The sequence below is a fragment of the Squalius cephalus genome (genome assembly GCF_949319135.1).
Source record: "Squalius cephalus genome assembly, chromosome: 15".
Lineage (NCBI taxonomy): Eukaryota > Metazoa > Chordata > Actinopteri > Cypriniformes > Leuciscidae > Squalius > Squalius cephalus.
In genome coordinates this window covers 12,423,209-12,495,297 of record NC_137136.1, presented here as the reverse complement: position 1 = coordinate 12,495,297, position 72,089 = coordinate 12,423,209, and the positions used below count along the sequence as shown (strand labels likewise).

Below are 72,089 nucleotides of genomic sequence, written 5' to 3'. Positions count from 1 at the left end.
GGTTTGAAAATATGACCTCATTCTGTGGCGTCTCTGGTGCAGATTAGAAGTCATTAACCTTAACGACAGGCAGCGTGCTGTGTTGTCATCAGTAGCCTACCTTACCTGTGGCAGAGTGCCAAAAGACGTGACGTTTGATCAGACTATGGTCCTTCATTTCAGGACGGGAAACTGATGCAAAGGGTTCAAGAGGACGTTAAGTCCACCTTAATGAAAACAAAAGTGCAGAGTGTATGCACACGCAGCAGAAGACTGGAAAAGTTCAAAGAAAAATTAACCAAAGGTCAGGGACAGTGAGTTACAACTGTGGGTCAAACAGTGACAGATTAACTCTAATAAATATAAAGGCAAATGAATAAATAAATGAAGTATTTATATAAAGTATTATGCAAATTCGATTTAAAAAAAAAACGTTTTTTAAAAGTAAATTGTGCTCTAAAATTAACCAGGGATAAGAGCAAAAATGCTACTTAAATGGGATGTGTAAACAGCTTGTAACGAAACTTAAAAAATGAAACCGTCCTCCTTTTTTTTTTTTTTTTAACCGTCCTCGACTTCCTAGGTAATGTCTATGAAAGCCTGTGACGTTAGACTGATTTTTAGGTAAAGGACACGAGGGGAAATCAAATCAAAAGGATATGACGTTTACGCGCGCTCAGAGCCTCACTTCCATCCAATTACACATTAAATGAAAGCTTATAAAATGTACAGGATAATGCCGAAAGAGCCATAATGTAAAGTCAAATTGTCAAGCAAAGAAAAGGGATTAACTATCTCACATAGTCAGATCTATTTAGTCTATAATCAAACTATCATAACAGTGTAATTTTAATTAACGTTACCTCATCTGTCGAAATGATGATGGTGAATTGCAAACATATCCACGCGGCTATGATCAGATGCTTTCTTAACTGATACTTTCTCACTGCTGTCATTCTTTGTTGTGTTTATTTTGTTATTGAGAGAAAAGCGCGTAGAACATATTTACATATTCGTCTAAACGTGGCTGTCAACGGCATCTGGATCTTCGTTAACTGTATATCTCAGCAAAGAATTTCCAACTTATTTTTACAACAAAGCGAAGAAAAAAAAATTGCCATCAGGGTCTTGAATCACGTTCAGTGTCTTGTAGCCTACGCAAGCAATAAGTTGCTGCAGTTCACTTAACGGCCACCGGTGTCGCTAATAGCAAGGGTTTCTGATTTCTACATGTAGAACATTTAAAGTGAAAAAATGTCCCCCATTATTCATAATCTTCAAATATGTGTTGTTTAGTGTCTTTGCAGTGCAATCATAGTTAGCGACCTGTAGCTGAGAAAATTCTCTGTTGAATTTTGCTCAAATCTGCTCAAATGAGATGAAAAATCATCTCTGAATGTGGAGAAAACACTCCAAATAATTAAAACGGAAATGTCAATCTACAATGGCAAACAGAGAGCTAAATAATATTATAATCAGACAAAAATATATTCTAGTGGAGCTTTTACTCTTACTGTGTTATGATATCTTGTGCATTATTTATAGGCCTATAATTAGATTTTTTTTAAGGAAACAGCAATACCTTTTTCAAATAATTTCTTTATTTAAATAACTTGATTCATTTGTAATATTTCACTGTAATGGGTGATGCACTTTGTTTTGTTATATGTCTGAATAAAAAAAAACAATGCTCTGAAAATATATTCAAGGGGCATACATTGATCTACCCCTGTTTTCTCTATCAACTGGTAGGAGGTTTAGGAGGTTTGGACGTCATCACACTGAGTAAAGAGAATAATCTAAACATCACCCCCACAAAAACATACCAATCAATCGCTCAAGGTCAGTATGTTTACATTCAAGGTCAGAATGAAAAAAGTGCAATGTTTTTTCACTCACTAGAATTTTTTTTTCTCAAGCATTTAAAAAAAGCCTGTACAGTAACAATATAGATGGGCTAAGTTACCACTGAACTAGCAGGTGGAAAGGCAGGGCTAAAACTTCATTTTACTTTATTTGAACAAATTGCCTGTAATCATTGGAACACTGGAGAGCTATGCACTTCATGATCCAAAGAGTGAATGTTTTAATTTAAGAAATTGCATCGGTTAGAAAATGGGAGTATAGCTCTGTTAATATAAACAATAAAAAAAAAAAAAGTTTAACTCAATAGATAGCACGAACATTCAAGCAAACAAAGTAAATATTTTGCAGCATCATGGTCGCATCCAGTGCGAGTTCTTGAGGTGATGCCACAGCAACCACTGGTCAGCACCTTGGACAGAGGCTGCTTGTTGATCTTACCAAAAGATTATAAAAATAAGGTTATGGGTCTTATTCTTATTCTTTATTTTGTTTTATAGCGAAATGTGTGACTTACTAATAGGATTCGTATACGGATTAAAGCTGGTAAATGTAGACTGTTAAAAGAAAACTTCGTGCGCTGATCCTGAAGGTGGCACGTCACGGCCCACGTCAGTTCAAGAGCACCTGTAAACTAACGGACTTGCTTTAAAAACAAGCAGCAACCGCTAACAAAGCAAGCGTGTGGCCCTTTAAGTCTAATTATAGTTCCTCTCGAAACTGATATCCACTGCCCTGCTGTCGTATTAGCAAACAGTCAACACAAAATGTTATTTTTAAAAATAAAAAACCGTCAAAAGGTTGTTAAAACAACTACATTTTACCTTATTCAGGTGGGGGTTGCGTGTAACATCATACCCCCTCTTCTTTGTGTAAACAAAGGTCTTGGTTTGGTCTGCTGACTTCTGCATCTCCCACTCGACAGATTCCTGTTTGACTAAAGCGTGTGCCATGTTGCTTCCCCTTTAAATAGCGCTGAACTCAACAAGTGCACGCGCTGCATCACAGACAGGAAGACGTTACTCAGCGAGAGTGTCACAGCGGTGGCGTGTCGCTATCGCCAAACTATTAGCTGTAAAAGTCGATAATAGCCTGGAAAATCTTATCTGGGGCAGGACATTATAGGATTTACGTAATATTTTCACGCTTTGTTTCAAAGTAACTTTCCCATGGTTGGAAAAGGAAAAAATGAGGCAGGGGCTAGTTGTCACAATGTTTGTATTGCAGATTTGAGTCAGTAACAGTTATACAAATGTGTATTTTCTTTATCAGGCGTTAATATGTTGGTTTTAAGTGCCTGGTTTAAAAACTTAAAAAAATAATAAGTACAAGAATATGAATTCTGGCATCCAAACTGAGAATTTCAATCTCATATTTTGCTATAGATTTTGGGTAACACAATAAAACTATAGGCTAGAATATAGTTGATAATTGTTTAATTTACAGAAAAGCCTATACAAGATGTAGGCATACATTAAATGAACAATTTCTTTGACAATAACAAATGTTCAATCAATTGCCAAGTTTTTAAGGTGTGTGAGACTATATTGAGAAATTAACCTAAAACCCAACCTGAGAAAAAAAAAAAAACTAGCCCTGGTCTATACCTTAAAACTTATTTCTGATATTTCATATAAATGTAATCTTACACAATTTGTAATATTGATTTACCCCCTTTTTTTTAAATAAATCTTATCAAACAATAATACCAACAAACTGGTGTGTGGTGTGGTGTCAGGTGATGGCTAGCAAGGTTGCAAATTCACAACCCAGATTTCATTGTGCAAGTTGCTCTGAGTGAGGTAATATGGCTTTGGATAATGAAAAAATTGCTGAGTAAGACACTGCAATAGAACGACTATGTAAAAGGTATAGTGTAGTTTCATCATTGGACACATTGGCTGATGCATGCACAAAACTTTATTGCAGCTTTACCCGAATTATCCTCTCATCAGAATTTTGAATACAAAGCTTATTGTTCCCATATGGACTATAGAACTATAGATAGCGTATGTGTGTGTGTCTTTGTGTCACTGTGAGCATTACCTCACTCCCCTTACATTGCACAAGGCCATTGAATTAGATGAACTGTCTCGTAATGATAAGAAGGATCATGTTTCACAAATGAGCATGTCTGATAGCAGTGTTCTGGCTGAACCCTGCCCTGTGTGTGTGTGTGTGTGTGTATGTGTGTGTGTGTGTGTGTGTGTGTGTGTGTGTGTGTGTGTGTGTGTGTGTGTGTGTGTGTGTGTGTGTGTGTGTGTGTGTGTGTGTGTATGTGTGCTTGTACAACTATCTTTGTGAGGACCAGTTTGAGTTTTAGACCATTGGAGTGAGGACAAAGAGAGTAAAGTGAGGACATTTTGGCCGGTCCTCACTTTCTGAGACCCCTTTAAAGGCCTGTTTGAGGGTCAATACTTGGTTTTAGGGATAAGGTTATAATTAGGTTAAGGATAGGTTTAGGGTAAGGGTTCGGGTTAGGCACTTAGTTGTGATGGGTAAGGTTAGGGTAAGCGGCTGAGATTGCATTGTCAATGAATGTCCTCATAAAGATGTACAAGAATGTGTGTGTGTGTGTGAGTGTGTGTGTGTGTGTGTGTGTGTGTGTGTGTGTGTGTGTGTGTGTGTGTGTGTGTTTGTGTGTGTGTGTGTGTGTGTGTGTGTGTGTGTGTGTGTGTGTGTGTGTGTGTGTGTGTGTGTGTGTGTGTGTGTGTGTGTGTGTGTGTGTGTGTGTTCACAAGTGTGCAAGATATCTGGTTCGTACAGTATGCTGGTATGCATTCTTACAGACTTAGTAGTTAGGGTCCTCTTACAGAGACGCTTAGTCACTGTGACTGCTTAGAAATGCACAGGGCATTTGGCCCTGATCCAACACTATATGCCAGGGGCAAAAATTTTTAAATTGCTTGTGCATACCATTACTGTTCCCATATGAACAAATATGTAGATATGAAGCCTGTCTAAAATGTTAATTAGCAGTGAAATTTGAGCTCTTTTCTAGATACACATAGAGCACATAAGAGAAAGTAAAGAAAGAGGGTCAGCTTTAAGGAACTGGCTCATTAAGGAAGCTGATGGATAATCTGTGACCTTCAGACATTTCCCTGTATGTATGAAGTGTGACTCAAGGGCAGCTTGTTCAAGTGCATTCCTTTTAGCCCCAAGGCCTATGTCACTTTATCTTGGCTTTAGGCAGGCTAAATGTGGGAGATAGTGAAGCTAAGAGCATTCAGAAAAAAACGACAACAGAGACACAGTTAGATCACAATGCATTTTAACACACTATCTTTCTTCCTGATGCGGTAAATGCACAGCAGTTTCATTCAGACTTCATGTCCTTCTTTACGGTATCTATTTTTTTAACCCTAAAAAAAGCTAACTTTAACCCATTTAAATGTATACCTTGGTCAAAAATGTAATATATTAAAAAATAATATATTAACAAATATTACTATAGTTTATTTTATTTTATTTAAATATAATGATTTTAATGCAAGTATTAGAGAATAGAATAAAATAGATAGAAAATATTATAGAATAATGTTTAAATAGGATAAATGTGATATCAGGAGATTCTTCTCCCTGTTAGTTGACTGGTATGAGGTGATCAAACATGTCAGAAAATAGACTGAAAATGATTTACAAGAACAGGGAGTAAACCAGACTCTTGACAGTGCCAGGTTTGAGGTTATATCACTAAATATAATCCCAGCTTGCAAAATAAATCAAATATTTATTCTACTAAAAATATTGTAATGGGGTGATTTTTCAGAGAAGCACAGGCCTTATAAATTGGATGACAAAAAGATAAACACTAGCTGCCCAAACACTATGTTGCAGAGAGTTATAAATGGAACGATAAATTGGGCAAGACTGTGATACAGAGGCTCAGATAAGAGCTCAATGAGGCTCAGATAGGGGTACATTCGGTTCATTTTTCATTACACACTACACATCAACAGGGCAAGATGTTGAAGCTGATGACTGTAGAAAATGAATAATATCTTAAATAACATCTGCAGTTTTACGGAAATAAAATAAATGTAATTCAGTAAATAAAGGAAGTTTATAGCCATTTAGCAGACAATTGTTATCCAAAGTAACTTACAAATGCAATTTATTATTAGCCAAAAATATTTGCAGTCCTATAAAAATGAAAATTCTGGCCAAAATATATTACAAATATTTGCCAAATATAGGCTACTTTGGAAATAGCACATGATATTTACTGATAATATATAAATGGCCAAAATTTATGAGGAAAATAATTTAAACATATATTTTAACATTTATATAGCAATATATTTTTAGCCATGCATTTTTGAATATTTTGAAATAATTCTATTTTTAATAAATAAATATTTTTACTAAGCTAAGAAATAAAATGAACAATATATAATTGAATTATATTGAATGCTACTGAAACAAAAGGCAGTGTGTAAAATGTATACAATATTAAAACAGTAAGGTTAATTTATTAGTGAGCACTGCTTTTGCTGAATGTCACTTTCTAGAACGTTTTCGTTCACTGTTCCTTGCTAGTGGAATGATCTTCCCAACTCTATATCCGGAACACAGAATCCCTGACAATATTCAAGAAATCTCATCCATCAGCGCTGCACTTTACTGGAATTTTTTTTTTTCTCTATTCCTTAATCTCTCTCTGTTCTAGAATTGTATTCTTAAATGATGTCTGAAACTTTGTATTGCACTTCTTGTGTTTATTACCTCTTTGCGATGAATCGCTTGTTGTAAGTCACTTTGGATAAAAGAGTATGCTAAATGAATAAATGTAAATGTAATGAAATCATGCAGATTGCCTTACTATAATACTGGACAGCTCAACTAAAACATTCTTGCGAAACAAGACAACAGCCTTACACCACAAGCCGTTTGTCAGAAAAAAGAAAAAAGCCTCAGTTTCCTTTATTTATGTTTCTTCTACTTCTTCATGCATAAGGAATGGTTTTCCCAAAATTCCAGTTGTCAAGCTATATTGCTATTATTTGTGCTTTCAGAACAATATACAGTAGATAGTATTTAACATCAGGGGTAAACATTTATCTGTGCACACTCTATGTTATCTGGTTCATAATAACAGGACTTGCTTCCGGCTGTGTATAATTATATTTGCCAAGGTGTTCAATTCAATGATAAGGTTCATACAGGAATTCCACAAACCTCCTATATGACACACTCTATTCCCAGATTTAGGCTGTTTGAGCCCTACAGGCCCTTAAATACAACACTGAGCTCTTCAATCTGAATCAAAGCCACAACACTGGCCAGAGATCAACAGGATGAGGGAAATATCTACATAGCTCCAGAAAAGACAGTGAATGATGTTCTTGATAACAGAGCTGAACTTCCTCCCTTACCCCTGAAAACCAATGGTGTTGCTGCAGCTGTGATGTCTCATATTAACACACACACTCGCATACTTACATAGTGTGCAGCGAAACACCTAGATTTCCAGGAATGAGGAAATTATACTCCCTGTGCTGTGATGTATACCAGCCAATGCAAACTGTATCAGTGGAGAGTTTCTCAATGAGAAGCCGCTGTGGGAGTAAGGGAATCCCTCTGCGCTGATAACGGAAATTGCACGGATAATTTGGAATAGGCTAGAAGTGCGAATGTGACACGGCTTATGTGCTAGAAGTTAATATTTTTATTTAGGAACAAAGTGAAAAGATTTAGCAGTTGGTGGTTTAGGGAGCAGCGAGAGCGTAATTTAATCAGAAGCGGTGGGAAATGGAAAGAACAACGCCATAAATCTGTCTTGCCATTTTTGCCTCGCTGTTCACTTAGGAATGAAACAATGCACAGTCGTTCATTTCTGCTTTAGGCAAATACATAAACACAGTGTCTCAATGACACACATTGTATGGTGTGGTGTTCCTAGAAGAAGGAAGCTCCATCAAATGAGGGAAACGCTCAAACACATTAGTTCCACTAAGAGGGATTTTTGCTGATTTCAACCAGCACCATTCTTATATCTCATTAAAAACCTCAGCAGGGGTGAGCCGAGGGAACCACACATCTCAAATCTTAGTGAGTTTTTAGAGAACTGAAGGAACACACACAGACTCGTGAGCTCACCAGATGTCTGTGACAGAGAAGGAGGGAGAGCTCAAGACAGACTGGGGCATCAATTGTATAATCTGTTCTTTGCATACTCTTAACTGATAAAAGGGCACTTATTGAGCAGGTGAGTTATATTGGAGCAATAAACAGCAGTTAAAGAACTCTAAATATGAATATGAATATGAATATTCAAAAGCCCAAGTTTCATGATTCTTGACCAAAAACCTCTAAGTTACAGAATAAGATACAGAAAAATAGGAAAAGATGTAAAGTGACCAACCACAGCTTGATTTCTTTTCACGTGCAGTTTAGGGGATTTATCTGAAATGATAACGCAGACCACCTTTAACACATAATAAAATAAAATAAAATAAAATAAAATAAAATAAAAAAAAATAAAAATAAAATAAAATAAAATAAAATAAAATAAAATAAAATAAAATAAAATAAAATAAAATAAAATAAAATAAAATAATAAATATTTTTGATGTTAGGGAAACGGTTCCATCATCAACATCATCAAAAACCTGGTCAAAATGTTTTTATTTTCACACTAAAATGCAGGTACACTCTGAAAAATAAAGGTTCCAAAAGGGTGGTTTCACAGTGATCCCATAGAACCATTTGTTCCCTAAAGAACCTTTCAGTGAACAGTTAAAAGAACAGAACACTTAAAAGAACCATTCATTTCTTAGTGTGAAGAACATTTTAATAATCTGAAGAACCATTTTCCACTATAAAGAAGCTTTTGTGCATTGAAAATTTTAGATAAAGGTTCTTCATGGAAACTTTCATGGAAACTATATTTTTAAGAGAGTATTTTCAAAATAAGGAATTTGTTTACAATTTATTAAAACCAAAAAAAATTATAAATATGACATTAAAAACACTTTAAAATGCATTAAACAATACATGTTTCAATAAAACAATTTTTATTTTTGTCATTCTATACCTAAAATTAAGATAAGAACAGATTATTTCAAAGCCAGAAAACAAAGCATAATATACAGTTCTACCAGAAAGACTCGGGAGAATTATTTCAATAAACCGTACATTTATTGACAGCTCAGCAAGCTGATAATATACAAAGTCATTTGGCGTAGGCCCCGTCCGTAGTGCATAATCCGAGGGTCTCGGATCTGCAATTCCTACCTGAAGACGAAGGCAGGGGCGCAGCCGACCCCCCCGGGAGGTATGGACAGGACCATCCTGGTGGTGGTGGGGAGGATGGGGGTAATCGTCGCTTCAGTATCTGCGAACTCAAACATGTGGAAGTACCGAGCTTTTATACAGTGAGCATAAAAATATTGGATAGGCAATAGGTGACGTAATAATTGAGTCTTCCCGACAGAACTTATGCTAAAGCTTTCATTTCTGCTTGTGAACATCTGGATTACTTGGTACTTAGTACCCAAGTACAAAACTCTGAATATCTTTCATATATTTTGATGCCATTAACCTGGCAAACCTTGGTGAACTCATCGACTTGTTCTTCATAGTGCTCATAATAAATTGTCCTTCATTTACTGTGATGTTGCTATGATTCATCTTCTGACATGATCGTACAAAGTGTTTGCACGTGTTTAATGGGGACTAATCAAGCATGCTAGCACACGAATGCGCAATGCAAAAAATAATACAAAACAAAGAATGAGACAGACTGAGAGGTAAGGAGAAGGACAAACAGCTATACAGCATAAAGTGGCTTGAAAAATGCAAGGCAGGTCAAAGGTCATACAAAGGGGAATAAGAGTTGCTTTTGATCTTGGTTCTTTGAAGTGATCTTGCACAAATAGGGAGGCCAATGTGATTTAGCAATGTACCGCTATATGTAAATACTTGACTTTCTGAAGCTTAATGGCAGTTATGAGTGCTTTGTATGAAAATCTTGTATTACACTTAAGAATTAGGAGAACAACTAAACAACCTGTAAGCTAATCCAAAAGGACCCTGGCTGTTAACAAACTCCTGACACTGAAGCCACTAACCATCTAAATTCACAACCAAAAATGGAAGTCAACATCTATTTATCCTTTCATTGTAAAATGTTGAACTTGTTTCAAGCCGCTAACTTGACAACTCCTATATGTCATCTTGTAGGCCAAGTCCAGGCCAATATCGGAGCAGAATGACTCACTGTGTCAAATCAGTGTGTTTGCTTAGGAACCATTTCTGTTTAGTTTGTATTAGCTGTTTGCATGCTTGAAGTGCTCTGCTCCTCTCTTGTGTATGTTGGCAACTTCGCCTTGAGCACAGGAGGTCATGTCTCTTAGAGAAGTCTGTCCAAGTGTCTCACTTTACCAGCAGTCTTGGTGAGCTACTTCTATCAAGATGTGGACATCCTTATAACTTCCTGTATAAAATTCTTAAACAGGTATTCTACTTTGAAAGTAAAACAGGTTATAGACTAGAGAGGAAAATGTGGTTTGAATAACAGTTCTGGTTGTGTAAAAACTTGGACATGGCATAAAAAACAGATTTTAACCAGATCCCTTGGATTAGAAGATCTTTGTAGAGTTCAGAGTGCCTAAAAAAGATATATCTTTAATGCATACACTACCATTTAAAAGTTTGGGGTCAGTATGATTCAGCTTTGCTTAATAAGAACAAATTACATTTTAAAATATATGCAAATAGAAAATGCATTGTAAAAAAATATTGTTGGTTTAACTTAAAAAAGTAAGTTAAATGGTTGCGTTAAAATTTTTAGTTCATTGAAATAAAAAAATTGAGTTAATACAATGAAGGAGATTGGTTTAATAAATAGTAACTCAAATAAGTATGTTATCTGAACCACATTAATTATCAAAAGAAAAATGTTGCGATAACAAATCATGAAAGTAATTTTTTACAGTTGGGTTATTTTAAATTGCGATATTTCATACATTTTACTGTATTTTGATCAAATAAATGAAGCCTTGGTGAGCATAAAAGACTTCTTTCAAAAACATAAAAAAAAATTACAGACCCCAAAACTTTTGAATGGTTTTATACATATGTTTGCTTTGCGGCTTGTATATGTTAGCTGTATAATGACACAGCATCCTGACCTTTGACCCATATGGATGTCTAATTATTTGCTGTCAACAAATTCAGTACGGCTAACCCAAAGTTATCTAGCTAGATTACAGGGGAGAGGGGGGCTGGTTAGGAAAGAGGCACCCTGTAAATGGCTCTCTCTTTCTGGGAGGAAGCTAAAATAAGAGATGGAAAGGTGAAGGCCAGCTGAGATGGTTTATGACCATGACCTGCATAAATAAACACTGACTCTTTAATCTACATCGACTCCATTGACTCTCTAATGATGTGCCTGAGCAGCCACTCAACACAACACTCACGTTCCCTAACTGTCTTCGTTTGCATGTACATGGAATTATGGATTAGCAGCGAGTGAAATCTGACCACAAGCTGTTGGGTAAACTGGAATCCGGTCCACCAGCTAGACCAGCACTAGCTCTAACCATCATAAACCAGCCTGGTTTATGCTGGATTTTTCAGCAGGGGAATCAGCTCTTAAGTAGGTTTACATTAGCCATGACTATTCAAAATGAACACTATAGTTGTAATATTCATGAACACAATCTTCTAACAGCATACGCCTGCACAAAACCGAGTGGTTCACCCTGGATCATGAAAACATGACTTCCTTTGACAAAGAACTCTCTATGCAACCAGTGTATCGCACAACCATTAGCAGAAATATCACTTAAAGCTATTCCTTTCAGAGCAACGCTGCCAAACTCTCATGTAACAATTTCTAGTCCTGTCAGATATGAAATTATAATTTTAGCCTTGCAGCTCAGACACAGAGAAGTGGCTCTCATCTGAGACAAGAGTTTGATCCTGCTCTGTGTCATACCCGCCCACTCTGCCTCCATCATTTGCAGTCTTGTGTTAAAATGTGTTAAAAAAACAAAAAAAAAAAAACAATACACCTTGCATTGACAAAGAAAGAGCTCATGATGATCATTGTGGGGGCACATTCTCTATGTTGGAGGGTGGAGGCCACAGTCTAAAGCGGTGAGATCACCTTTCTCTGTTCAAACTTGACAGAGAACCTCACAGTGTGTGAAGGGTGCTGATGTGAGCGTACATTGTGGACGACTGAAAGTCTGACCCTTTCCCTAAGTCTCTGATTTGGACAGGGAACTAGCCGAAACATCCAGAAACATCCTGAACGTACATTAAGTGTAATATAAGTTCTTTCTAATTCCAGCAGTCACTTTAATTCCAGGACAGGAATTTGTGCCATTTTGTGTAAAGTGTCTACACACAACAGTAGTTGGTGGACTATTAACCACTTAAAATAAAATAACACTCAATCATTTAAATTCGTAGAGCTCCCGTGAATTATTAAGTGGAAAAATTGACACTTTTGATAGTGTTGATCGGACATCTAAAGTAAAGAGTGAATAAACTTGAATTTGTATAAATTACAAATAAGGGGGATAAACATAAATTTAAAGTCAGATCTTTAAAAAATCAAGTTTAAAACATATGTTGGTAATCTATCTACATTAAGTTTTCAACGGGAGGTTGTTTGTCTTTACATAAAAAAAATTCAGGTAAATGAATACAAAGTAACCATCACGTAAAAGTAGCCCACTTAAAGGGATAGTTCACCCAAAATGAAAAGTTTGTCATTACTTACCCTCAAGTTGTTCCAAACCTGTATGAGTTTCTTTTTTTTTTTTCTCCCTCTCTCTTTCTTTCTTTCTTTCTTTTTGTTTTTTTTGTTGTTGAACACAAAAGAAGATATTTTAAAGAATGTTGGTAACCAGACAGTTGCGGTAGCCATTGAATATTATTTTTCAACTGTCTGGTTACAGACATCCTTCAAAATATCTTCTTTTGTGTTCAGCAGAAGAAATAAACTCATACAGGTTTGGAACAGCATGAGGGTGAGTAAATGATGACAACATTTTCATTTTTGGTTGAACTATCCCTTCAAAAAAGTTCCTTGCATGAATCATGAATATAGGTTACTCCAATTGACTTTAAAATTGAAATTATCCTTTTTTATGAGACTTTCCCCCTTTTTATAACCTATGAATAGTTATAGCTAGCCTACCACATTTATGATTTTAGCCTCACAAAAATTATTCAAATTAATTTAGATTTTTGCATGATTAGTATTTTTCCCCTCAGTAATTTAAAGACAAAAAGGAAGCTTGACGTCATTCACCCACACAAGAATTTGCATGTGCAAGCAAATTTAGAGGCGTCCTGTTAACTCGCAGACCCCCTGCTCGCGTGTTTACGGACACGGACACAAGTGCCAGTGATGTGGGAACGGAACCGAACCACAATAAAGTCGCTGCTGCGCTATTGTGCGCTCAGTGGAACGAATCAGTGGAAAGCCCTTTTGAATTCATGACAGACTCTTTGAATCGTCAAATAAAGATTTATTCAAATCCAAAGATTCATTAAGATCAAGTGCTGAACGCTTTCTCAACTTCACTTTTTCTGCTCCATCGTTGCAGAGCATGATGGTCCCTCCCCTATACGAAACTCTTTGTGAAAATCTTGTTGGGACTTTTTTTTCCTCCCTTTCCCTTAAACGTCAAGTGTAATTCCTACCAAGGGTTTCGTCTCTGAGCTCTCCCTGTCTTGAAGGTGGAGCAGATATGAGAAGAAACGGACTATCAGCCAATCCAGCCGAAAACCTCTGAGATGAAGTAACTTTTAAACGCGTCCTGCTTAAATAACAAGCATCTGTTTGCGGATTGAACATCTCCATCAATCGAATGATAGCAGGTATGACGCTTTATTTATTTATTTATCCATTCATTCATTCATTCTCTTTAAATTTAAAATATTTATAACTTTTTGCATCATTCTAACCTGTGAAAATAATAAAGTGTCATTGTCGTGATCACATGGATTGCAAAGGTTCTGTGAAAAATTAACTATAGGCCTAATAAAAAGATATCCTACATAGCCTATATTAAAAAGGTAAATACAACTAGGCCTATATAACGGTAAATCAGGAATGATAATTAATTACAGTTGGGTTCTTTGACCCCTAATCTTACTAAACTTTTAAACCAACCCTTGCAAAAAAATAAATAAATAAAATAAAATAAAATAAACAGTGGAGGTCTCCTTTGGTGGAAGTGGTTGGCATAATTTGTATAAAAGGGAGATTATTAACTTCACATTGTTGGTGTAAAATATTCATGAATCCATGAATGAGAGAAATTCATAAAAATCCGGCAACTTTGAATGAATCAATCAGTTTTCAAACTTAATTTGAAAAGGGACCAATAGCGCCACCGTTTGGTTGATCAAGTTGGTTAAAAAAGTTGACAAATGTGCAAGATTTAGATTTTTGCCTTGCAATGGAAAAATGGGTTGATGCTGAAATGGACGGGAAATGTTCTGCTTTTTCCACTAAAGCCAGTTCTCTAGTAGCCTATTACAGAGAAAATGTCGTTAGAAATGTCATAGTGATATTTCAGCAGTGATGGAAGAATGTCAGATTTCAGTTGCTCAATTTTATAAAAAAAACAAACAAAAATAAATAAAAAAAAACTGTTGATAGAGAGATCAGACCACGTGTCAGACCAAGTTTGCCGTCTTTGAGTCTGTCGGTTTCGTCGACTTTATAAGGCCCGAGCTGTCTGCATATTTTACATCATAGACTTACTGGAATTTGTTTGGACCTCTGTAAGTGCTCCCCTTCTCACGGCAATCTCCAGTAGGGACACATCTGATTTGTCATTGCCTGAATCCATAACTTTATACCACACATTCACGCGCACATATCTCCCCTCACACTTCCGCTGAGGCTATTGTCTGTACAGATTGATTCTCATAGACAGCACGGCTGATGCAGATAATCCACACCGACGCCATGTCATACTGAAGTGTGAGGTGGGAGGAGAGGGATTCCAGCTCTGCAGGGGAAAATTTACTGAACCAAGAATGGAGTAGCAATCTATATTCCAACCCTCACTCTCCATCCCTAAACTGGCTACTGATTAGAAAATGCTGCTGCAGTCTGTGTTTTTCTTGGTCAGCGCTCAGCAATCTAATATGTGATGAATGTGTGAGAGTGGTGACTGTTAAATGCTTGGCTTTGTGCTTTGCTGATTTTTCTCTCTCTCTGTGAGTCATGCTGCACATACTTCCACCTTTGCTTTGTAATGCTTATGCTGGGATAATTTTGAAACGTATAATGCTGATTTATTGGTGAACTTCTAACATACATCATCAAAAAAAATGATGGGTTGTTCCAACCCAACTTTGGGTCAAATATGGATAAACTCAGCTGTTGGGTTAAATTTTTAAATTCAATTTTTAACCCAACATTTGGGTTTGTCCATATTTTAAAACAACCCAGCATTTTTTAGTGAATTGTTCACCCCCTAAGATGAATTGCTTGTGTGTTTTTCCTCTTCAGTTGCTTTGGTTAAGTATCTGCTTAATGAATGAATGCATTTCTGACTGGTAAATCGTGGCCTTCAGCGGTCTCATATTGCTGAATAGTCACTGTTGTCCATGGCAAGGCTGTATGAGTCTGCGTATCCACAAACCGGCATTATTTTCAAGCCTCTCTTGTATTACACACTCATCTCGTATTGCGATCTCTTCAAATGAATGCTACTGGCATCTTGTGTGTTAGTTATTGACTGTAGTGAAACTGACCGCAGAAGACTTTGTTTTATACTATAGTAATAATATCAGTGCAGTGTTAACCTTGTTGCAAAACCATTTGTTTTGTACAGTGCAATGGAATCCAAATCAGTTTCCCACCTTTTTATTTATATGGTTAGTATTAAACTGGATAATGTAAAGTCAGCTGGTTATTATTGCACAATAACCATGTCACCTTGATCAGGACCTTTGCTGATGAAAATCCCTTACTTATCGTATTCTGCAAACGGGGGATCTCATTGACATGGAAAACCTGAAAATTTCAGGATACTTGGATAAAATTGTGATTTACAGGCCTTAAAACATTGTATACAATCTTGTGTATACAAATGTATGTACAAATGGAAATGTATACAATCTTTAAAAATGATGTTATTATCTTATTATATTCATCTATATAATGTTGTTTTGAAAATCTTTATCCTGCACCCACAAATGACTGGAGGAGTCATGGAAGTGCATTGTTCAAAAGCTTTGGGAACCTTGGTATCCATTTAAAATCACTGCTTTGTTCCCAATATTTATGTGCATGATTTATGTGGTGCGCGATCATTCATATGACTTGCATGAGTCAAGCACCTTTTCATCACTGTGCAAAGTGATGGTCCGGTGGAAAAATAAAATGCACTCAAATCTTAAACTTTATCAGTTAGAGATGTTACCAGATACATAAATGAATACAGAAGTAGGCTGCTGATTTGATAGCTTTGTGTATCTGTATGTGTGTGGGTGCACGTTTGTTTAGTTTATCATTTTATACTCCTATTCATTGGTAACAGTACCAATTGCGGTACCATCCGCAGAACCCAAGTATATACTTATTACTGACATTCAGCAAGACAGTAGGAAACGTTTCCAAACCACTGACTCAAAAAGCTCTGACCCACAGGGTCAATGTTCTTATAGTCCGCACCACAAACCTCCAGTCTCCAGTTTTCCTCTAATGGCAGATATTTTCTGTCAGCCGGTACCATTTAAGAAATAATTTTTAAATGTGAGCATACTTGTGCGCTATTTTACTCATTTGTTTAGTCTCTAAAGTTAATGCAGCAAATTTGGCATATAATTACTGTATTTAATCTATTTCTTATGTAATACATTTTTTGTCTTAAAATTTTTGGTTTGGAATCTGTGGGAATACTATTGTTGACTTAACCGGAACATTAGGATTGGATCTAAATATCTGTGGAATGTGATGATGGAGAATGAGGTGTACTGTATACACTCAACATACTCTCAGGGGTTTTGAAATAGTGCTTCAAAATCTTATCATTTGTCTCCTCCTAGTGGTCATGATTGTATCATCTGTTCCCTATTTTAGTGCTTCAAGCCCTGCTCCTCCTGGAGGCCCCCTTAATATTATTTTTGGATGTCTACCTTATCTGACACACATTTCAGGTCTTGGAGCCTCTACTTAAGAGATGATGAAATAAATCAGATGTGCTAAATAATCAAGACATCCAAAATGTGTAGTGCTAGGTCCAGGAATGAGGTCCACTAATTTGTACGGTCTGTAAGCCAGATGTATGCAAGGGTTTTGGGAGTTAGTGTCAGATACTTCTTGCATATTGCATTTATATTCAGGGCAAAATTGTATTACCAATACAATTAAATAGAGGAAAAAATAAAAATAAAAATCAAGGCGCATATGCCAGATGAATGCAATGTTAGAAAAATCTGCTGCGCATATGCAGTACGCACATATGCTGCTGACAAAATTTATGCCACTTGTACAGTACTTATATCCTAAAGTGCGCATTAAAAAATATGTTGGCCTATACTTCAAGCTTTAAAAAACTGCACAGTTAATTTAATGTAAAAAAAAAAAATATTGACTGATACCAACAATTTATAACAACGCAATATGTTCTCATATTTTTGGCTATGACTGTGCTTCTGTAAGCAAAGCTGAATATGTGTAAAAGACAATTAATTATACTGAAGAAAATTCTATTGTTCACAGATTTCAGATAGATTGAAATCTGTTTTCAATCTGAAACCTTTTTTTCTCAGTTAGAAAAATGCTTTTGTTTTCCTGTATACAAAGAGTTACTGAACAGTATTTGAGGTGGTATTGATTCTCTTTTTCTCTTTGTGTCTGGTCTAGGGGTCTCTCTGCAATGGGCCCGGTACCCTTAATGCTCCTGCTTTCCATCTCAGCGCTGGCTGTGCTGGTGTCTGCAGCAGTGGACGATCCCACAGGTGACGATGACTACACCTGGCCACAGAGGAAAGTACCCCTGGTACAAGAAAAGCAAACGGTGCATCTGGCCAGTTCAGAGTTTTTGGCCAAGCCCCAGAGTGAGCTCAATGGGATATGTGGCATTGAGTGCCAGCGGGGTCTTCCAGAGCCCAGTCTGGATGATCTGGAGCAGCTACTGTCCTACGAGACCATGTACGACAACGGAACACGCACGCTCACCACCGTCACAGTGCAGGAGCTAAACGTGAGCGACGACTGGACGGGAGGCTCTCGGGTTCGCGCTCGCCGAAGACGAGAGGTCTACGGCACGGATACGAGGTTTACCATCGCTGACAAGCAGTACTCCATGAAGTATCCTTTCTCCACATCTGTGAAGATCTCCACGGGTTGTTCTGGAGTGCTGGTGTCCCCCAAACACGTCCTGACGGCCGCTCACTGCATCCACAACGGTACGGACTACCTAGACGGGGTCCAGAAACTCAGCGTCGGCGTGCTGAAAGAGCGTTCCCGCCGGAAGAAAGGCCGGAAAGGGAAAGGAAGGAAAGGCCAGAGGAAACATGAAGAAGAGGAGGAAGAAATCGACGAAAATGGAGAGATTGGAGAGAAGCATGAACGTAAGGGTAAGGGCAAAGGCAAGGGAAGGAGGAACCGTAGTCGCCGCAGCACCGTCTCTGAACAGCCCTCGTTCCGGTGGACGCGGGTGAAACAGATGCAGGTGCCGAAGGGTTGGTTTAAAGGCATCTCAGAGAACATTATGGCCGATTATGACTACGCCATCCTGGAGCTTAAGAGGGCGCAGAAGACCAAGTACATGGATTTAGGCGTCATCCCCTCCGTCAAGAAGCTGCCCGCTGGACGTATCCATTTCTCGGGATTCGACGATGACCGACCGGGCAACCTGGTGTACCGCTTCTGCTCTGTATCCGAGGAGTCCAACGACCTCTTGTACCAGTATTGCGATGCCAAGCCCGGCTCCAGCGGCTCGGGTGTCTACATTCGCCTTAAAGAACCTGGCAAGAAGAAGTGGAAGCGGAAAATCATTGGCGTGTTCTCGGGTCACCAGTGGGTGGATGTTAACGGGGTGCAGCAGGATTACAATGTGGCCGTACGAATCACTCCCCTGAAGTACGCACAGATCTGCCGCTGGGTCCATGGGGACTCTAACCAATGTCGGGGCACCTGAGAGACTCCATCAGTGGCCCGTCTGACTGCCTCGGTCCCGGCTCTCAACAACCCTTGTGCCTCCCATTTGTGCACTACACAAACTGCTGCATTCATCAACACTTGAGACTATAACACACCTACCATTGAACTTTTCCAAGCTATTTTGATGACTTAATTTATTTTATTAGACAACTTTTATTATGAATCAGTTAAAACGAATGTATTTCTAGATTCAGTTGTCCTAACGAGAACTAATTCTGTCCTAAACTGTTGTTTTGAATTAGAAAATGTACTTCAATCAGTGTTGTTTGCTATGGGAGGCATTTGTTTTGTCTGGTAATCTGTCTGGATACCTTGAAGTAGAAAGCTAGATCTGACTAGTTGACACAAGGAAAAAAAAAGGTTTTTTTTTCTTCCGAGAGAAGAAGCTTTGATGTTTGTTATTTTCCTTTTTTCTTTTCGAAGAACAGATCTGAGTATCAATATGCTGGTGTTCTTTGAAATTCTTGATTCTTGTTATCATTGTTATTGTTATTATTAAATGTGACCCTGGATCACAAAGCCAGTCACAAGTCGCACGGGTTTAGTTGTGGCAATAGCCAACAATACATTGTATGGGTCAAAATTATCGATTTTTCTTTTATGCCAAAAATCATTAGGATATTAAGTAAAGATCATGCTATATGAAGATATTTAGTAAATTTCCTATCAATGGAAAGCTTATTTACTCAGCTTTCAGATGATGTATAAATCTCAATTTAAAAAAATGTACCCATGTGACTGGTTTTGTGGTCCAGGGTCACAAATGTTCTGATTGTGTGCCTTTGACAGCATAAACTGTAAACTGTCTTCATGGGCTATCATTTTGTTTCTGCCTTTTGTATAACAATGTAACAATGCAAGCAATTAGTTGAAGATTTAAGCTTAATTTTCAGAGTCCCTTGTTGACTTTTGGTGCTAATTTAATTTTAAAATATAAAACATTTAAGGACCTGTCGAAGTAACAGCCTACTGTAGAACTGTAAGTATGTATTTAATGTAAGGCTTGTATTATGAGTTACATATGATCATGTTGTTCTTTACAAAAAAAAAACACAGGGTTATTTAAATTTAGATATGATTGATAATAAATAGCATTGTAATTATGATAAAGAGAAAAGCAACGTTGCTTCATAGGAAATATAAATCAAAAAATCTTAATATAAAATTGATTTATCAAAATTGGATTGCATCAATTTTCATTTTGTACATCTTTTTCCTAAATCTTTGCTATTAAGGACCAAATAAACTGAGATTTATATGTATTGGTCTAAGAGGACAAAATAGTGTGTGTGTTCATTTTTTCCATTAAGCTGACATAATCAAACATTTAGTTTTTCCAAGTTTGCCAACTTTTTTCCAACTTTTTTTAAACATATTTATAATAAGAAAATGGTATATAATATTTCAATTTCATTTTATATATATCAATATATATTTATATTAAAAATACATTAAATGTGTTTTTTATATATATATACCAGGAAAATATATTTTTTATATGGAGCTCTCCTCGTGAAAACAGACACATGGGGACACATGTGGGCAATTCTTCCCATCAGTTTATTGCATCTCAAAGGGCTTACATGCACTATGTAGGGGTGTCAAATATGAATCAATAAATCAAAATAAAATTTCTTTCAAAGGAACAGAGAATTGCAAAAGAGAGATCCAAAGATCTGCATTTGTCATTTCCATGAAAGATCTAACAGGGAAAGTGATACAGGGCTGTCAGTCAAACCTTTCTGTAACACTGTTTAACAGTGACCTCCTGAAAACTTTGACAAAGATCTAAGAGTCTATCACTGCTAATGAACCTACACCCTATTATCTATGTTATCAGTTATTCTCTTATAAGAGATCTTCTCCACAGTCCATTTTAATGTGCAAACTACAGTATCACCACTCACCAACAGAGGGAGCATGAATCAACCGTTTAACGTATAACAAACAAAGGTCAGGGTTCATAATGTGGTATGAGAGGGTAAGACTGAGAACCAAACATGTGGACGGGTTCTTATACAATTATACAAAATAACACTACATGTACCAGTTTCAGTTTGGATTTCATACAAGCACAAATAACTATGAGACTCAAACACAGCATTCCACTGACTACAACTGTGAAATCTTGGGGGCTTTTTTTTTTCTTTTTGTTTTTTGGGAAACATCACCAGTTGAACAAGTTGCTGTACATATTTGTTATTTTAAGATACTGCAAAAGGCCTCTCTCAGAGATCATCTGAGATTTATAGCACTGCGATTAAATGGAATTATCCAAATTTGCTGAGGTTATCCATAAAGATTAACCTCGTGGTTCTTGCGATATCCATAAAGAGTGTGTAAACAGTGAACTGACAACGCATTGACTATTAAATTATAACAATTCAAACCAAAGAATCAAAAAATATATATATGAAAAATAATATGAGTTAAAATACAAAAATTACATGTAATCACCAAGAGGTTATAGAGGAGCCCAGATATGCTATTAATTTATACATAACTCATGTATATTTATATTTCATATATTTATATTTTGTAAACAAACATGTCAGTCGATGATGGGAGATGACAATAGCATTTCTTTAAATCCGATTACCAGGTACACATCAATAAGTTGTCCACAGATAAAAATTTGAGCAGAGGAGAGACCTTTTCATCAATGAGGATAATATACACAGTACCGTCTGCAAATGATACATTGCACACTGCTCCAAAACTAACAGACAACAGAAAGCACTTGAACAACCTGTTTAGGACCTCTGACCCCAAAAGGGAAGTCCCAGAGGAACCAGAATTAAAGTTGAGGGGATCAACACACACACATCATTCATTTCAGACTTAAACACTGGAAAAAGTTGACATACATAAGAATCTTTTTTTAATCTTTAATTTTCATTTGTGTGCATTTTTTTTTTAGATAATTTTTTCTGTTTCGTTCAAAACAAAGATAACGTTGAGATAAGCACATCTTCATTTTTCTCTTTTCTCTACGATTCACTTCACAGATTGTGCTACAACATGACACAGGAATGCTGGGCGGGGCTGGGTGGGGCCGAGTGGGCGGGGTTTGGGCGGGGTCAGTGGATATCTAGCTGCAGGCTCCTCAGGCATCTGGAGGTGTAAACAGACAGCAGACCTCTCTCACTGGAGCTCAGTCTTTGAGAAAACACATACTGCAAATAGAGCATGGAGAAAATGTCATGTTACTAAGAGAGGCACCAAAGCCTCATTTAAGAAGTCACTTGTAAGATAATGATACCTGGAAAATTATAAGAAGTCCTTGATGTTGAGATCTGCAAGTGGATCCTTGGTGGGAGGTTTTTTGGGGCTCTGAGCAGCTGGTCCTGGAGACAACTGAGGAAATAAAGGGTGCTTGAGGAAGAGTAATGGCTGATGAAAATTTCATTCATTCAGTCAGTCATTTCAAATGTAAATGTAATTGTTTTTTTTTTGCTGTTTTTACTGTATTTTTGATCAAATGAATGAGCACAAAAGACTTGTTTCAAAAGCATCTTTTGATGAAAATATCTTTGTCTATGTCTTAGTCTATCATTCATTTTAGTTAGTAAAAATAACATGCAAAGTGCAAAATTAAACCAAATGTTCCAACAATTATATATTAATTTAAATATTAATAAAACCAACATATGAGAACTGTTCTTTGAAAACCTGATCTCCTAAAGTAATTGTCATCATTGCTAAAAAAGCATTTTTCATCATTGTCGTTGATGCGCTAAAAAAAACCTTTGCTTATTTCCGACATTTCGTTGATGAAAATCAAAATTGACAATTCTTGTTTTTTTTTTAATGGAACATAGCAGTATGTGCCCTTTTAATCTTTTATCAAAATAAGGTCCTCTTCTCTTCTCTGATGATGTGTTTACTGGTGCATGTCACTCACATGAGCTCAAACCACAATGACCCAATCAATTCCCGATGGACAAACTCAAGTGCCCCCTACATTTCTTTCTTGTTCGATAAGTTGTTTCACTCGCATATATAGGGAAGAAATGTCTACTGCAACTTCCATTTCGTGTGGACTGTAACAATGTTTGCATGTGCTTTTTTGTGTATGTTCTTTACTGGTGCTCCGGGTGTTCCTGTTGCTGCTGGCCCTGTAAATGGTGGTCTCATCATGGGCTGACCCATCATCACAGACTGGGGCATCATGGGAGCTCCAGCTGCTGGGGGCTGAGTAAAAAATTGACAAGTAAAATAACCATCCATAAGTGCATACAGTAAGTGCAAAATACAGAAATTTTTATTCACATTTTAAAAAGTGGTTTCTCACCATGCCAAAGCCAGGCTGTGCTCCCATGGGTGGTGCCATTGCTCCAGGCGGGGCGGCAGCTCCTGCGGCTCCAGGGGCAGGGCCAGACTAAACACAGTCGGAACAGATATATGATAAGATATACAAGAAACATTTTAATGTGTTTAAGAAAGAAGCAGCCGCTACCATCTGAGCGCCAGGTGTGCCCCAGCTACTCGGGGCGACGTGAGGGGTCCAGTTCGCTCCTCCTGTCAGTTTCTTCTCACTCCACTGGTTGTCCCTGTGCAAAACAAATAGCTGTCAGCCAACATAACGTGCAAATCATTCATAAACACGGCTCTAGGGCCACTCAAAGTGAACATGATTAAATTGTGCTAAAATGGAGAGGGAATCAATCAAGTTGCCATAACAGTCCAAATGAATTGTCAATAAGGGTCAGGTTGAGTAAATCATGCTCGTGAATAGACATTACGGATAAGTGACAAGATTATTAGGTGTTTCTGAAACAACATGGACATAGTGACTCGCTGCAACAGACACTGAACTTACTTCTTTTGGCTTCCCACTCCCAAGTCTACAAGAGAGGAAGAAACAAGATAAGTTTGAGTCGGCATCATGGGGACAATGACCCCTACATAATCAGTCCATAATTGTTCCATACATACTTCCGACCAGATTGGCGAGTGAAGTGTCCAAGTCTCCTCCGATAGGTTTAATTGGTTGGGCAGCTGCTATGGGTGCCATTGTCGGTACCATTGCGGGCGCCATGGCCGGAACCATTGCCGGCCCAGCGGTGGGCACAATCCCAGGTGTCAACGGCATGCTCGTTGCAGCCATGGGGGTCCCGCCTGTGCTCTGAGGGGTTATGGCCGGCATCAGAAGGTCTCCTAATCCGTCAAACACTGGCGTTGACAGAGAAGTGTGGGTTAATATAGCCAGCATGGATTGAGACTATTTTAGCCTAGAATTGATTTGGATATGCAACTTGTCAGCAATCCCATATAATAACAAGGCAGATGTACTGTAACAGAACAGGAGTAAAACAAAAGACAGCAACATTAAAATAAAATATACACTACCGTTCAAAAGGTCAGTAAGATTTTTTTAAATGTTTCATTAGTCTCTTATGCTCACCAAGAATGGATTTATTCAATAAAGAATATAGTAAAAGCAGTTATAATGTGAAATATTGTGAAATAAAAGAACTGTTTTCTATTTTAATATATTTTAAAATGTATTTTATTCCTGTGATCGCAAAGCTGAATTTTCAGCATCATTACTCCAGTCTTCAGTGTCACATGATCCTTCAGAAATCAATTATAACAATGATTATGCTGATTTGGCGCTCAAAAAAACATTTTTTATCATTATCAATGTTGCAATCAGTTGTGCTGCTTAGCATTTTTACGGGAACCATAAATTTTTTGGAGGGATTCTTTGATGAATAGAAAGTTCAAAAGAACAGCATTTATTTGAAACAGAAATTGTATCGTTATAAATGCCTTTACTGTCAGTTTTGGTTAATTTAATGTGTAATAAAAGTAAGGATTTCTTAAAAATAAAGATCTGTCTGACCCCAAACATTTGAGCGAAAGTGCATATATATTTAAAAAACAAAAATAAATTGAGATCCACACATTTATCATAACATTCATGTGGTATTCAAAAATTGCATCCAGGGGTGTTAACTACATGCATTGGGAAACCAAAAACTGGCAACACACATCAGAACATCTTTATAAACAGGACTTTCATTGCATTACAACATGGTTGGACGCATCATGTCAGGCACCAAAGAAAATATCCTCACTGCAGAACTAATTGTACCAGATGGGGATCATACACCTCCCAGTCAATGACCCGAAACTTTAACCTTAAAGGTAAGGTTTTGGGTCTTCAAAAATTTTAAAGGTGCACCATGTCTTTTTTTAATAGCTTAAAATGACTTAGAAAAGCTAGAAAAGCATGAAGAATTCACAACACATTTATAAAGTAGCTAATAATATATGCTGAAATGATTATTTCAGTGCACCTTTTATGAAAAAGTATTCCGGTACAGTGCCAACAACTCTAAGGCAGGCAATTCATTCTGATGCAGTAATGCTCAAGATCTGTAAAATAGGCGAGCAGGGAAAAACTGCACAGAGTTCAAAAGGGTAAAGGGTGTGCATGTGCAGTGGATGAACAAACAGCGTGAGAACATTCAAACCTCCCAGCGATACATGCCGCAAAGCCCTGCGTTCTCTCACCAACTCACCAATCGCACAGCAGGAGCAAGCAATGAGCCAGATCAGTGTGCAAGGAGAGAGTTATCAGAAACGAAGAGAGAGACATGACAGAATAATGGGACAGATGAAGTTGAGAAAAGCAGTATAATAGTAAGAGAGCAAGAATAGACAGAACACAAGAAGAAATGAAAAAGGAGAAAAAGCACAGGGAGAATGCATTTTATAAGCACTGCCACATCCTCTCTGTATTATTTAAGAAGGTCAGCAGATACAGAAGTGCCCATGCAAGACGAAAGTGTGCTGAGAAGCAAGCAAGCTTGAAAAACGCCACGCTGTGTTCAAGAGAAAATAAAACAGTTTTGGCAAAAAGGTCATTATCAATGTTTAATGTGAGTGTATAGCAATCTGTTCAAAACACCTGGGGAACATGTATAATATGATTTTTCACCTGACGTATCAAAGCCACCAGATGCTGCTGTGGTGGCGAGTGCGCTGTCTGCCACTGCTGGTGTGGAGGTCACCGGCGAACTGGCGAAGGCATCAAAACCCGACTCCAGCAGGTCAGCTGGGGCTGAGGCTGGCACTGCTGCTGGGGTCGGTGTAACCGTCAGGGTGACCGGTGAAATCAACCCTACAGACATCAACAGGTGAGACGCCAAATCCACAATGCACTTTTAGATTTTTTTAAAAAAGGTTTTGGAATTTGTTTTAGTTTATATAAATATAAATATATATATACACATACAGACCCTTTCCAAAAAATTAGAATATCATGGAAAAGTTTATTTATTTCCATAATTCCATTCAAAACGTTAAACTTCCATAGATTATAGATTCAGGGCCCACAACTTAAACAATTTCAAGTATTTAGTTGTTTATTTGTACATAATTTGGGCTTCCAGCTCATAAAACCCACGAAAACAGGATTTCAAAAAATTAGAATATTACATGAAATCACACAGTAATTACACAGTGATACCATGGTCATTGAACCAGGTTTTGGTTATTTTCCAGCAGGATTTGCACCTGCCCACACTGCCAAAATAACCAAAACCTGGTTCAATGACCATGGTATCACTGTGTAATTACTGTGTGATTTCATGTAATATTCAAATTTTTGAAATCCTGTTTTCGTGGTTATTATGAGATGAAATATTAATAAAAACTATATATATATATATATATATATATATATATATATATATATATATATATATATATATATATATATAAGCTAAATAAATAAAATAAAGCAAAAATTTTATACATATATATATATATATATATATATATATAAAGCTAAATAAATAAAATAAATAAAGCAAAAAAATGTATATATATATATATTTTAAATCTAACATTTTAAATAAAGCTTTTTATTTATATATTTATCTTTATTTAAATTAGCAAAACAATATTTTTAATAGTTTAGTTAACAATAACAACACTGCTGAGATGAGAATTTATTTTATTTTTTTATTATCCTAATTTAATAAAAATATTAATTACAAATTATATTATCAACATAACAATTTACACTTAAAGTTTTACTGAAAAAGTAACATTAATTAATCTGCAAGCATTAGTTTATAGAAAAATATTTAATCTTAGCATTTTATATATATATATATATATATATATATATTGCAATATATTATTACAATATATTATTATTACTATTATTGGATAAAATTATACATTTAACAAAAAAGCAATGATAATAACTATTATTATTATTATGATTACTATCATTTATTTATTTGTTTTCTTGTTTTTTTTTTTACTTAATTATTTATTAGGCATTAACTGCATTACATAAATAGAACAGCACTTCGGCAGTGCTTGTTCTAGCTTCTCTGTTTCATCATCAATCAAAAATTAGAGTTTTCCCAATCAAGATTTATGACCATACCTCCAAGCAGGTCACAGGATGGTGCTCCAGGAGCAGCGGACTGGGACTCTCCAGTAGTGTCTCCAAATGTGTCTGTTCCAGAGACAGACGTCCCACAGCGCAGCATGAAGGAGGAGAAGCATTAGTCAGCCTTAAAGCTGCATACACACTGAGAGAGGGGCAGATGGAGAGAGTGAGCCAAGAACATACAACAGGCCCACACAGAATCACACCGTAACAAACACTGACACATGGATGTGCATTCCCTGTATCTTTCCACACTTATAATGTATACGGCACAGCATGCAAATACACTATACTCAAACAAACGTCTCTCTTCTCATCTCTCATCATCTGCTCACTTAACAGACACTGACAAAAGTACCCTCTATGAAAAACTGGGTCATGAAACAGCTGGTGTATACTTACCAGTTCATAAATTGAAATGTCTATGCTATAAAATTAAACTTGAACAAGCTCAGCACCAACGTTGTGTAGTCAGATGTAAAAACCAGATCATAATTCTCTGGGTTACACTGCAGTGGAAGCCTTTGAATATGAATATCTCAACATTTAAGCACTTCCTCTGGTCTTCTAGGTGTTTTTTATGAGAGAGTTTAGGGGACACACCAAGGAGATCCAGCACAGGTACAGGTTCGGCTTTAGGAGGAGAGACAGGAGCAGCTGGAGCAGCTGGAGCACCACGTGTAGGAGCCACTGGAGCAACAGCTGGAGCAATAAATGAGTCTATATGAGAAAGAGAGAGACACCTTTGAAAATAATACTAGCAGTTTAAAGTGTTACTGTGAGGTATAGTGAAAGTAGAAGTGCATTGAAGAACATTAACCAAATACAGCATTAAATTAAAGGGATAATTCACTCAAAAATGAAGATTCTGTCATCATTTACTCACCCTCTTGTCATGTTAAACCTGCATGACTTCCATTCTTTTGTGGAACATGCTAGGTTTAGCAAGATAAGCCTCATACACTCACCAGACAAGAGATCACCAGTCACACTGGCCTCAGGCAAAGGTGAGGGCCCGCGTGACACAGCGGGAAGATCTTCCAGACCAAGCCAAAGCAGAAAGAGGAAGTGGAGGATGAAATGTAAGAGAAGAGAAATCAATAAGGAGCAGAAGCACGTAAATAACACAGAGTCGTGCTTTTGAGGGTGCAAACATGCACAAGTCCACGTTCCACTATGAGGACAAACCAAGACGGAGTGGGCAAAAAAACAGATGAGAAAGAAGAAAGGTGAGACTAGAAGAGACAAGACGAGACGAGACGTTCAATAGAAGTATGGGAATCAACTCCTGTACCTGCACCAAATAGGTCTACGCTAGGAGTGGTTGCTTTGGGCTCTGTGGAGGAGCTTTGCTCAGGCATTGAATCAAACATATCTATAAACAAGGACACACATTTGCATTACGCTTCTAGTCAGTGCATAACATGACAGCTTCAAGTAAGAGAGAGAGAGAGAGAGAGAGAGAGAGAGAGAGAGAGAGAGAGAGAGAGAGAGAGAGAGAGAGAGAGAGAGAGAGAGAGAGAGAGAGAGAGAGAGAGAGAGAGAGAGAGAGAGAAAATCGCCATTTAGACGAGAAAACATTCTGCTTTGCTTGCTTTTTTCCATAATCACTGAACAAGTAGCACAAAAGACAATTCAATCCAGTCTGCAAATGTCAATGCAAACTGCAGCATTCAGATTATGGTCAAAAAGCCAGAAAATGATTGCAGGACAAATGTGGTCACTGCAAATCCTGGTTTTGTCAGATTGCAGTGCGATTTTAGAGGCCAAATGTGAATCAGTGACATTGACCACCCCTCTTGATTTACAATTATTTATTTATATACAGTATATATATATATATATATATATATATATATATATATATATATATATATATATATATATATATATATATATATATATATATATATTATACCTATCAATTGATATTTACAATTATATCAATGGTATTATATTTTAGAAATATTTAATATTTACACTACTGTTCAAAGTTTTGGGTTCGGTAAGATTTTTAAATGTTTTTAAAAGATGTCTCTTATGCTCACCAAGGCTGCATTTATATGATCAAAAATAGTAAAAACAGTGATATTATGAAGTATTATTACAATTTAAAATAAGTACTTTATATTTGATTATATTTTAAAATGTAATTTATTGCTGTGATGGCAAAGCTGAATTTTCAGCATCATTACTCCAGTCTTCAGTGTCACATGATCCTTCAGAAATCATTCAAATATGATGATTTGGTGTTCAAGAAACATTTCTTATTCTTATCAATGTTAAAAAAAGGTTGTGCTGCTTAATATTTTTGTAGAAACCGTGATAGATCTTTTTGTATTCTTTGATATAAAGTTCAACAGAACAGCATTTATTTGAAATAGAAATCTTTTGTAACATTATAAATGTCTTTATTGTGACTTTTGATCAATTAAATGCATCTTTGCTGAATAGTAATAGTAATATTTCAAACTATTGTTTATTCCTAAGAACTGAAAAGGTGGTTAAGGTCATGATTCACAAACCAGAATGACCAAAAAATAAAATAGAAATCTAAATGAGAGAAATCAAACAAAGAGAATCTTAATAATGTTGGGGAACTAGCGTAGCAAGTTAATATTGTCATAATGCAGAGTAAAGCAAGACAGAGGCAGAACTACAGCAGAAATATTACCACTAAACAGGTCTAGTGTTGGCGGAGCTGCGGGCTCAGTTGTAGCAGATGCGGTGGTGGTGGTGGTGGTGGTGGTGGCAGTAGCGGGTGGAGGAGAGGGGACAGCAGGGGCCGCTGTTGGTGAGATGCTCGGCTCGGCGCTGGTAGGGGACGCTGCGGCAGCGATACTCTCTACTGGCTTCATGGCAAAGAGATCCAACTCTGGGGCAATGCTTGAGCTCCCCTCGGATGTGGCCCAGGGGTCTTTATTAGGGAGGGGTGGGGGGTGAAAATGGAGTGGGGAAGGTTTGTTACATAACAAACACTGCAAATGAAAAAGAAACACACTGAGAGCTCATAACTTCAGCAGCACTGAAGTCACGGAGAGAGAGAGAGGAGATGGATTTTACCTTAAAAAGCACACTGTAAGACACCATTAACCTTAGTACTGCAACCACCAGACTAATTCAAACGTAGTTAAAAACTGTTTTGGTTCACGTTTATGTTTTCTTGTCTTTTATTTTGTAGTTTAAATCACCCCCTATACCCTTAAATAGGGCACTATTTGAGTGGACAGCCATTTGTAGTGGTGTCCGAAACCATAGTGGACATTATCAAGTGCACTCATTCAATCCCACAATGCACCACAATAGCGAGTGTACAAGCGATGTTCACTCAATGGCTATGTGATTCTGCCATGTGTCATGTTCTGATTGGTTGTTTTGGTCATGCGTTTCTCAGTTCTATTCTGTTTCAATAAACTGCATATGGGTTCGCATTCAACTTGCCTTCAGTGGACTTATGTTACAAAAACATAATAAACAATGTTATGTTTTAATGATCGTTTGTCCTCCAACAGAGAACAGACATTCTACTGACTATAAGTAACTTTGCATGTACATGTCAACTTATTAACCCTAACCTAACCGTCTACTAATACTCTAATGAAACTTAGTTGACATGTAGTTGCAAAGTAGTAGAATGTCTAAAGTGGACTACTGAAATAAAGTGTAACCCTAAGTTACAATAAAAGCAAATATAAAGTAAGTTAAATATAGAGTAACTCTGTTCATGTTCTATGACACCGCAGCTGCATTATGTAAATACAACCACTAAGCTTTTGCTCTTCAAACTTCATGAAATTAAAAGTTTAGGTTGTTAAAATGAATCACTGATACTGAACATGTAAGCTGGAAGGGAAATTATTAGTAAAGTTAACATAGCACTCAAAAATTATGAGCCTTTTTTTAGATTTTTAGATTTAAGCATTTCAATTAATACTAAAATTTCATCTAATTGAATTGAATAATCCTTATGTAAAAAATATGTAAGGATTATTATATTAAAATATTTAAGGATTATTCAATTCAATTTGATGGAATTTTACTATTTTACTATTAATTGAAATGCGTAAATCTTGAAAAAAGTCTTTTTTTGAGTCTTTCTGCAGAAAGTTAAGGCAAAAATAATTTTCAATCATCATCTTAAGGATTTGGTTTTGTTTTCAAAACATCTAAACATCCTTAAAACAAAATTAATTTTGCTTTTAATGTTTTAAGGATGTGTACATATTTTTACTGTAAAACAAGACCAAAATAATGATTAAGAATGATTTTTTTGTAATGTAAGGAGAGATATTATTAATTGTGCCTGCAGAGAATGGTGTATGTGCTCAGGCAGGTCATGGACACAATTATTTTGCTGTATCGTGTGGGCAAAAGCAGGGTTAAAAACCGAAACAATGCAAACAAAAATCGCACTGCATGCACTCTCTCTCGCACACACAGACTGCTGACTGTTGTGAAGTTGTTGAACTTCAGTTTTCCATTCAAGCACGCGACCATATTACACACAAATCTATTTATATCAATCCACACACACACACGCACACAAATAAAGAGCAGGGTGCTAAAGGATCCTGTGTACGGATGAACACCCACCAGATCCGGCACATGCATCGGCAGCAGCTGCTGGGGCCACACCCTCGCTCGGACCATCACCTGGGGAGGGCGCAAACGCATCTGGGCCGAACCAAACCAACAAAACCCAACAGAGAAAAAGAAAAGGGGATGAAGAGGCGATAGAAAGAGACTTCTATAAGTGAACAGAAACACTCTATACAACCCAAATGGCAGTAAAATAGACCAGTCTGGGCTGTATACAGTTTAATTCAGTGTGTCCACACACACACACACACTGAGGGAAATGAGTCAGCCTGCGTGAAACATCCAGTCAATGCCGTCAGGACCAACAAGTGAGTAAAACGTGTTGGATGTGACAGCATTGCTTCAGTTAACTAAAGCCAAGGCGGTGATGAGCATTGTGGAATTTGATATTTCAAACCCCATCAAAACCTGCACGAATCATTGTGATGACCAGGTAAGAATTAATTCATTTATTACCTATTAAAGAGAAAAAAAAGCTTCTTTTTTTTTTAAAACCGACTGTTAATTTAATTTGAGGAATATCAAATCAACAGTCTGCACAGCTTTGTATGAAACAAGGTATCAGTTACTGGTAGGGTTGCCAACTTCCATATAATACAGAATCGTCCTGCAGTTGAAGGAACTGCATTAATTCCACTCATTACACACTTTATTTTAAGGTGTCCTTGTCACAGTGTGATTATACATTTAAGTACTGAGTAATATTAATTAACAACATGTACAACATGTCTGTAATGTTGTATGAAACTTTAATAGACATTAATAGCAGCATTATTACAGTTTATCATAACAAAGTAAAACTAAAACCTTAAAAACATACGTTAGACATCACGTTTTTTTTACAACAAGTGCAATCAAAGTGATTGCATCTGAAATGCATTTTAAATACTTAATTAATTTTTTTTTTATATATACAAAAGTTGGCAACCCTATTTGTTAGAAAAATGTAAGTATAAAATGTAATTGGTTCATTTACTCCAAATTTAAAAAACATTAATATCACATTTCTGCTGGCAAAGTGGAGCTAAACTTGAGCTGGCCTGGGCTTAAAGATTTGCATGGCATGAAATTTGACAAGTTAAGGTGATTTGATGTCTCTTATTTGCGGTTGACCTTTTATAATCAGGGCTGTACTGAAATGTCTGCTGTAAGCGATCTCATCTCAAGTGAACTAATACTTAGCTATATAGTATGCTTCATTAAACAAATGGATCAACTCAGCTGGTAGGCCTAACAATACTTCTGTTCTTTTCTCCCTTGGATTAATCCTATCTACATATATTGTTCTCATTTGAATAAAAGCGTCTGTTAAATGAATAAATATTGTCCAGTGAACTAATTATCTTCTACTTCTGACTTCAGGCCACATATTGGAAAATATGCAAATTATCTTTGCCAATATGCATTTACTTAAATATAAAGTAATTGACGAGTTACTGTACCTTCATGAAAAGCAGTCATGTGTCAACTGAGTGACTTCAAACAGTACCAGTAACAATCCATGCACCCATTCACAAAACAACTGATGAACTCGCATTCTTCCCTGATAGTTAAACCTGGAAATGACCTGACTGACCTCCAAACAGATCCATGTCTGAGACGGTGGCAGGCACTGGCAGCGAGGCAGCAGCTGCTGGTTCAGTAGCAGAAGCTGCGGCAGAGTCAGCCTCAGAGAGGGGCGCTTCAGAGTTAGCGGCAGCAAGAGAGTCTGGAACCCCGCCAAAGCCAAGCCACAACCAAACCACAGCATTCAGAAAGACAGAGGAGGAGAGAGGGGCAAGGAATGGATGTAGGCAGGATGAAAGAAAGCTCAGAGGAGTTTTTTTTTTTTTAGAGGTGAGATTTTAGCAAAATGACTTCATAAAGCTACAGCTGGATCAAAAAAGAAGAATGCAGATTTGGACAGTAAAAAGTTTGTTCAGAAAGTAGACAAGACGCAAGTGTGTCCTGCCCATTCAAATTTTGAAATGATTTTCAATTATTATTATTTTTTACTTTTTTAAAACAAAATTCTAAATAAAATATCCTTTGGTGATTAATGATTAGGTTGCTAAATTATTATAGGAAAATAAAATAAAATAATGACCATTCAAATAAGTAAAAAAAAAAAAAAAAAACCTTTGATGATTAATGATTAGGTTGCTAAATTATTATAGGAAAATAAAATAAAATAACATGTTGATTTTTGTATGATACATTTTAAGGCTCAGATCCTGGATAGAACACTTACAGTATGTATATGCAATCTAAAAATCATCTCTACTCACCCTCACCAAGCAGATCTGACACCAAAGCCAAAAACAGGGAAATGAGTGAGGAAGAAAAGAAGAAGATTATGTTAGATGCAAACAGATGTTTGATCTCTCCTTGAATCAGCTGATCCCAAATTTTTCTTTCTAAAGAAACTGCGGCTTACAACTGGGACTTGACAAGCTTGGGTAGAAAAGCAGAAAGGGAAAGACATTTCCAATTAGTCTGTCATTATAACTCATTAGAATGCCCACTCAACATATATTCCCCCTGGGTAGAAAATGGTTCATGCAGTGGAGCTCAATAGACAAACTAGTAGTGGTGATATGAATGATGAACACACCGATAACAACCTAAACCTCCAGTTCTTTAATCTCTGTAACAATAAATGCTGGAGATTTTTGCACAACTTTAACCAGAAATGTGATCAGTTGACCTGCCCTGATAAAACAATATCAAAGAATGTAATAAAAAACAAAAACCCAACAACGCTATTCAGTACAGTGGTTATTGCTGGTGATTATGGGTTTATAGCAGAAAAATTAAATGACATCAACTCACCTCCCCATGATGCTGTGGGAGCTGCCGAAGCCCCTGAGGTTGGAGCCAACAGATCAAAATCCACAAGATCATTAAAGCCGCTACTATAGAGAGAAAAAGACAAGAGAGAGTAAAGCATACAGTAAGGTCATGTCACAGATGGTTGTGTTTTATTATAATAAGACAACTTACTTGATGGTGGTTGTAGCTGGTGCTGCTGCAATGGTGTCAGTTACTGCGGCTGCTGCAGAAGGGGGATCAGCGGTTTTGGCAGGGGTACCAGCAGGCGTTCCATTATTTGTTGGAGATCCTTTCTATATGTGGCACATTAGATTTACCATTTATTTTAATAAATAGACAGTAATATGAATTATGTCTTATAATACTTTATAGTATTATACAGAATTATAGACAGTACTGTTCAAAAGTTTGGGGTCAGTAAGATTCTTTTAAAAGATATGAATATTTTTTTACTCAGCAGCGATGGATTTAATTGATCAAAAATGACTGTAAAAACTTTTACATTGTTACCAAAAAAAAATTCCATTAAAAAAAACTGTTCTTTTGAACTTTCTGTTCATCACAGAAACCTGAAAGAACATGTATCACAGATTACACAACAATATTAGGCTGCACAACCATTTTCTACATTTTCAATCTCAGAAATAAATCACAGAAATAGAAAACAGATTGTTTTGATTCATTTAAAGGTAGGGTAGGTAGGAATTTTATAAAAAACTTTTTTCCAAATTTGTTTAAACTTTCTATATATATATATCAATACATAATTAAAATGTAAGTACTCTGAAAAAAAAAAAGAGTATAAAAATCGAGTGACTCTAGACCGTTTAATCTGCATTAAACACAGCTCATTATTTCCATTCGGGACGAAACAAAGGATTGGCTTAGGCGACTGTCACTCTCTCGCAACCATGGCAACCACCCTTTTGCCACACAGGATCTGCCCACTTGCGCGCACCCGTTTGATTTGAGGAATTCAAGAGGCACGGAACCTAGGAATAGGAGATGCAAAACTCGACACAGGTCCTCTTGTCCAAGAAGAGCTCCTTGCCCTGCACTTCGACCACCCCGTCCTCGGCCTCTACTTCCTCGGACCCTAGTTGCACGGCCTCTTGCACGACCTCCTCTGCTTCGCCCTCGACCCCGATCCTGTCCTCGAGCTGACGATGCGGTACTTGTCACCGGAGTGTAACGTTAGTCCTCATCAGAGTCAACAATGCTTTCATCATGGAAACTCTTACATGCAGAACAACACCATATATGTTATGAATCTTACACGAAATTCATCTTCATCACAGTGTAACTGATGGTAATGGAAAAACGTGTATCAATGCAACCTGTTTTTAGCTTTGCCTTATAGATATAGCTAGCTTGTTAGCAAATCAAAAAAAAATATTTTAAACTTTACCAATATCAATATGCTAGCTTGATAGTGAGTACTAAAATACATCTTATTTGTTTATATTCATAATGATAAAGTTCGATTTTTTTATTACATGTGATTCTGACATGATGTCACTACATGCACGGTGCTCCTTCCTCTCCACTCGTCTCAGGTAAATAATGCGTCCAGCTCAGCGGTCGGAGTCGCGCGTTCATGTGTTTTGGGGGCGTGGCTTTGGAAGGAGCCCAGAAGGGAGGGGGTGGAGTGAATGGAAATAATGAGCTGTCTTTAAAACAGTCGTGAGAGGTCTACATACACTCGATTTTTATACTTTCTTTTTCAGAGTACTTACATTTTAATTATGTATTGATATATAAATAAAGTTTAAACAAATTTGGAAAATAAGTTTTTTAGACAATTCCTACCTACCCTACCTTTAAATTGTAATAATATTTCACAATATTACTGTTTTACTGTATTTAATCAATTAAATGCAGCCTTGGCTAGCATAAGAGACTGACCCTAAACTTTTGAACGATAGTGTAATACTGCATAATTCAATTGTAAAAAAGTTTCTCATTACTTACCTTAGTAGGTGACCTAGTGGTAGGAAACGTAAATAATGTGAGAATGGCTTTTGAAATAACTTTGACAAAACATTATACTCAAAAAGTTAAATGATGGAATTATAATTCATGATATGAGGAATCATTTCAAACAGCAAGCAGGCATTATGCATTAATGACAGGTCTTATTGTCCTACTACTCATTTCTATTTTGTAGGAAACATAATCCAAAATAAATCCAAGTTATACAATCCTAAAAAATTATAATATTTATTTTAAATTAATATCATATCAACAGCTGGCATGCACTGGGGAATACGGGGTATTCAGTTACGATACAAGTTGCATGACACTGAAATGAAGACTACCAAATACAAAATCAATCATTTCATATTGAGCAATCGATCAATTCTAGGCTGGCACTGTTAGTGTGTTAAGTTCAGTCCGGTTCAACTTGTACAGAGTGAACTTAATTATAATGCTCTGCTAGACAAAAAAATAATTCATTCTATAGAGAGAGGGAACTTTAGCATTTTAAAATGCTGAAACTTAAAACTAAAGTTCAACCATCAGTCTATAGAACTGTGAACACCACAATGACGACAACATCACCATTACAGTACAAAAATATAATTATGTTTACGGTACAAGTGAATTCTGGCAAACATTCTGTAGAAATACTCACTCATCACTGTTAACACAAGGAAAGGAGGGACAGTATTACTGTTTGTAATAAAAGTATCGATTTTATCAGCAGTAGAAAAGCTTCATCCATTCGAGAAAAAGAAGATAGACTTCTTTTGTTTTAATGCTTCATATTATTCAGAAGACTTTAAGCACTTACACTTTCTTCCCCTCGAGTGTGTTGAGATGTGTCTCCAGAGATTCCAGAAGACTCTCAGGGGCCTACAAAGTCACAAAACAATGCATTAAAGTGACCTACCACCAAGGACACAATCATTCAGACTAAATAACACAAAAAGTCAAGCTGCTAACAGTGAATGAAGACAAGCAGAGGACAAAATATACTAGAAAATTACTATAATACTATACTATAAAATACTATATATATATTATAGTTTATATTGTAACACAATAAATGTATACGTTTATATAAGTTAATAGACTTAATTAAGTAAGTAAAGAATTCTCCCCGCTGGTTTGGATGCAGAGCACAATGCTTTAGTTCATGGTCCCAGTGGGGCCCACAATGCACTGCAGCATGCTCACTCATGCATTCAGGCATAACAGAGACATTCAGAGCACATTATTGGTTAGACATGCCACATAATCGCAGGTGGGTGTATCTCATGAGTAAAAATGTCATGCAGTTACAGCTAAATAGGCCAAACAAATCATATATATTAAAATAATATATAATCTGTTCCATTTTTGTGGTTAAGCTGAACAAATAGCCTTGGGTCTAGGGTAATATGATATGAGCCATAATACCACAGAGCATCTATCGATTGTCTAGGTCTAGTCAAGATACACACATCTAACCTACATACATGACATCTAATGCCACAAACCCTTTACAATTCTCAAATCTTGATAATTAAGCATTGTTTGATCAGGCCTGGAAAAATACCATCATTAGTATCATATATTCAACTACCTATCATGTACAGATAGAGTGGGATGCCTTGTCAGATCTGTTGACTCTGCTGTATGTATTTAGCTGTTCACATAATACATCATTTTGTAATGTCTGTACAAAATAATAATAATGAAAATTAACAACAAATGTATTACTGTATTTGATTCATAAACAGCAATCAGAATGGTAAAACACACACAAAAAAAATATTACAATAGCTATATTTCCATCCAAAGTAGCGAATTTAACTTGTGCGCAAAACTGGACTCAAAATTGGATCACATAAAGCATTGCGAATAAAGTTTCCATCCCAAGTGGTCAGGAGAACAAAATCATCACTTCCTGGGAACTTAAAATGCAAGTTTCTGCAGTCGGAGGCTTCCCCGAGGCTCTTTTTTCATACATCATAAATGATTTGCAACTTTCAGAGATGACAGACAAAACGTAATAAATGCTGTCATGTTATTTTGCGTTCAGAGGAGGAAGCCTGGTGTTCGAAACGCAATCCTGTGAGACAGTTCTGGGTGGTCATTATACAAATACCAAATCATTCTGATGAAATTGGTCCGCTGGTTAGTCCAGTTATTCAATCTCATCCACTGTCGACGCAAAGTCGAGTGAGTTTTTTGTTGAGTTTCAGAAAACATGTTTACATCGTAGTTTATGTGCAGGTCTTCTTATCGGATAAAAAAAATATCCACCTCAATTGAGCGCACAAGTTTTTTATGCACATTTTTAGAAATTATGCGCATCTTGGTATTTCCATCCACCGTTTTTTAAGAAATTTCCCAAAATTCACAATAAAATAGGTGGATGGAAACACGCCTAATCATAATGAACCAATAGCACTCTGACAACTTATCTAAACATATTATTTCTTGAAGTAAATTAACCTGTTTTACAGCGCCACACATGACGGCTAGATGCCATTTGACCAATCAGAATAGAGTATTCCGAAGTGTAATTAATATACATGACCTATTGCTGTTCATCAAAATAGTGTATGATTCCTACAACAATTCAAGCAGAGGCAGCTAAAAGAATCCTTCATGGCAGCATTCTCAGACAATTACACTGGGGTCCTAGCAGACAGATTGGAGGCTTGAGAAGTACCCCTGAGAATTGGGGTTTGAGCTGAAGTGTTGGCACAATACACCAATACACTAACCTCAGGCGTACCCTCAACATCTCTCACCTCCTTTTCCCATTCTCTCTGTCATACACACACAAACACAGCTACACACAATGTCATAAATATTTACAAAGGAATAATGGAGATTAATTCACATACAATTAATCCATTAATTACCCTGTGCTCTATACCGAGCAGATAACAGCGATCCTTAAACTGTGTTAAACACAAATGTGTGCGTTGTGTCTCTTTAGTTCCTGTAAGACATTAGTTTTTTTTTTTTTGTGACACAAATTAAAAAATTGGTGTTAAAATGTTTCTTCTGATTTCTAATTGCAGTGTGAGTGGGAAGAGTTGCATCAAGACAGAATTTAATAAACAGGAACGGGCTTTTCTGAATTTAAACTCAAACTCATATTTCTTCACATTAAAAGCAGCTAAAAAAACGAACAAATAGCAATTTATTAATTCTGTTTAGTTGTGTAGATCGGGATTGCATGCACAACTGATCACTTAAGTATACAACAAACTTGCAAAATGCAGATATCAAAAGATTTCAGTACACATGAGTCCTTTAAATAGGATCTAAGGGAATATCTAAAAATAAATTGTGCGAGAACATTACTACACCCTGTTAAATGTAATCAAATTTCTTGAGCTACACGGCTGTGCATCCCAGGCCGAAACCCAATTAAAACCACTGCCAAATTCAGAAACCAGGCAGTCATGCACGTCTCTCTCCAGCACGTCCTGAACTTCGCCGCTGATCCAGAGTATCTGAAGGCAACCATCCTGCCCTGACATCACGCACAGCATGCTTTCAGAGCAAGCCTCCTCGTTTCTGCCAGCATGAAAAACTCTCATCATTTCATAACAGAGCTTCCACAACGGCAGAACCTTCTGTTTGCAAGCTTTAAAAGCTTGAATTTGGTGTTTTCCATGAATAGAGCACAAAACAGGTGACTGAAACTATTTTAAAAATTAAGTCAATTTTTGTTCTTTTCAATAAATGGATTATACAATTATTAGAAAATATCTGCCCATAAAATACCCACCGTATTTTACGGGCAGATATTTTCTAATAATTGTATAATTTAAAATATTTATTTGATAACATTTATATTTACAGTATATACTACATTAAGAATATATATATATATATATATATATATATATATATATATATAAACATGTTAAATAAACACCAAAATTCAAAATAAAAGCACAATGAGTAACAAATGTGCATGCATACTAAATTAAGCTGTCACTCTCTAGGGTCTTTGCTTTGTAGTGATGAACATACATTTCTATTGATTTGAAAATAATATTTGATTGATTTTTTGGGGGGTAGATAATAATAATAATAATAATAATGTCCAAATATTACATCTTGGGTGTCACAAATTTAAAGAATGTAAAAAGAATTTAATACAAGGAAAATCACGTTAACAAGTTTACGCACAAAAGGCAAAAATCACCAAAATAATAATAGCTTTTACAACAGAAAAAGAAGCTATTTGTGCTTTAAATGTTTTTTTAAAAGTCTGGGGACACCAAAGTGCTCCATATTCATGGAAAGCACCAGTTATTTTCATATTTTGCTCATCTAAAAGGGAGTCAATAATCCGTTGGAGAGAAATTGACTGAAATTCCCCAAAATGTCAGACGTCTTTAAATAGATTTTAGGCAAATTGTTTTGTTCAACATATTAAATGGGTCTTAATGATTGTGGAAACTCTATTCTTGGCGATTCTTCAGCTTTACTGGGATGCAAATGTGGCTGTAGCTTATGTTCTTGTCTCAGACAGCAAGCATTGCTGCTACTCCGCTCATGATCCTTCAGTCACATCCAAGTTCACTCTGAAATGAGATTTTGTGTGCAGTTTATTTAATGAGCACTAATGAGGATTGGTTTTTGCTCTCTCCTAAACTGCAGGATTTCCCAAAATGGAAAGCACCACACACTACTCACTCTCTCAGCCTGTGTGATCAATCTGCACCGCTGAAATAAGAAGACAGGTACAGAATCTGTCAATCAGCCGGGGGGCACAGGACAGGACGGATCTCTGACAAATGCCCCATCATGAGAGAAGAATGACCACTTATATGTAGCGCATTGATGTTTATGACTGGCTCAATGGTCAGGAAAGGTCAACAACCTCTCAATTGTCTAAAACTGCTGGGATTTCTCGGATTTGAAGGCTAAGACACATGCAACACATGTTAAAACAACACCACAACACTGACGTGCATTGTTAGTACTGACGTAGAGAGTGTTGGCATCATGAGGAATGGAACGAAAAGGCGGAAAATGCAACTTAAACAGAGCCTTACCTGCGTCAGTTCAGGAATATCGTTTTTGTCAATTCCCACTTGCTGTTGGACAAAAAGGAGATATTATATGACATAACCTACGAACCACTAATGCAAGTTTCACTGAACATTTTATAATTACAAAAAATACATGGTTTACCTCAGCAATTTTGAGAAACTCTGAGACTCTGGTCATTCGTGTCAAGAATCTTTTATAGATTTCCAAGGCTTCTTTGCATTGTCCTTTCTTCATCTGGAAAAATTTCTCTAAACATGAACAAAGAAATCATATTAAGTCATGCAGATGTGTCAAATCTTACAGAGTGTCAATATGCCATCTTTGCAAAATGATATTACTAAACTTTAAACACTAAGACTTGCCTAAAAGATTAATGATGCCATCATTGTAGCAGGCGTACAACTTGATCAGATCCTTGAAGAGCAACAGGAAGGTGGCATTGATCACCCCGTTTACAAGATCTTTTGGATGAACCTGAAACAATAAAGCAAGAGAATAAAAAATGATTGTTTCTAGTACAAGCTGTGATATTTATTCACCAGCTGTCAACATTTCCAGCTACCTAACAGGAAAAAAGCTTTAGTGAACATAAAATGCACTGTATTATATTTCAAATTGTAAAAAAATCATTCAAATGACAGTATGTCACAGATTTGTATCTTGCAAAAGTTTTTCCTAACTAGGCATGATGCTAGTCAAGTTTGAACCCTGTGTAACAGCATCAGGTGTTACTAGAGCCTGTGATGATGACAGTAAACAGACTCACGTCAAACTCCAGCAGAGCATCAATCTGACCCTGCAGCGTGGGCATGCCTTTCAAGAGCTTGTCGGGAGACATTGTTCTCATCACACCATCAGCACTGAGAAACAAACACACAAATTCACATGGATTTGGTGGTAAAGAACATGTCGTTTGTAAGTGAATATAATCAGGTATAACAACAATTCTTGGGTTAAAGGTTAAGATCAGCCCCACCCTTACTGGAGTTTTTGTAGGCCATGGAACATAGGCACATTGATGTACATGCTTTGGGACTGTCCAGATGTACAATATTTGTGGGACAAAGTGCTAGATGTTTTGTACAATGTCACTAGAATACTTTTTCCCAAGCATCCTGTTCTTTTATTGTTGAATGATAATTCTCAACTTCCTCTGAGTGAGAAGGACTAGAAATGTTGGCTAGCTGCCATGAAAGTTACAGCTGCCATGAAAGTTACAAAGAAGATATTAGTTCAACAATGGAATTTTTCAGATACGTTTTTATAATGTGTTTTGTATGCTTTCTTGAAAATGAAAAAAACATGAATAGTTGACATGAAATACATTTGGAAATTTGACATCTCATGGTATGAACCTGTAAAAATGATTAAATTTTTTAGAAATGACTACAGTATTTTATTCATACATTCACATACATTTTAAACTAAAATAAAAGTTTGATGAAAAAGTCATGAATAGGTTGTGTCATCTAACCATTTATAATAAGTATAATATAATAATATAGAAAAGTCAAATATGGTCTAATATATATGTTCATTTTCAGAAAACATTAATACAAATTTCTTAGAGAATTAATTAAAAATGCAATTTTAGTCTCTAATAATCAGATGTGAGCTGCCAATGTGTTTGGGATGTCAGCCAATTTATATGTTGTAGCTTCTTAATTGTGTCGTGTCTGCAATGAGACCTTGATCACATACAGTAATATACAGTAGGCACACACACACACACACACACACACACTCACACACACACACACACACACACACACACACACACACACACACACACACACACACACACACACACACACACACACACACACACACAATAGTTCCAAGAGAGCAAGGAACCTTATGAATAACCACAATAACTACTTTTCTACAGAAGCATCACAAAGCTCTGAGGTTGTCCTTGATTTCACAGCATCCCACTCAAATCTGTTACTGCGCAGTAGTGTTCCAATGTCAACTCAGGGTACAGCAATGTAGCAGAAAATTCATTTACCCTTTCTTCACTCGGCCAAAGTCGAAAGCCATCTGTCTGTATGCAAACGCCTTCTCGTTCAGATACCTGCTGTAACGTCTTATAAACGTTGACATGTCATAACCTGAAAGTACAAGCCTTTATAAATACAATGGGCTGATCATTTTTATTTCATAGGCAAATTCAAATGTAAGCAGTGGGCATGACAACAAAGTTGATTAAATAAGAACTATCAAAATCTGTTAGTTTAAGAGTAGTGCAATTAGTTATAGCTCACATAACTTTTTACAGCGATTTAATATCACACAAGAAGATTTTGACAAGCAGATGCTGTCACTGCATGAAATATTACTTACCATGAGAGCCAGTTTTGTCCAAAAAATTGCTAAGATTGAATAGGGTGTTCCTGGAGGCCAGGTACTGGATGAACCTCTGGAGAAAAGAAAAAAGAAAAAAATGCAATCATGTGCATTAATTATTATATATTTTTTGCACACATGGAATTATAATTCAGATATAAGACTGCTTTTCGGAACACAGAGGACTAAAATTTTTATACTTTCCTAAATTAATAAAAAAGCTCCAATTGGCAGAGATACAGAGAAATGCATAAGAAACGCAGAACTGCGTTTGAAAACTTCAGTTCAGTGAAGAAACAGAATTCATTGCTACCAAACCCAACCGATATAATCATCTCATGATTAATCACTCAAAACTCACATTAAAGCTTCGAGTGGGAGCGAATGGACAAATGGAAATAATAGCAGAGGCTTTATCAAGAAAGACCAGCACACTCGCTGCATATGAGCAGGGTATACAGCCTTCATTTACAAACAAATTTATGCAGCTTGACACATTTCATGAAAAACAGTAGGCAAACAAGGCTATGGAAAACAGTAATGAGCCGCGAATATGAAATGAAATGGAAAATATTCACTAATCAAAATCATTAGAAAAAAGATACTGTATGGTTCCATGCACAGTACAAATACTTAACTGGAAATAAATGTTTTTTTGTCTTGTTTTCTAGCAACAATAAGTAAAACTATGATTATTACTTGTTTGTATTTTAATTTCAGAGAACATATCTTGAATTAAGTTTATGACTTTTAAAACAAGAAAAAAAAAACTATTTGCCCAAATGGTAAGAAACTTATGCTTAGTTTAAGATATATATCTTCTCTACAGACAAGCTTTATTATTTATCAATCTCAATTATTGATTAGATATTTTTACTAGAAAACAAGACAAAAACACTGATGAAAGAACCTGATTTATTCCATGTTTGGTTCATGAATTCTAGTATAATACTATGAAGGTAAAGATATATATTATTTTATTTATTTATGGATGACCTTTTCATAGTGATTTTTGGAGGGTTAAGATTTTAAGTAAAACACAAATCAAACCTATCCCAGCAATCCATCATCTCTGTGGGCTGTGCCTTTTCAGTTCTGCCAGTCAGAGTTTAACTGATGTGTCAGCTGATCAATACAGAAGCTTTTGGGGTGGTCAAGCTATATGGCCCTGTCCCAAATTGGCACCCTAAACACGTCTTCCTACGTGTCCGCACTTTCACTTTGACTATCGGAGGCGCTTGCGAGCACCCTTCTGAAACCTAAAATGACAAATGGGACACCCTTCGGTCCCATGGACTTAACGGACACACGTACGCGGCAGCCACTGTAAGTCCACAAGACCGTAAGTGCATATGAAGTGAGCCATTTGGGACAGGGCCATAAAAAACCTAACACTTTTAATAAGTTAGGTCAGATTACTAACCAGTTCAAATATCCATGTGTCAAGGTAAATACTTCCCTTGTATATGTGACCTGTAGAAGCACATAGCCTGATGTATTAGAACACATACCCTGTTAATTTTTTTCTTCCAGAGTCTGACTATCCAGCTGCACCTCTATCTCTCCTTGAGTTGATATCCACAATAACGAATTAAACATTAGGGGGAAGATTATGAAGCAGTGCATCTGTCCCCTCAGACAAAGCAGTCTGGCAGGTCACATTCATAATTGAATAGCTCTCTTTAATTAAAATAATGGAAAGTGAGCTCATCTACTATATATTATTATTATTATGACATACAATATTTTTCCTCATTGCTTATTCAGCAGAATGAAAGGCAATGCTTGTAGAAGTAATCAACACTCTGCATAACTTTACATAATATATTCACATAATAAAATGCACATGAGAAGACCATCACTTTTAGCCTAAAAAGGTTTTTTTTTTTTTTTTTTTTCTTACTAAAGTCTTACTACAAGACGAACAAAAAAACTGTTCAAAAGTTTGGGGTCAGTAAGATTTTTTTTTAAAAGAAATTATTACATTTATTCGGAAAGGATCAAAAGTGATAGTAAAGACTTTTACATGGTTACAAAAGATTTCTATTTAAATAAATGTAGTTATTTTGAACTTTCCATTTATCAAAAATCCTGCAAAAATCAGCATATTAGAATGATTTCTGAAGTATTGTGACACTGAAGAGTGGAGTAATGGCTGCTGAAAATTCAGCATTGCCATTAAAGAAATAAATTACATTTTAAAATATATTCAAATAGAAAACATTTTATTTGATTTATATAATAATTCACCATATGACTGTTTTTACTATATTTTTGATCAAATAAATGTTGGATATTAATAAGAGGAATCTTAAAAAAAAAAAAAAAAAACTTAAAATATTAAAATATCTTACTGACCCTAAACTTTTTGACAATGGGTCTCATTCACTATTAATTGCGTACATTATTCGTATTTATAAGCACATTTGAACTTCTCACAAAAGCTTTCCACCCAATTCACAACACGTGCATGCGCACATTCATTTGTTCTAAACCTTGTTCTAATGTTGATGAATTCCAATTATTGTAAATGAGCGACCCTGTGCCCGAGGTTAGTAATTTACATAATACACACCCAAACTGGCTCCATATAAGAGTTTTCCGCATATCCAGAGAATCCTATAGAGAAGGATGTCACTGAAGCAAAAGAGCAAAAAAGGAAAAGAACAAAGACCTCAACGGATAATGAACAGGATGTTTTGCTGTTGGAGGTGGAAGCCAGGAAAGGTGTGCTGTTCAAAAGTGTGTCCACAGGGATGTGGTAGTGTTAACTGTCAAGTAAAAGAAGTGGTTTGATATAAAGTTTGATGCAAAAAGAAATATGGGCTATGGCCCTCGTGTGTGTGTGTGTGTGTGTGTGTGTGTGTGTGTGTGTGTGTGTGTGTGTGTGTGTGTGTGTGCGTGTACGTGTGCGTGTGTGTAAATTTGTCCGGTTCTTTATTCCCCCATGTTAATAAGGCCACCGAACGTATAGACACAGATATGAGACACAGTATATATAAATATATGAGATTGCTTAATTATTTGCGCAAGAATTAATATTCACTAGCTACGCCTTTGCCATTCCATGACATCACAACATGTCCATATGCTCACCTCCATAACTGTCCCACCACTTTTTATAACATAGTGACACCTATTCATATGTCATATTTCATATTTATTCAATTATACTTTGCAGCTCCACTTCTTTGAATTTCTGTCAGTTCCTCTCAAGCCCTAAGGTCCTTCACCTTCCTTCCATTACCATTCATTCTTTTTTCTCTTTATCTCATTCTGCTTTCCACTGCCATCTGCCTTTTCACTCTCCGATGTCTCTTTCACCGCACAGCGCAAGCCTTGACTGAAAGAGTAAAATGCTCTTTCAGAAAGAGAGAGAGAGAGGGCCAGAGCATCTGCCCGCCTGTCTGTCTCTGCTCCTATTGTGAGCCTGATGGGTGTGATAATGGTGATAAGTGGAAGCAGGAGGGCTTTGAGTGCAATAGGTGGTCAGCTGTGGGGATGAGCTCCACAGAAAATTGTTAAAATTCAAGGTTTTACTGTTTATGTAGGTTAAATAATATAATGCAGACCCTGCATTAAGATCTTTCAACAATGCAAGTGGTCAGTACTGCAGTAATCAGATGCTTGCTTCTCACCTCATTGCCATGGACCATCAGGTGGTGAGTGGTGACCAAAGCCTTGAAGACCACAATCCAGCTAGCATTCCCTGCTCTCTCAAACAGGGTATCAGCCATCTGGGGAACATTGACATTGGACTCCTGGGTTGCCTGGATCAAGTCTGTGAGGGAATATGAAATGCAAATTAAAGACTTAGCTTGAACTCATAACAGCTCCTGAAGTGGGCACAACACAGATCAGGACATCAGGGTAAGAGTAACACACAATCTTGCTAGCATATCAAACATTCTCTCTTAAAAGACATTTAGGTTCAGAAGGCAAAATGATGAGAGTTAACAAATCTCTTGAATCGATTGTAATTAGAATTCTCATTATAGCTATGGTTATGGACATATAGTATCCGCAAAGAACAGCCTAAACTCAATAATGCAGATATGAAAGGGAAAAGAACAGGTGATTTATATGACAGCGCTGTCATAACTTTGAATAATGCAGTGTGATGCCAACTCTGTGGTGCGCCAGTGCTTGACAAAACAGCTCTTTTGACTTGTCATTCAGCGTGACATCTGACAATGCAGCAAAATATGCTAAAAGAAAGCAATAAAGAGACATGAGAGAGGTAGAACGTGAAAAATAATACATAGATTACTATGTCTATAGATGATAGTCTGTTGACAGACACCTGGATATTTAGATTTAGACTGATACAGTAGACAGATAGATAGTTAGAGAGACATGCAGATAGTAAGAAGGACTGAGTGACTGACAAATAGTTGGTGAGTTAGATATAGTTAGACCGTTAGATATAGACAGATACAGTAAACAGATAGATAGTTAGAGAGACAGGTAGACAGAGAAACAGTAAGATAGACAGACATACAGACCATCAGTTAGACAGACAAAAAACAGAGGCAGAGATGTAGACAAATGGATGGTTAGTTAAACAGATTGATAGACAGATTATGATATGTCCGTCTGTCAAACTATCTATCTGTCTAGAGTAGACAGACATAGTTAGACACATTGTTCAACAGAACAGATAGTTAGACAGACAGATAAGTAGATCTTTCTCTTCTCTCTGTCCCTCTCTTTCTCTTTCTATCACACACACACACACACACACACAGACACACACACACACACACACAGACACACACACACACACACACACACACACACACACACACACACACACACACACACACACACACACACACACACACACACACACACACACACACACACACACACACACACACACAAAGCAGCCTGCTCTACTCCTACAGACCACACATATACCATCCATCCTAAACCATGATCTATACATCACAACACACTTCCTGAAACCACAGTCTGGGCTTAAGTATTATTTTTACATACTGACAAGCACTATAACCATGTCTCAATAATTCCGATATCATTTTATATATGATTATAATCTAATTAAGACATGTTGGAACAATGACTTGCAGCCTCATCTCTCATCACATAGGAAACAATATTATATGGTGGAAATACACCAGGCTATGGGATTTTCCACCCTATAATATTATTATAGTCAAGGTGACTATTATTATGACTGAAAGAGGAAGCGTACACACACATTCATGTACACTACAAGATGACCACAGGTTATGTTACACAAGTTACATAACCACAATAATAGCCCTCCCTCTAAAAGGCTTAAAAGTCCTAGTTTGGCACCTTGAAGCATTTCACCACAGCCTTATGGGATGAAATTGGAGGTCAAAATCTCCTTGATATGTCATCTGAACTAAATTTTAAAAAATTGCTCTAGTTCTTTTTATCATGATATATTCTTTTTTTGCACTGTTCACCAGAATCCTGAAACAATATATATATTGTGGTTTCCACAAAAACATTAAGCAGCACAGCTGGTTTCAACTTTGAAATTATTTGAAAGCACCCAATCAGGATATTATAATGATTTCTGAAGAATCATGTGATACTGTATAGTAATGGCTGCTGAAAATTAAGCTTTGCCATCAAAGGAATAAATTATTTTATAAAATATAATAAAATAGAAAACAGTTGTTTAAAAAAATAAATAATGAAATATTACCGTTTTACTATACAGTGCTATGCATAAGTTTAGACACCCATGCTAAAGTTGACTAAAAAGAGGAATAAAAAATCATCTTTTGGAAATTTAGGCTAACTTAATGCCTTAATTAAAAAAATTAGGAAAAATCCAACCTTTAAGGACACCAATTTTCTTTGTGAATGAATAATGTATCGTAAATAAATAAATGTTCTTCCTTAAAATACAGGGTGCATAAGTTTGGACACCCCTATGTTAAATTCCCATAGAGGCAGGCAGATTTTTATTTTTAAAGGCCAGTTACTTCATGGATCCAGGATACTATGCATCCTGATAAAGTTCCCTTGGCCTTTGGAATTAAAATAGCCCCACATCATCACATAGCCTTCACCATACCTAGAGATTGGCATGGAGTACTTTCCATAAGATCATCTCTCAATGCAAATCAAACCAGCTATTAGGCTAACTGAAATAAAACCATGCCAATCTCTAGGTACCCTTACGAAAAAAAAGTATACTTCAAGTTCATTTTATGAAGTATACTTGAGTAATGTTCAAGTATATTTTTAAGTATACTTTATGTAGTAAGTATACTAATGTCAATATGTACTAGTAGTAAACTTGTAAGTGTACTATTTTAATACCGCTTGGGACTAAATTGGCCCACTTGAAGTATATAAAAGTATATGTTTAAGTGTACTATAAGTGTAACAGTAGTAAACTTTAAGTGCACAACTAGTTTATAATTACGTTTCTCATTTGTACTGCAAGTGAACTTATGAGTATACTAGTAGTTTACTATTTTAATACTTGTAGCAACTTTGAAGTATACTCTCAGTAAACTACTAGTTTAGTAGTTTTATACTACAAGTTTTATTTTAATGTACTCTCAGTAAACTACTAGTTTAGTAGTTTTATACTACAAGCTTTCTTTAAATGAACTTAACATCATGCTTATAGTTTACCATTTATATATTATTTTTACTCTTTTAGTGTACTCTCAGTAAACTACTAGTTTAGTAGTTTTATACTACAAGTTTACTGAGAGTACACTAAAAGAGTAAAAATAATATATAAATGGTAAACTATAAGCATGATGTTAAGTTCACTTAAAGAAAGCTTGTAGTATAAAACTACTAAACTAGTAGTTTACTGAGAGTACATTAAAAGAGTAAAAATAATATATAAATGGTAAACTATAAGCATGATGTTAAGTTCAATTAAAGAAAACTTGTAGTATAAAACTACTAAACTAGTAGTTTTCTTTAAGTGAACTTAGCATCATACTTATAGTTTACCATTTATATATTATTTTTACTCTTTTAGTGTACTCTCAGTAAACTACTAGTTTAGTAGTTTTATTCTACAAGTTTTTTTTAAGTGAACTTAACATTATACTTATAGTTTACTATTTATATACAATTTTTGCAGTTGCAGTAGGCCTACTACAGTATACTACTATGTTCAAATGTTATTTTTTTATACTTGAAAAATACCTTTAACTCTACTTTAATTTTAAAAACATTTGATTAGCTTCATGCATCCTTTTTTATAAACACTCGAATGTCAGTAAGTTTCATAAAGAAAGACAACATTTTGTTAAAATGTTGAGAAAATAGTTGAGAAAATCACATTTTTGTCAAAGACTACGCCTTGATCAGATCCAGAACGATGATCAAAACACAGGTGGAGTAGGTCGAGTCCAACACCCCCAAAGCTTCACAGTCGTTTTCTCTTCATGGGTTAGGCCTACGCTTCATTTCATTTGAAAACATTAAGCAGTTTTGATTTGCAAGCTGTTTAATGTTTGATGATCACATTATTTTACATTTGAGTGAGCAATCTTCTATCACATGGTTCAGCTTCTTCTTCTCCTGTGTTTTGATCCAGAGATTCTGTACTAGAAGATGTGTCATAGCGCCCCCTACCGGATAACAGTGAAAACATGGATAGCTGGAAATTTCAGTCAATGGTGGGGAAAAGTTTAATTAAAGTAAATATGTACACTACCAGTGAACTAGCCTACACAAAAATTCAGATACGCAGAATTAGAAACATATCTGTTTTATATCAACATTTTAATCAATATTTTCAAACAAAGTTGCATAAGACTGTATATGAAAAACAATGTAAAAAAAGTATATTTAATAGGCTACTCGATCAAAAGAGTTAACACAACTACAAGCCAAGTATTCTTTGAATAATTAAAATTTTAAGTATATCTCGATCAAAAGATTGAGTACAAGTATAGGCCAAATATACTTGGACTTTTCTCTCAGTATAAGTCAAGTACACTTAAGTGTAATTAAGTATATTTTTGAGAAGTATATAAAATGTAGACTGAAAGTATGCTTTCTTCTTTTTAGTTGAAAAGAAGTATACTAATAGAACACTTGAATAAACTTATTTTCCATGCTTATTTTATTTACTCTATAGGCTATTCCACCAGAAAGTTTGTTACTATATAAAGCTGAACATGTTAGTTTAAGACGGTATGTAATATTATGTTTTTAAAAAAAGTATTTAATAAGCTACTAAATCAAAATAGTAAACACAAGTACAAGCCAAGAATACTTAGAATACTTAATTATACTTTTAAGTATATCTCGATCAACAAGTATAGGCCAAATATACTTAGACGTTTCTGTCAGTATAAGTCAAGTATACTTAAGTGGAATTTGAAGTATATTTCTGAGAAGTACATAAAGTATATTTCTGAGAAGTATATAAAAAGTAGACTGAAAGTATACTTTCTTATTTTTAGTTTAAAAGAAGTATACTAATAGAACACTTGAATAAACTTCTTTTTCGTAAGGGTATGGTGAAGGCTATGTGATGATGTGCGGCTATTTTAATTCCAAAGGCCAAGGGAACTTTATCAGGATGCATAGTATCCTGGATCCATGAAGTAACTGGCCTTTAAAAATAAAAATCTGCCTGCCTCTATGGGAATTTAACATAGGGGTGTCCAAACTTATGCACCCTGTATTTTAAGGAAGAACATTTATTTATTTACGATACATTATTCATTCACAAAGAAAATTGGTGTCCTTAAAGGTTGGATTTTTCCTAATTTTTTTAATTAAGGCATTAAGTTCAGTTTCCAAAAGATGATTTTTTATTCCTCTTTTTAGTCAACTTTAGCATGGGTGTCTAAACTTATGCATAGCACTGTATTTTTGTTCAAATAAACCAGCATTGGTGGGTGTAAGAAACTTGCATTTTATAACATTTTAAAAATCTTCCCAAGGCCGCACTTTTGAACGATAGTGTATAAGGGATGTGTTCCATCACATCATTTTCTGTAGTGCTCAATGCCTCTGTTAGTATACAATAAACCAAATGGCTTCTTAAAGAGTTTGGTAATAAAGCAGGTTGGTTCAGTCTCATAAACTTTGTTAGACATAAAGTTTGTCTAGTCTGAGTTGCAGAATCGATGCATGAGGCAGAACATCTACTTATGTACCGGGCATTTTATGTACTTATTGAGGCACTCACAGGGGATTATGAAGCAAGGCTGTGCTTAAAACGAACTATAAACACATATAAAAGTTTTGAGTTTTGTGCAGTAGGATTTCAGAGGACACATATAAAAGTTTTGAGCTTTGTGCAGTAGGATTTCAGAGGACACAGTATCTCTGACTTAGCCTTCGCTTCCTAAATTATTTATGGAGAGTGATAAAAGGCTGTGAGTGGAGAATCAGTAGTGGAGTCGGATATGACACATCTCACTGTTCTCAATACACGGCAGGAATGCTTACACAAAATCCAGAATAACCAAACAAATAAACACCTTGCTAAGACAAAGCGCTGTACACAATACACAAATGGTATCAGAGCACAGCAGTCTACATATATATAGCAGGCTAGAAAAATATCCTGCAGCCTCATGGCCTCTGCTGTGCTCCCCAAATATCGACCACCAACTTGACCCGAAGGCCACTTTCCCTGTTCAATAACAGGACCAAATTACAGTATTGGTAGCAGATCCATGGGCCACACACACACTTTGGTTTTTCTATCATGGTGGGACTTTTCATTGACTTCTATTGTTTTTTATTTCTTTATTATTGAGCTAATGGTGTTTTCTATCCCCTACCCCTGAACCAGTGCTTCCTACGACATTTGTAACTGATGTCAAAGTCGAAGTCAATATTCAAAGTCTATCCTACTCAGGCTATAATTTTTGCTAAAATTATAACAAAAAGACAAGCTTGTTTTTGAACAACCTTTGAATAAAATCTCATTTATATTAAATTATTTATAAAATAATTATATTTATCTTAAGATTTTTTTTAATGCATAGTTCATTTTGAAAGAAAACAATTGTAAAAAAAATTATATATTTTCTTGATGCCATAAAAGATTCTTCGCAACTGCAACTCAGCCTTTACAGGAAACATGGAATAAATAAATAAATAAATACATTTGGCAATAAAAACATTGTATTGCTGAGAAGACGAAAGAAAAATATGACTTCAATGAAAAACAAAACTGTCAAGGTGCCTGTAAAGTTTCAGACTTTTTTTCACTGTTTTGTAAATTAGAGACGAATCCCTAGTTCACATTTTAATCAGCCAGATCAGCACTTAGGCTTAAAACATAAAATCCCAAATTCATAACAGTCTGGTCTGTGTTCGTAGTTCAACTTCACACCCTATGCACTGAACAGCTTCAGCTGCGCATAAAGTGACCATTAGCGGCAGAGAAAGCCATAGAACATGCACTTTAGACATTCAATTAACCTTCTGAGGTGCCATTACAAAAGCATTTTCACCCAGACTGTAAATGCCATTGTGGAGTAATTGCATCATGCATTTATGCACGTTGAGATTGCTTCTACAAACAAGGCACCGAAATTCCGTATCATGCCATGTGTTAAAATGCACCGAACGGTCCGTCTCTGAGACGGTAATTTCACTCCTCTAAAGAGATGAGTAGGAGGGGAGACAGACATGCTTAAACCGCCTGTTTCCCTGGCAACTGCAGCACTTAGTCTGGTGTCAGGAAACCAGGTCTCCTTTGTTGAATATTAAGACATGGCAACATTTAATTAAGCAATGTATGCTGCCATGGAGCGAGACAAGAGGCCAGTTAAAAACCAGTTAACACAGAGAGTCCTCCTAATAGAACAGCTAATGAGTGTACAAGAAAATCCACTTGATCTAACAGCATGAGTATACAGACAACTTCAAACAGCAGCTCTGATTTGGGTTGTGACTCAACACAATGTGACATTATGCGCAAAATACTCTTGAACTTAATGAAGACACTTTAGTTTGAAGGGCAGATCATTCAATGGGTGATTGACATTTAATCATAAAAAGATCATAAATAAGATATTAATATCATATACATTGTTTGGCAATAGAATTTTAAGAACCGTTCAGTAGGTTCATTAATTATCAAAATGTGTTATCTGTAAAATGTTTAATTTAAGGTTATTTTAAATAAAACTATTAATAGCAAGTAGAAATACAAGATTATAACATGAAAATGACCAAGATATTGATACAACACACACACACGTTTTATTTAAATAAGGACACGCTATTAAAATACACCTTAAACTTTTTTAATGCAAATTATATATATGTAAACTATAGCCTATATGATTGGCAAAAAGTTTAAGTCGTTTACATTAGATTTCATTTATGTGGAAATTTTCACTTCCCCCACTACAAAAGTAATAAAAAAATGTATTAAAATACTAATTGTTTTCGTTGTGTTTGACCCATGCAACCTTAAAAAATAAGCTTATGACACCAATTTCACAAATTTCGATTCCAATTTTGATACCACAGCAAAAACTACTAGCCTATCTAATATAGCTAAATCTCAAATATTATTAAAGACAATTAAACAGCCAGTTATAAAATAAGAACAAATAATAGCAATAGCAAAAATAAATACAATAGAGCAAAGATTCAAATGATATAAACAGTGATTTTCAGGAAGGTCTAACAGTAGTTTTCAGGTACAGAAATTGAATAAAGTAATTAAATGTAAAATAACCCTGCATAGTCTTCACTGTATATTAATCCTTATTAAAATTACAAAAGTTATTCAGTCAAGAACCATGAGTGATTTTTTTTTTCTTTGTCCTTTGTTGTTCGATTAACATTAAAGGGGTGGTTCAGGATTTTCGACATCGGACCTCATTTTCAAGTGAGCCTGGTTGTTATTCATCAGTGGAGACAGTTTTCAAAAAAATTCATCCAGTCCTTACTTTTGGATAGTTCGCCTATGCTAGGCTAGCGCGAGTAAACGGTGCACGTTAGCCTGCCATTAAAAACAGTTTTACCCACTCCACAGTACACCAAAAGCAAATAAATTATAACGCCAGACTATCGATGTAAATGTCTGTTGAGAGAATAATGTTAGAAATCAAACTACCCTTTCATCACATTGCATTAGTTATAATTTGTTCCCTGTATTTATAAGCAGTCTACAACAGCGACGGAGTTATATTTGGTTACCTAGGAAACCGAGAGAGCCGGTCCACATAACAATCACGCAAGTGTATTACCTGCCGCAGATAATTGAGATACAAGAGTACTTTGATTTCTAACATTATTCTCTCAATAGACATTTACATCGATAGTCTGGCGTTATAATTTATTTGCTTTTGGTGTACTGTGGAGTGGGTAAAACTGTTTTTAATGGCAGCCTAACGTGCACCGTTGACTCGCGCTAGCCTAGCATAGGCGAACTATCCAAAAGTAAGGACTGGATGAATTTTGTTGAAAACTGTCTCCCCTGATGAATAACAACCAGGCTCACTTGAAAATGAGGTCTGATGTCGAAAATCCTGAACCACCCCTTTAACAGCACAGAGTAGGTTTATTAGTCTGCTGTCACTTTAAGACCTAATGCAATATTCTCTTTCACATGCGTTTTATTTCTGAACTGTTTACGTTCATTTAAGACATAAACGACTGTTTACAAGGATAGTCGCCAAGACTGGCATTTTGACAATTTTGGGTGAATTTGTCCGTTCAAACACAAGAAGACGCAAAGAGAACTCAGTTCACTTCAGTTTTCGCACGCTGTCTGAGGGTGTGTTCACACTTGCCATGTTTGGTTCAATTAAAACGAACCCTAATGCGATTGCTCTGTTAGTGCGGTTCATTTGAATATGTGTGAACGCTGCCATCCGAACCCTGGTGTGCATCAAACAAGCGGACAAAGATCGCTGAAAGAATGGGTTTCGGTTCGTTTCCAAATTAACTCTGGTGCAGTTCGAATGAAATATAAATGCAACACAGACCAAAAACATGTTAACGACATGTCACAAGATGCGACCCCAAAAAGGACAGAATGCTCAAGCATTACTGTTTTTTTTCTCATCATAGTTGCAAAATTCGGTACAGGCAAAAACTGTCTCTCCTCACAGCAGATCTTCATTTGTGTGTGTGTGACGGAGGGATTCCTGACACTTTTTTGACTCCTTTACACATTTTATAAGCTCTTCACGAGTTCTCAGCTGGTCAAAATACCTATGTTGGCTACACACATACAACAAGTGCATTTAGCCCAGCACACAGCATAATTTGGATGCTCATTAAGCTCTGTCACGAAATATACGTAATAAAGCCGACCAATCAGGTGCCCTATGCCTTTAGATTTGGTATCTTTAGGTTCATTGTTAAAATGTGAACACTAAGCAGACCAGGACTAAATGTTTTTTGCTTTTGTTTTTTTTGGTCCAGACCAAACAAACCACACTAAAAGTGTGAACACACCCTGAGAAGTGGCCTTCAGAGCTCATGCCTCGGATGTGTGCGCACACAAACTTCTCACACAGCGTGCGAGTACCAAATAGAATTCTCTTTCGCGTCTTCTTGCGCTTGAATATTTAAACTAGCAAGGCTTAAAAACGTGTGTGAATAATAAACTTTCAGACGATGCAGCATTGGCCCAATGTCCGTCAACTGTCCCGAGTGTTGTTCACGCTGGCCCAGGGCCATCTTTATTGTTGAGCCCTGCACTCACTTGATTGTTCCCATGTGTATCTTTAGACAGTACTTTTAATTATGAACAAGAACTCACCAATCAATACCTGGTTACACTGAACGATGCTAGACACAGGGCAATGTAAAGATATAGGCTAACAATACACAAGAGCAAACCTGATAACAAGACAGCTGAACAGGAACCAATCATTCACAGCCCACAAAATTTCAAAATAAAAGACTTCATGAGAACACAATAAAGACTCAAAAACGGCATACTAATAATCAAGAAAATGAATATTCTAAGAATGAAATGCACAATCTGATACTACAAACAGTCACACTACAGCTCCTAGTATTGGAGTGCTACAATGTATAGTGATTGTGTAGTGTTACACAGCATGCTCTGACTGTGACTTGGTGAGTTCTGACCAGGTTTGAGTCCAGTTACTTGCAGAGAATGTAAAATTAAGTGAAACGGACTTGTAAGTGCCTTCTTTGTTAGTTATAGAACCCGAATTGTGAGTAATATTGCATTTGTGGATCATGTGAGTTACCATTGTTGAATTCTCTAGTGCCAGAAGCTATATTTTCTCTGTATTATTTTGTGATATCACAAAAACATATATTATTTGAGAGATTATTGGATGTCACAGGATGCTTTTGTAATATATATTATAAATTAAATATCATGTGACGGTTGTTTAGAGTCCCATTGTAAACCTGTACAATGATGTGGCCAGCTAGAAATGTCATGCTAATCTTAGCATGCTAAATTGCATTAGCATACTCTCTCCACTTTGCCTTTAATAACAAGTGATTATATCCTTATGTGCTAGCCTTTAAATAACATTAATGGTGTATTTATCTTGTTGATTTAGACCAGTTTTAATATTTTTGCATATATTTACCAACATTCCCCTTGTCTAAAGATCCTATGCAACTAGTTACTTGTTTTTACTGAAATAACAATTTCGCTAAGTCCATTCAACAGAGCTATGCAAACTGATGAGCATGTTAAAATGAATGACTGTTTTAAGGTAGAGTGTTTAAGTAACATGAGAGCTGAATGAGTGTGCTGAATATGTGTGTGTTTGAGAGCAAAAACAGCCATATTCCGCTGCACATGAATGGAGCATGAAAAGCTCTCTTTATTTATAGTCCTATCCCTGGAGCAAAAAAAAAAAAACTAAACTGAGAGATTGTCCATGTGCCCTCACTGGCAAGCAGCGTGGCGACATTGCATCCAAGAAGAAACCAGCGTAAACCAGCCTGTACAGGAGAATATCTTCCTTTCTGTAGTGCAGACGTGAGCTTATATCATGCTTATATATCATGCTAATATATCAACGATTAAAGCAATCGTTAGAAAACCAACCATTGAAGGCAATATTTTCACATTTTACAAATACTTAAGAAAATCACCCTTAACTTGAAGCATGATTCTCATTACAAGACAATTTGCTAATAATGTTGAAAAACAGTCTAATAACGAGCCTGCTCTTTAGCAACCATATAAAAATTCAGGCCAGTTATCAATAGTTTACTGTATGACAGATTTTGCTTAATGTGTTGAAGTGTGATTCAGTTAAAAGATTTTTTGCATTAAAATCAATCCAAATGGACCCTATTTATCATTCATAATGGATAAAATCAAGTCTTGCCCTACATTTTTATTTTCACTCTGAAATGCATAAAATAATCAATCTAAATAATGTCGGCATACTTATGCTACCAAAACGTATTTTTTTATCTTTTCTCCAAAAAGACTTAATCACACTAATCTGTGTTCAAAATGTCTCATCTTTTTGGAGAGAAGATTAATCAACATTTTAGGGAGCAACAACAGTGTGTCGACATAATTGATATATTTTAGTTTTGTCCACCTGTATTTATGGATGCACCAATATTATTAACAACCTGGCCAATACCGATAAGTCAATAATTATTTAAATTTTAAGGCCAATAATCAATAAATGCACAATATAAAAATATATTAATATTAATTTGTCTAAATAAACTAAAAAATAAAACACAAAAAAATCTATCATTTTAAATGCTACAAGTGAATTTAGGCAATAGGCATCCCAACATTATAATATGCAGTATGATAAATGGATATTTATTTTGAGGCTTGCTACAGATTGTTTAAAAGTGTTATTAAATTGTATTTTTTTTTTAAATATGATCTTTAAGGGAGTGAAAATGTAAAGGTTATCTAAATGTAAAAATAGAGGGAATGAGTATAAACAATTAAATGCAATATCGAACAATAAATGAAACAAATGGGGATGTATATATCATACATCCTTACCTGTATTATTTATTTTTGGATGTGTGTAACACTTACTTACTCTGAAAGGAGCCAGTGTACAGAAGCAAAATGGCTTGCAAACACATTTTATGTTGACTGAGCATCTCAAAATCAGATAAACATGAATGTGGTATTATAATCTCAGTGCTCTATTTGACCTCTCCAACTATTCTGCACAGTCCCTTGACCTATTCTGACCCCCTTCCCCTTTGGAAAAACCTAATCTCAATCTCCAGCATGACACGTAGAATCTCAATCTGTTTTGACTTCTCTAATGTGAGAATCAGTAGAATCCTGTGTGGCCTAATCTCTAATGGCAGACCTGGTCCAGACCCTTGCACCCTGCTCGGTCTCTTAAAGGCTCCTGGGGGCCCGGCGGACAGATTACACAGGAAACAAATCTCTTTTGCATTATTCATGGCACAGCGTTGTACTAACAGCACCCATTGATGCCATGTACACTACTGCCAGTGTGATTGTAGCCTAATTAACCAGGCGACAAATTTAGCACTTTCACCAATAAGCAAACAGCACTGCAAACATCTGCGCAATGAATGGACAGAAGAGCATCTCTCTCTCGCTACACTCGAATGCAAATATGTGCGTGTGCTTGTAAGAGCAGCATAAATGACTCACTTCAAAATTTTAAATTAGCACACACAATGACTAATGCACAGTGAATACTGCTTCAAGGACGCAGTGACCTCTAAGTCAGCTGTGTGTGGGGGGAAGGGTGCTGGAAAAATGAGAATTGACAGAATATAAGAATAGACGGAGGTGTTAGTTCAGTTTTTGAGGGGGTGTCCCTGTCCAAGGTGCTGAAAACACTCTGCCACTATGCTTTGCCGTGATTGGCCGAAAGCCGCATTTTGATACTGTGACATCACAGCAATGCTGATTTCTCTTGCTGAGTGACATCAGTGCCGCACAGCTTTCACTCTCTTACTTTCACACACTGCAGACAGAGTATCGCCAACACTGCACCATTTGATTTGTAGAAAAAGATAGAGAGAAAGAGCGAGCTAGAGAGAGGCAAACAAGAAGAGATAAAAAGAAAGAAAAAGAGAAGGATAGAGTGAGACTGATTCACAGAGACACACTTAAAAATGCATTTTAAGCCAGGGATGCATTATTTTCTCTGGAATAATGTGGCGATTTTGTAAGCTAATGTAAGTTTTACTTATTAAGCTGTAAGAGAAGCTCCTTAAATCAGCACTTTGGTTGAAATGACACCCTGGTGGCCTCAATAGACTCTTCATTTTTCTTGTGACACTCAGATGAATGATTTCCTCCTCAAGTCCCTCCCGTTTAGCCGCGAGTCAGTCATAATCTCCCTACGGCATTTAGACAAAATGTATCTTTATCATTATACTGCTGATGTTTGAAACTCGAGCGTGAGTTTGAGCTTGACACTCTGCCCAGTTTGTCTCACCCCACATGGACATTCTACCCTCAGTCACCAAATATAGCATCAACAAAGACTGCCGAACCAGATGCCTATGAATATGTTTCATTCCTTGATTGTTTGACTCGTCTAGTTCAACAGCACTGGGACTTTTCCCAGTTTGTGTTTGTCACCATTATTTTCAGTTTAGCTTTAATTTCATTTTCATTAACTTTTAATTAGTTTCTCTTCAGTTACCTGTTTCGTGTGTTCTAGTTTCCCGCCACTGATCTGTTTTCATGGGTATTCATTTAAGGAGTACACCTGTCTGTAATCAGTTCATTGTATCTGTGCATTTAAGTTCCTCTTTAGTTCACACTCATTGTCTGTTTTTTTTCCGTGTGTTTATGCTCGTACGCTGTCTCGCATTCGTGGATTAAATAACTTTGTTTGACTTTGTTTAAATAAAAACACTTCTAATTTAATCTTCTTCATCGTCTTTGGACTGAAACGTGACAGTATTACTGTGCCTTTGTGCGTTTTTGTCAGTCTGTCCATTTTTGGTGGTGATGGTTTAGTGACTCTGTAGGTTCCACCAGTATATGGTGTCAAGTGACTGTCTTTATGAGTAATTCATTGGAATAACTCATTCAACCAATTTGTTTAAATTCTGAATAATTTGGGAAAGAAACAAGTGGCTGTCTTTTTAGGTCGTTGAATCATTCACTCAATCGATTTGTTCACAAACATTGGCTGTGTCCAAACTTCTGTCCACACTAAAATCATTTATGAGGCAGCATAATATTTAATGATCTACAGCAAAATAGAGAGAGCTTTGGTGATATTAAGTAAATATTTAATAACTACAATTACATCAAAATTGGAAAAAGTTGGTCCAAAATGTACATTTAAACACAAACTGAGCACCTACCACAACTTTCAGAAGCCATATATTATATATATATATATTTTTAGCCCAACTGTCATGGAATGGAATGCACAGGATTCAGGGATATCAAAGCCAGCGAACGTCACATCTATGCTGCCTTAAAAAAATTGACCAGATAAACAATAGCTCAGAAGACAGGATAACACGAACATTGGATTCGTACGTGCCTTGTTCATAAGCAACATTTTTCAGCTTTTGGCCGCAGCCATTGATTCATTCAACTGAACTTTTTGCGAAATCTGCATGGGAAAATCGGTGTTGCCTACACCGTGTTATCCTCTTTTTAAAATTTGCACCCTGTTGACTTCAATGGGGAAAGTTTTAAACCTGCTTTTAGCCTCTTAACATCCTTGATGTGTCATTACAAGTGCACAGGTCATGTGAGTGATTCCTTCGGAGTGAACGCGGGTCAATCTGACTGCAGTAGATGTGAAAGATATGAATAAAAATGATGCCAGTGCACATACCTGTATTTACTTCCTGTTTTCGGTCGAAGTCCATAGTAATCGATTGTCGAGTTCACGCGCATGATCATAGGTACTAAACCAATGCGCGTGAACTCGACAATCGATTACTATGGACTTTGACCGAAAACAGGATATAAATACAGGTATGGCTAAATAAATATAATTTTTATTCATATCTTTCACATCTACTGCAGTCAGATTGACCCGCGTTCACTCCGAAGGAATCACTCACATGACCTGTGCACTTGTAATGACACATCAAGGATGTTAAGAGGCTAAAAGCAGGTTTAAAACTTGCCCCATTGAAGTCAACAGGGTGAAAATTTTAAAAAGAGGATAACAGGAATGTAGGCAACACCGATTTTTGTCGTTGTTCTCTGTATTGACAGCACTCCAAATGTACAAAAAAATGAGCTAAATGTTAAAATTGACCGGAGTTCTCCTTTAACTAACCAGATCATAGGCTAACCTTATATTACTGTAATTGCCTAGATTACAAAATAGTTTATTTGCCCTATGTTAAACCATTCCTTTTTTGTTTTCCATTTAAGCACATTAATCTATATAAATTTGCCACTTCTATAATTCAGTGACATCAAAAACCACACATCCCTTTACTCTATAAGCCTAATAAATGTGTCACAATCAACTGTTGGGTCATTATTTATAACTCCATGTGATGTTTTTCGGTAATAGGCAGTTTAAATGAGTGCATTGACTGAGTCACTGATTGTGTCTTTAATAATTTCTGAGCACGACTGCATGTTAATCTAATGCCACATCCACAATTATCCATTCAATTTAAAATAAATAAAATTTTAGAATGAATATAAGTATGTCTTCGCTGGAGGAAAATGCGCTGAATAACACAGACTAAAAGACGGGGAGGAGCTGAAACCCTGCCACCGTTTTCATGTGAAATTTAAAGGGGACTGAGGCGATTACGAATTTGTATACAGAGTACGGAGCTAATCACAAAATATTTAGGGGGGCTGGGTAGAAATTTAGGTCCACCTAAAAATGGCCGAGTGATGCCCCTGATTCCTCTTGAAATGACTGGATTTCGACAATGAAAATTCGTTGAACAACATTAATCAGTGGAACATCCATAGTTAATGCAATGAACTACACTTGTGGTTACTGCTAGCACACCTGTGTGAACTTGAGGGGAAATTGCTTGATGCATTCACTAAAATCAACTCGGGACCAGTTGGAAAGACGTACTTGCAAGGTAGTAGCCTAAGTTCTTGTCTGTAGAAGTGAGAAAAGCTCTAGCATATTTTTTTTGTTCACAGATGCGTTGTTTTTATATTCCATTATCTAATGCAGTGACACTTAAGATAATTTTAGTGTCACTTAAATGCTATTATTATGATTGGATGAGATCATTTTGAAGAATAATCAATATGCACACACCTGAGAACACACATCAGTTAAATTCTATATTAATACACCAAGTTGCTATATCAGGGCTCGAAATTACCTTTTTTACTTGGTAGCACTGGTGCTCCCAACTTCAAAAAGTTAGGAGCACCAGCAAAAATTTAGGAGCACCCACCAAAAATTAAGGAGCACCACAACTACAAATTATATATTAACAGGTTTTATTTCATCCTGTGGCCAAGATTTGAAATTTGGTCTTCTGGCTCTATATCATCTCACCCCGATGATATTGGCACATGATTTGTCATTTGACATAAATTTAGTGAAGGCAAGCTCTTCTTTGGCGATGGTGTATGCGGTGTTATATTCATAGACAGTATGGTTATATTTGACGTATCCTGCCGATTAAAAGCCTTAATAATCGAACCTGATGAACCTGATTGTTTGCCACACACCTGTCCCTGCATTTTTTGCTTGGCACTTGGCACTCTATTGCTATTAATATGCTGTATTAATCTTTGTTAATCTTAGTTAATAAAAATACAGCTGTTCATTGTTCATTAATGTTACTTCACAGTGCATTAACTATGTTAACAAATAAAAAAAAATATTTCAATAAGGCTATTAGTAGCCCAAATGTTGAAATTAACATTAACAATGGTTAACAAATTAACAAAGTGCAGTTTATTAATAGTACATGTTAACTGTGTTAACTAGAATTTAATAAGTGGAACATTATTGTAAAGTGTTACCGATTTGTTATACACCGATTCAGACGTCTCGTGAGTGTGTTGGATAGATCAGTTGTTTTAACCATTCATTAAAGTGAATCGGTTCAAATGAGTCATTAGTTCGCGAATCGGACGTGTCATTAGTGGACGTGTAGCATACGGCAAGCGTTGTGTGATTATCCCGGTAGTTTATTTTTTAGCACAATTCACACTCCACGGTAATGCTCCACGTGAAACTTCGGTCTTCTGCCCTTTTTCTATCGTGTCAAATGATTTTGATTAATATGCGCGAGGGAGAGAGAGCAAGACAGCGCTCGTGTTGTTTGAAGACGTGAGAGTGCGCACGCGCGGCCGGGACTTTCTCTCGTCAAGCGCAGCAGTCACTCACGCACCGATCAAATAAGGCTTTGGCGGCCGCCAAAAAAAAATCAATGCAGGAAAAACCCCGGGATTGGTTATATAACGTTGGATAGAATGACGGTCGGTCCGGCCATCGCGTATAAGCGCACATAAGGTACACACACTGTGAAGTAATTGGCAAACGTTTTTTAGAGAAATGAAAACAGGTCGCACCACAACCATTATTTGCACTCGCACAAATGCTCCCAAATATATTTTTAGGTCGCACAGATTAAATTTCAGGAGCATATGCGACCAAAATGGTCGCAATTTCGAGCCTTGTATTTGGGATCATGGCAACTGCTGCTTCTGGAATGCCAGTTCCAAACACAGGCCTGATACAATGAAGCCTATAGTATCCCTGAAATATGTTGGAGAAAAAAACATCTGTGCAGTTTTCGCAGTCACACGACATAAAATTGAGGCGATGTAATGTTTAAACATCCTAGTGGGGGGTTGGAAATGTCAGAAATGAGGTGAAACAAGAAGTGTCTTTATCAGACGTTTCCTCCGTCCTCAAAAAATTGAATGAAAAAGTAATCCACAGTACAAAAAAAACACCACTAATTTTATGAAATATGACATTTAAAGTGTATAAATCACTGATTTTTAAGTGACACTGTCCAACGGTGACACCATTGGTTAAAGTTACGTTGAGAAGCAGCATCTCCTCGCCTCCCCTGAGCGCACTGAGTTTTAAGAGACCCCCTAAAGCATGCGGTGGGTTTGGTAATGGGTAGTCACGTTGTCTGACTGAATAATTGTGTTAATGTGATAATTCATTAAAAAGTAAGTGAACAACTCACCCACTTAGATATCACCGCTTTGTCACAGCACATTCAAACTTGAAATGTGAACTAATGAGTCAGCACATTAAAGAGATTGCTGGCATGTCAGCTGAATGCTGAGTGCTGCATACAAAATAATACTGAATGGGTTAAAAACTATAAATAAACAGAATAAATATTCATCACAGTAAGATTACATGGATGGAAACCAAAGAAAGGTTTTTCAACCATGTGAATTTGTCCTGAGCCTTGCAGTTGAATTGCTTATCTCTGCTTTAATTGACGTGTTCTGATTACCCATGCTCCTCTGAGACAGATGTGGGAGTGTCGCAGTGCTTAGGACACCTGGCACAAACACAGACCTTTTGTGATGCTGATCAGGACTGTTTGAAAGCTATTGATTTAAGAACCATGATTCAGAGAGATTTATGTGCCATATTTCAATGAGACACTGTTTACATTTCAGCATGAGCCAATTGTAAAATCTTTTCAAATACTAGCTATATCTACTTTCGATATCACATGCAACGTTTGTTGAATTTTGCAGATTGTTTGTCTGTTTGTGTCCAATTTCTACCAATTACTTTTACAACTAGAGGTCAGAGTAAACAACATGCATATTTGTTAATCTGTTAATTTTTTCCTTACATGACACAATAAGACATTGAGTTTTAAACTTTCATAGAATATCAAAGGGGTTGAATGTCGGTATCAAATGCTCCACTTAATGTTCTTGGTGACATCCTCACCTTTGACCTACAGAGGCATGTATAATTCAGCAGAGGTGAATCTGAGAGGCAATGAAAGTGTACTGGAGCTGCCGAAACAATTCCCGGTCACATGCTACTCAACCTCATCTGGAGGTTGATTACTTTAGCCTTCGAGTGCACTTCCTATCATGCTACCAACACTTGAGTAATGTACAGTAACTTATAGACTCAAAGTTAGAAGGCAAAAGGTTCTAGAGCACATTATATATATATATATATATTGGTTACTCTATTGGCTACTGCTGAAAATCTATATTGTCCTACCTATATTGCACATGATAGATAGATAGATAGATAGATAGATAGATAGATAGATAGATAGATATTTAGTGATATGTAGCTATATGTAGGTTACATTTTATAGATATACTGTAATTGTACTGTCTAATAGGTTTGCATATCTATCTACATATCACTTAAAATGTCTATCATTTTCATATGTATGCATGTATGTATATATATAAAAACCTGTATATTAACGATAGATAGATAGATAGATAGATAGATAGATAGATAGATAGATAGATAGATAGATAGATAGATAGATAGATAGATAGATAGAATGAAAATACATTCCATTTCATACCAAATAAATGGCTTTCCAAACAAATGACTTGGGAAGTGTGAGATAAAAGTCTGTTTCCTTTCAGGCCATACAGTGGACGGAAGCCATGTTCTCTGTTCATTCTGGTGTCTCTCTGCTTAGTGACAGACACACTGTGAAATGAGGGCCCATTAGTCACAGAGCAATTTCACATCTCCATTCCACAATACTGACACCAAAACAGCACCACAGACCTTTCTAACCAATCCAGTGGTGTTTGATGACCTTTGAGGAATGATGATGGGCAAAGTGGGCAAACCATTATGTGTATAGTTGAACAGATGGTGTAGGTATATGTGATAGAGATAAACAAGGCAGAGAAAGGTGTAATCTTAACCTGAACCAACTTACATTCGAGATGTTTCTTTTTAGGTGCCATCACCTCGTGCGTGGTCGCTTTACACACCGCACGAGCCACCTCGGATCCCGTGAGGCTGTACTGCGCCGCGGCGATGCGGTCCGTCAAAGTCTGACCCGACATCTTTCTTCTCTCGCGGAATCAAACGCCCTTACTCCCGTATGAAGAGACGCGTCGAGTTGCTCCAAAGCGTCCAAAAGGATGAGGCCCTTTAAAATGGATTCGAGGCCAAAATTTGCGATATCAAAAAGATGTTATTGTTATCAAGATGAAATCTTTAGCATGGATGATGAGCTATGGACATACCTAAGGCAATACTAAAACATACAGAGCTAGACTCCGTGTTTACTAAAATATAAATTTCAGGTCAACGCCTGCGCTGTGTATTCCCCTCGTGGGGATGCGGGAGATGCGTAACGACTATTTCAACCGCAAATAGTTATTAAAAAGAGATAACGGTGAGCTTGGATGTTATAAAAGACAATTTATATAAAGTACTAAAGGATTGTCCTCGTTATTTCCACTCTGTATTGGAAGAGGATGTTAACGATGATGCTCGGCTCGAACAGTCGTCCTTCTCTCCTCCTCCAGATCAAGGATTAATCTTCCCGACAAACCCCGCTGGATGTGCAGTCACCCAAACCTTCAAACGGCTTGCGTTGTTCTCCTCATCTCTAAAAGACGCTCTCCCTACTTTTTATTCACCCTGAGGCTATGTCCAGTTTCGGACAATTGCTGAACAAGGAGGATGAAACGCAGCGATAACGGGAAGCCGCGGTCCCTGATGGACTCAATATTTATTTATTTTTCCTATCACTCCGCCCCCACGCATGAGTCAGGTCACACGTCATTAAAAACCCAGATGCGTTTACTATCTGCGCCCCATGTTAATGTGCTGTTTTATTGCTATGGTAACCGGAGATGGGGTTTTTGATTCCTCTTGGAGGATGGAATCTTTTTCAGTCAGTCAGTCAGTTCACCCTAAAGATCCGTTCAGTGGCTGTTATTCGTGATTAAAAATATTGCTGTTCAAGAATGTTCATTTTCTTCAAGTTTCTCAACTGCTTGATATGACCTTTATTAGGCAATAAACACAACAATGCCACAAAAATAAAATGAACCCTCTGGTACTGGTCGCGTGTCGGTCAAAAATGACCGGTTTTTTTTTTTCCAATTAAATTATTGTACTGAATTTTAGTTCGCTAATGTTTTTTATGTAATATTTTGTATTTTTGGGTACTTTTATGCTACTAAATTGTATTTATGCAGTAGTTAAAAGTTTAAAAAAGTAATCTTGAAAAAAGATATACAATTTTACATCCCAGCGGGCACCTTGATGTCAATTTGACGTCAAATTTTAGACAAAATTTGATCAAGATGCTGCAAAACATAATTTCAAAGTCAGATTATACATCAAGTCCTTCCAGTGGTTAATTGGTGAAAATATTAGGTTTATCCCATACTGAAATTGATTATTTAAGTATATGGGCCAACATGTTTGACATTGAGTTGACGTCAAATCAACGTCGTGTTATAGGCGTTCAGTTGACGTCATATTGACATCACATTGATATCAATGTAAATAGCACATTTTTTTCTTTACTGGGGCCTCAAAATGCATCCATTCGGCACATGTTTTGAATCATATGTTGTTTGATTTCTGCATGAAAGTGGACTTCTGTGGTTAAAAACATATAAACAACAACAACAAAAAACTATTTATAAATAAACATGTAGGCCTATGTAAATTACTGATAATGAAAGAAGTGAATAGTATTATATTTTACAAAAAATATACTGATTTGCTTAATAAAAAAAAAATGCAGCATTTTTGCTGTAACCCCACATAAAGTATGTGTATATCCTTATTTTTTATATATACTTTAAAATTAAAATACATTTGCTTGATAATGAATTTGTAATACCAAGTGTATTACAAGTTACAACTACATGTTCATTTATGGAAAATTTTAATTTTTCATTAAATTTAGTGAACAGGTTACATATTTTAAAATGATTTCGATTTTCTTGTCTTCAACTGATAGATGCAATGCTAGGGTTCTTAAAAAAATCATATTTTATTTTTCAGAAATTCTATTTTCTTTTTTATTATGAAAAATGTAGGGCATACAATGCCCATTCATATTCTCTATTCCTAATACCACCTGTAGATGGCGCCTTTTTCACATTCTCGGGTTTTTCTGTAGCTGAAGAATGGACTACAATTAATTAATTTATTTTTGTGTGCAATTTGATGCAAACCTAGTATGACATAATGTTATACATGTATACACGGGAAAAAAAAAGAAAAGAAAAAATATTTGGAGGATTTACGACTTTGATGACCGTTGAAATGCACGTCATCACGTCTTGCGTACAACACAGAGGCTAGTGGCAGTTCGCGCTGTGAAGTCGTCAAGTCGAAGCAGCTCGACAAGGTTGCCGCTTTTATCAGGTGAGTAATAAACATCTCATTAAATAAAACATAATTGAGTAACTTTGAAAACTTAGAAGATTGTGTTTTGATTAAATATTTGACGTTGTAGCGCTGTGAAGTCGTCAAGTTGAAGCAGCTCGACAAGGTTGCCGCTTTTATCAGGTGAGTAATAAACATCTCATTAAATAAAACATAATTGAGTAACTTTGAAAACTTAGAAGATTGTGTTTTGATTAAATATTTGACGTTGTAGCGCTGTGAAGTCGTCAAGTTGAAGCAGCTCGACAAGGTTGCCGCTTTTATCAGGTGAGTAATAAACATCTCATTAAATAAAACATAATTGAGTAACTTTGAAAACTTAGAAGATTGTGTTTTGATTAAATATTTGACGTTGTATTGAAATTTCCCGCCAGTTAATGTACGTTACTGTGAAGGATTCTGAGGTAATTTAACAGAGTTAACGTTAGATCCATTAAGCAGATAACTATTGTTTTTTTTAAATGTCGTTTTTGAAATGTCACGAGTAATGTTAGTTTTACAATTTTTGTTCGTACTAATAAAAATGCCCTAACATTTGAATCTCTTTCCCGATGCGATTCGACAAAACGCAACATAACCAATTATAATTCAAAATTGTGTCCACTAACGTTATGCGAAATTAACATGACGTACATCATTGTTATGTCTTTATCAGTGCAGTTGGATCGTTGAATCGTCGTATACTGTACACAACGAGTTCGCCAGTAACACATTGCGTTCAGAATAACGACTTGCACACGAATGACTCATTTGAACCGCTTAATTTAAGCTATTGAACTTTTCAGTCACTATAGGAATATAAGAGATCATTGAATCATTTAAAATGAACCACAGAGAATGCAAGATGTGAATGAGCTTTGATCATTTAGTAAGACTGGTTAATTCAGTTGGCCATTGTGGGCTGAAAAGTTAGTTGAAGATGATAAAAAGCTTTATTTGATAAAAAAAAAAAAAAAAAAAAAAAAAAAAAAATCCTGTTTGGTTGAATAAGTAATGTTTAATATAACTTATAACTTAATAATTGTCATTTTCATCTAATTTTATTAGAAATAATAATAAGTTGAAGTCATTTTGGTTAAGCCACTTAAAGGAGCTGTATGTAAGAAATGTATTTCAATTAATCATAAAATGGCCCTGATATGTCACTAGACATTTAAGAAATCATGCTCATTTCAAATACTTATATCATTGACAACAGTAGTATGGCCAGGATATTGTCATTAAAAAAGTGAAGTTGCAGCCCTCAACTCTGCCGTGCAAAGGCAAAAGACCGTAACTTCGTTTTTGGTCGAAAATGAGTTATTTATATTTTTGGCACATTCAAGACCTTCTTTATCATGTGGATAAGTATCTTGAATCAATTCCGGGTTTTTTTTTTCGAGAAAATAATGATTGTCTTAACAGTAACTTCCAAAAGCCCATGAGAAACCAAGGCAGAACACCGTAACATCAGCTAGGCTACCGCTCTTTGGCTTTGTTTTGGAAAGTTCAAATTGAGTTACGGTGCTCTGCCTTTGTTTTGCAGCGCGTCAATATGAAGTTACTGTGCCGGTGTTCAATCAAATAATGCTACCTACCAGATTGTACGGTTATCTGCCTTTATTTTAATGTCCATTAAAATTACGGTGTAGCCTGTGTACTT

At 36.2% G+C, this 72,089-nt stretch overlaps 3 protein-coding genes across 8 annotated transcripts in view; 1 reads left to right on the top strand and 2 right to left on the bottom strand.

Moving 5' to 3' along the window:
• Positions 1–2,899, bottom strand: part of me1 (malic enzyme 1, NADP(+)-dependent, cytosolic) — an 89,421-nt gene extending 86,522 nt beyond the window's left edge. The window contains exon 1 of the mRNA XM_079895196.1: positions 2,667–2,899. Within this exon, the coding sequence (XP_079751322.1) occupies positions 2,667–2,795 (129 nt within the window). The 5' untranslated portion in view covers positions 2,796–2,899. The remainder of the gene's footprint in view (positions 1–2,666) is intronic.
• A 10,312-nt stretch (positions 2,900–13,211) lies between these two features.
• On the top strand, positions 13,212–20,274 carry prss35 (serine protease 35). The gene is made up of 2 exons (XM_079895197.1): positions 13,212–13,686; positions 17,696–20,274. The coding sequence occupies exon 2, from the start codon at positions 17,709–17,711 to the stop codon at positions 18,972–18,974; it is 1,266 nt and encodes a 421-aa protein (XP_079751323.1). The 5' UTR covers positions 13,212–13,686; positions 17,696–17,708; the 3' UTR covers positions 18,975–20,274.
• Positions 20,275–20,482: 208 nt separating this feature from the next.
• On the bottom strand, positions 20,483–68,860 carry snap91a (synaptosome associated protein 91a). 6 transcript variants are annotated; one of them, XM_079895192.1, is made up of 29 exons: positions 68,278–68,839; positions 67,965–68,180; positions 47,825–47,967; positions 44,184–44,259; positions 43,849–43,951; positions 42,607–42,700; positions 42,203–42,314; positions 41,982–42,088; positions 41,843–41,884; positions 37,621–37,682; positions 36,798–36,810; positions 34,998–35,119; positions 34,827–34,909; positions 34,283–34,297; positions 33,592–33,723; positions 32,010–32,090; positions 30,091–30,333; positions 28,711–28,791; positions 28,385–28,453; positions 28,020–28,136; positions 27,411–27,482; positions 25,947–26,129; positions 23,936–24,172; positions 23,820–23,844; positions 23,457–23,550; positions 23,292–23,378; positions 23,084–23,191; positions 22,260–22,354; positions 20,483–22,173 (listed from the first exon to the last, which is right to left on the bottom strand). In XM_079895192.1, exons 2-28 carry the CDS (start codon positions 68,092–68,094, stop codon positions 22,268–22,270), a joined length of 2,718 nt encoding a protein of 905 aa, XP_079751318.1. In that variant the 5' UTR covers positions 68,095–68,180; positions 68,278–68,839; the 3' UTR covers positions 20,483–22,173; positions 22,260–22,267. The 6 variants fall into 6 exon arrangements, 5 of the variants coding, with proteins under 5 accessions (XP_079751318.1, XP_079751319.1, XP_079751317.1 ...); XR_013823741.1 differs by having other exon boundaries at positions 27,411–27,558; positions 67,965–68,860; XM_079895193.1 differs by having other exon boundaries at positions 23,936–24,157; positions 67,965–68,842.
• Between the last annotated feature and the right edge of the window lie 3,229 nt (positions 68,861–72,089).

What these genes read in the sequence shown, in the direction of transcription:
- prss35 (XM_079895197.1), top strand. Translation starts at nt 17,709, where the DNA reads ATGGGCCCGGTACCCTTAATGCTCCTGCTTTCCATCTCAGCGCTGGCT.
- snap91a (XM_079895191.1), bottom strand. Translation starts at nt 68,094, where the DNA reads ATGTCGGGTCAGACTTTGACGGACCGCATCGCCGCGGCGCAGTACAGC. An exon ending in TGATGGTCCATGGCAATGAG is followed by an intron (nt 44,260 to 47,824) that starts GTGAGAAGCAAG and finishes TCTTTTCTCCAG; the next exon opens with AGGTTCATCCAGTACCTGGC. An exon ending in ACTCGCCAATCTGGTCGGAA is followed by an intron (nt 23,845 to 23,935) that starts GTATGTATGGAA and finishes CCTCTCTTGTAG; the next exon opens with ACTTGGGAGTGGGAAGCCAA.